The following is a 72,089-nucleotide window of genomic DNA, read 5'->3' on the forward strand; positions in this document are numbered from 1 at the left end:
TCCTCTGCACAGGTATACAGTGAATGAATGAAAAATAAACAGGGGCCCCTTGCTGCTGGCTCTGCCAACTTCACCTGCACTGTCAATGGGCCCAGATGGTTCAGCAGTATGGGGCCCCGAAATTTCTAATGGCAGTCATGCCCTTAGGACTCCTGTTATGTCACTGGGCCGGGCAACTGTCTGCAGTAGAACTTGTACCTGGGGAGGCTGAGAGCAGCACCATGAGATAAGCCATAGACCTGAGGTAGGATAGAGAGAAATATTGGAGCCACTACTGGATCAGTGGGGGCTGTAGGATGAATGTGTGTCAAAAACATTTTCGAAGATTGTTTTGTAGGTCCCTTAAAGGTGAGCGGCTTCATTAATAATAGATCTTGTGTAGATCTTGTGTAGATCTTGTGTAGATTTGGTTGTGTTATGTTTATTCTACTAGCATTTTTGGTCCAACCAACACCATGATCAAAAGCAATATTACAGTAGAATCTCCCAGTGCGGGTTAATTACCCCTTATCCCCCCTCCCCCCGTATCATTTAATCCCCCTTTATACCATGTGCCACCTTATTCCCCAGTGCCTTGTGCCACATCATTTCCCCATGATCCCCTGTGCCATTTCATTCCCCCATTATTACCCTCTGTGTAAATTCATCACCCTCCCCTTTATGAAATGGCACAGGGGGATAAAGGAGGAGTGAAATGGCACAGGGGGATAAAGGGGGAATGAAATGGCACAGGGGGGTAAAGGGGGAATGAAATGGCACAGGGGGATAAAGGGGGAATGAAATGGCACAGGGGGATAAAGGGGGAATGAAATGGCACAGGGGGATAAAGGGGGAATGAAATGACACAGGGGGATAAAGGGGGAATGAAATGGCACAGGGGGATAAAGGGGGAATGAAATGGCACAGGGGGATAAAGGGGGAATGAAATGGCACAGGGGGATGAAGGGGGAATGAAATGGCACTGGGGGGGAAGAAATAGCACAGGGGGTGGTAAAGAGAAGGTAATGAATTTGCACAGAGGGTAATAAAGGGGGAATTAAATAGCACAGGTGGGGGATCAAGAGGAAATTATTTGACACAGGGGGTAATAAGGGGGGGGGGGGGTGATTTGACACAGAGGGGCACGGGGGGATTCAGAGAAGTGGGGGGGAATGTGGTGGCCGGCGTATGAACAGAAGCATGAGACCACTGTTTAAACAGCAGTCTTCTGCTTCTTTGCTGGGGCTGCTGTAGGAGGGTGCAGCAGGTGGCAAGGCCCCCCTGGGAGCCTGGGCCCCTTGACGGCGACCCTGTGTACAAGGTAGGGCCAGCGCATAACCCTGGTTCTCCCCTATTGGAATTGTTTTGTCCCCTAATGAGAGTGTTTTGCCCCCTATTGGGAGTGTTTTGTCCTCTATTGTCCCCTATTAGGAGTGTTTTGTCCCCCATTGGGTGTGTCCACATCAACTATTCAGAGGGTACCCTATTTGGAAGCTGCAAATACACTGTCTTTTGGGACTCTGCCGGGGAATTAAAAACTGTCCGCTATTGGGAGGTGCCCACTAAGGGAGATTTTATTGTATTAAGTGCTTATGTTTGCTTTTTTATTATTATTTTACATATATTACTATTCTACAAAGTTACTTTTATGTTCATATGAGACGCCTCACCAGAAGAAGAAATGGACTAAGAAATTAACTACAGATGGTCTATTTGTTCCCACCATTAAACAATTCTTCCCTTGGTATACCCTGTATTTATAGACATATTATAGACAGGGTATCATTTTTCTACTACGACTTACCACAGACTAGTCAAGTTTTATCACTACTGTGTTGTTCTTTTGACCTGGAAGTTGCTAACAACATGGGGATTGTGTAGAATACCACAATAAATATCCCACATGCTTCTCATTCTCTGTAAATAACTTGAAATGGAAGTATATGGAAAGCATCAATCTCATTGAAGTGTAATTGATCTAATAGTTCCCTGGTGACCCGTTTCCCAAGTTAGGTTCCCGGAGCATAAATAAGCATTGGATGTTGTTTATTTGCCATTAAAATAAAGACATCAGTTGTCATCAGTTACATAAATCTTTATATAGTTTTCTGGACGTTCACTAGGGAAGAGCTATATTTTAGTACCTACTGAAAGTTTTAACTGGTGTTTAGGCTGCTTTATAGCTCTATGACAGTCACCCATCTCCACTATTACATTGAAATCCATGCACAATCGGCTCTTTATTTGGGCATGTGTATGGTCACCTAGGTTCTTATTTGCACAGATTTTATTTGTTGCTATTTATTATTATTAATAATAATAACAATAATTATTATTATCATTATTACCGTATTTTTTGCCCTATAGGATGCACCAGCATATAAGACGCACCCAATTTTAAAGGTGAAAAATCTAGAAAAAAAAGATTCTGAACCCAACAGTGATCTTCAACCAGCGGACCTCCAGATGTTGCAAAACTACAACTCCCAGCATGCCCGGACAGCCAACGGCTGTCCGGGCATGCTGGGAGTTGTAGTTTTGCAACATCTGGAGGTCCGCAGTGTCAGGGTCCGGACTAGCAGCTGGTGAAGACACTGGAGGTGGATCCTCGGTGCCAGAGAGGCGATGACGCGGGCCGTACAGGGGAATCGGTTCTAAGCAGTTACTGGTGTTCACCAGAGCCCGCCGCAAAGCAGGATGGACTTGCTGCGGCAGTAACTACCAGGACGTGTTCCCCAGTAGCGACTCGACCTCTCTGGCAGCTGAGACAGGCGCGGTACACAAGGACTAGACAGAGGCGAGGTCAGACGTAGCCGAAGGTCAGGGCTGGCAGCGAGGTTCGTAGTCAGGGGCAACAGCAGAAGGTCTGGGTACACAGGCTTGGAACACACTATAACGCTTTCTCAGGGCACAAGGCAACAAGATCCGGCAAGGAGAGGAAGGGGAAGTGGGCTTTTATATGTTAGGGAGTGATTGGGCCAGGCACCAATTAGTGGTGCACTGGCCCTTTAAATTTTAGCAAGTTGACATGGGGCCCGATCCGAGGGCGGGCACGACCGGAGCGCTGCAGACAGAAGCACGCCGTGAGCGCTCCGGGGAGGCAGCGGGACCCGGAGCGCTCGGCGTGACACGCAGGTTGAAGACCACTGGTATAGGAGGTCGCCGCGTCTGAAGGGTTAATACAGGGTATCACCGTGATCAGTGATGTCCTGTATTAGCCGCGGGTCCCGGCCGTTGATGGCCGCAGGGACCGCCGCGATAGGTGTGTATTCGCCGTATAAGACGCACCAACTTTTCCCTCCCAGTTTTGGGGAAGAAAAAATGCGTCTTATACGGCGAAAAATACGGTAATTGTTTATTTATTTTTCAGAACAAGTTGTACCATTAATGTACATATATAAAACATTCAGAAATTTGCAAAAAATATTTATGGGGTGGAATGGAAAAAAATTGCACTTCTGTCATTTTTTTAGGTTCCAATTTTTACACAGTTTACTGTGCAATAAAAAATGACTTGTTCTCTTTCTTCTGCAGGTCTGAATCACTACAGCAATATCACGTTTATGAAGGTTTTGTTATCTTTGACTGCTTAAAAAAATAAGAAAACTTTTTTTTTTTTTTTTTTTTAATCGCTCTGTATCACTATATTCTGGCATTTTTAAATACAGTGCAGTACTTCTGTGTTTCTGTGTATTGTAATATCACCACTTGTCTATCATATCCTGCCCCTTACAAGGTGTAATAGGAGTTTCACAGTCAGGCTAGGTTCACACATCAAATTTTTGCAGAATATCTGGCCAATGTCTCCATAGACGGCAATGCTTTTTTGATTCAGGAGAAAGAATTGACATGTCGAAAAATGAAAATAACAGAACAAAAAATTTACTTAACAAAACTAAACAAAATAAACAGACCTGAATTTTTCCGTTGGGCCCTAGTGCCTCTTTGTCTCCCATACAGTTACAGTGTCCTCCTTTGCATCTGTACCAGTGCTAGCGCTCCTTAATGCCTTTCGCATGTTAATAGTACCCAATTACTGCCTCTACAGAGGAACAGAGCCTAATGTCTAGCCTAATGTCACCTCACAGTTTTAGTACCCTGTATTGCACTTCTTACAGTAAAAGTAATAGTGCCCCCCATAATGAGCAGTTAATTTCATAGTCATTATCAGGCCTATGGCCTGTACTGTAAGTGACGCAGTCACCAGCAGACCTAAAGTGCCTACTGCCTTAATACTGTATGGCAGGGAGCTGGGAGCTGATGGCTGTTTTTTGCCAAGATGTTTAACTATATCTGAAACCAGAAGACAAAGATGTAGTGAAAAGGAGAGCAATTGGTGTTTTTTTTAAATTTTTTTTATGATGTACCCTCTCCCCCCCCCCCCCCCCCCCTTTAAACAGTTAGAAAGTAAAGTGGGCAATGGGACAGCTGCCCTCTTTTTCGCTTGGTATAGCAGTAATCATATGACCTATGAGTACTTTTTTTTTTTTTATTATTATTATTTTTTTAAAGATGCATATCTAGGTGTCTATCTATAACCTATACCTTGCTCATTGGTTAGCTTGATGACCTTTGAGTAATAATTTTAGAAAATTTGTGTTGTGAATTAATAAAACTTACTCTTTATTTAGCACACACAGGTTTCAAATTTTCCCCACAATCTAAACCTAGCAGTATGTTAGTACCCAGAAAAAACCCACACAAACACAGAGAGAACATACAAACTCTTAGCAGATCTCATCCTTGTTGGGATTTGAACCCAGGATCCCAGAACTGCAAGGCAACAGTGTTAACCACTGAGCCACCACGTTGCGGATTGTGATTGTGGATTGTGATTGTGGATTGTGATTGTGGATTGTGATTGCGGATTGTGATTGCGGATTGTGATTGCGGATTGTGATTGCGGATTGTGATTGCGGATTGTGATTGCGGATTGTGATTGCGGATTGTGATTGCAGATTGTGATTGCGGATTGTGTCCACAGCTCCATTTGATTACATAGAAGAAACTTCCCGGCCTTCAGCACATAGAAGCCATGTACTTTTTGTATGTGGGCTGCTCACTACACCATTGTTTATTGAACTTCCCCATTGTCCACAGTGTGAAGGAGACGTGACAAATGATGCCGCCTGATGTGTGTTCTACAAGATAATGACAGTCTTCCCAATAAAAGACAATGTATATGCCAGGTTCAAAGGGCCGATTGTCACTTTATAGGCAAGGAATGTAAAAACAGGGCTGCCAGGCGTGGACTCAGGACTGTAGAACAACATGAATCCGTCATGGTATCCAGCAGAGAAAGTTTGGTACAGCTCACAATGCCAAGAACAAACGGACACCGCCACAGGCAAGCAGCTTCCAAATGTTTAATTTCAGCACCGTTCTCCTAATTTTCTTTTCTTAATTCCATAAAAGGTAACACATTATTTTGCTTACTGCTTTAAAGGGGTGGTCCACAGGATAGGGGATAAGTGTGGATAGAGGATAAGTTGTTTTGCTGACCTCCCCTTTAATATGAATCTACCTCATAGAAAATAAACAAGAAACAAGAAAAACCATTCTAAAAGACGTGTAAAAACTTTTGACTGGTATTGTAGGCGTAATCATAAAGACCCACAGATTAAAGGGGTATTCCACTGATCCAGCGTCCAGAACATTTTGTTCCAAATGCTGGGTGCAGGCTACGGGAGTTGTAACATAGTAACAGTAACATAGTTCATAAGGTTGAAAAAAAGACCAGTAAGTTCAACCTATATACCTAATGAGTCCCTGCTGAGTTGATCCTAGAGGTAAAAATTCCTTCCCGACTCCAAATACGGCAGTCAGAATAAATCCCTGGATCAACCTTCTGCCCCTATACATTTAGTATCCATAACCTGTAAAGTTATTATTCTCCAAAAATGCATCTAGGCCCCTTTGAAACTCTCATACTGAGTTCACCATGACCACCTCCTCCAGAAGAGAGTTCCACAGTCTCACTGCTCTTACAGTAAAGAACCCCCCTCTGTGCTGGTGTAGAAACCTTCTTTCCTCTAAACGTGATGTTTGACGTCACGGCCATGCCATTAATGCCATTACATTACACCCCCTCAATGCAATTCTATGGGAGGTGGGGTGGCGGCTGCCATGCCCCCATTCCATAGACTTGCATTGAGGGGGCGTGGTGTGACGTCACGTGGGGCATGGCCGTGATGTCACGACCCCTGCAGGCTGCACCTAGCGTTCGAAAGAAAAATGATCTGGACGCTGGGGCAGTGGGGTACCCCTTTAAAGTTTTCAGATATATTCATTTCAATTAAAAAATAAATAAATAAAAAGATGCCCCCAATGATGTTCATAACCTTTATGCTGTTCACTAGTTAACTTGTTGACATTTGAGTAATAACTGAATCAAATATGTGTTGGTGATTTGTGTCCACAGTTTAGTATAATTATATAGTATACACTTCTCAGGGTGCAGCATGTAGGAGCCCGGTACCTTCTGCCTGCGGGGGCTGCTCACAATGTTTATTGAACTTCATGGTTGTCCGTAGAGTAACGGAGACATGACAAATGATGCCGCTTAAGTGTTTTGGACAAGATAATGTCAGTCTTCCCAATAACACAATGTACATGTCAGTATCACAAGGCCAATTGTCATTTCTTATGTAAGGAATGTCGACAGAGGACTGGCAAGCATGGACACAGGACTGTAGAATAACATACAGCTCACAATAGCAAAAACAGATCTGAGGTCCCACTGAGAGGCCGACTACAGATGAAGTCCATCGAGGATTCCCTAGACAACCAGCTGGGAAATTCCAAAGGTTGAATTTCAGCACCGTTGTTTGAACTAGATCTCATGTACCATGATATGTATCTTTATATTTCCATACACATTGATAGGCACGTGTCCATCAGAAATATTATTATTATTGTTTATTTTATTGGTTATGTACGTAGGTTTCCAGGGATCCTGTTACAATCTTTTGCAAGCATCTGTAGTAGGGTCCAGCCACTTCTATTGGCTTTTTAGACATGTCAATTATCTTGTAATGCTATGACTATGAGCCATCTGTCCTCGAATGGGTCAGAATCAGGAACCATTGGATTTTTTTGTTTTTAATGGATTGAAATAAAGGCTAGGGATACCCAAAGGGCGACAACTTGGAAATAGGTCTATAAAACAGGCCTTAGAATCAAGTTGACTTGAGGCAGAGTTCACAAAATAAGAATTTGGACTGGGCCAGAACAGGTGTATTGTTCTGATATTCAAGCACAGAGTGGGAGCAGGAAGCTGATATATTATTTATAGAAGAACCTGATAAGCAATAAGGAGCATATGTATGGAACTTGGAGAACACAGACAGGTCAGGGAAATCATTGCCTTGATTAAATAGAATAGTGTTTCCCAAGTGCAATCCTCAAGTACCCCCAACAGGTCATGGTTTTAGGAGCAGTCCCAAAAAACAGTCACAGAGTGGCAAAGAGATTTCATGGCAGCAAGTCTGAACTCTTTGTACTTCTATTAGATTCTACTAAACTAAGTTGTGTTTCAAAATGTATTATCTAAGAGATTGCTTAAAGGAGAACTCTGGCCAAAACTAACTTATCCCCTATACACAGGATGGGATCACTATGGGAGCACTAGAGATGCCTGAGTGCTGTACTCTGTTCTCTTTGGCGCCTTCATAGAAATGAATGGAGTGCATGGCGCCTTCAGCATACACTCCTCACTGAGAGCCAGGTCTCGCTCCGGAGATCCCAAGGGGGCCAGTAGTAGGATCCTTGCCCGATCAGTTACATATCCCCTATCCTGTGAATAGGGAATAACTTAGTTTTTGCTGGAGATGGGTATTTATATAAAAAAAAAAAATGTAAAAAATTTGCTCTAATGCTTTAGGGTTAGGATAACTAAACTCAATTTCAGGAGTACATTACAATATCTTTATGTGCCAAGGATGAAGATGAGGGTGGCTACATCCATTTACTGATACTGTACTACAACCTAAAATTTAAATGTTATTTACCCTGCTGAGTGACCCCCAAATGGTACCAATGAAAACGGCAACTCGGTTCACAAAAAATTAGCCATCGAAAACATTTTGTCAGATATGACTATTTCAATATGGCAACCTAAAACATTTTTTTCTCTAGAAATAAACTTGGTATAAGGACCATAAAGACCCATGGAATAAAGTTATTAAATATGTGCTATTAGTTAAAAATCAAATGCCCCCCATAGTTGTCCATAACCTTTAACTTGTTCTCTACTTAACTTGTCGGCCTATGACTAAATGACTAATAACTGTAGCACATTTGTGTCCCCAATTTAATTTAATTATATAGAAGAAACATCCCGGCCTGCAGCACGAAGGAGTCCTCTGTGCATTGTTTGTTGAACTTCACAGTTGTCCGCAGAGTGGAGGAGACATGACAGATGACACCCCCTGGATGAGTTTTGCACACGATAATAACAGTCTTCTCTATAGCAGACAATGCATGTGTCAGGTTTAAGCACCATTTGTGGAAACTATTTGGCATAACTACAGCCCTCACCCTTAGCAGCACAATTATACCACTTCTTATGTAACCTAAGCTGCAGGCTCATTTCTGTCTGCCTTGTCTATCCTCAAAATATTTGGCAGTACGTATGAATGTGTTGCTTTTGTTTAGTAACACTATTGTGAGGTTAAAGAGGTCTTCGGCATGGATCCCTAAAATATGTAATAGAATAACGTTTTGCTGAGGCAATCTGCTCTATTTTTTGGAGGAGCGTGGCACCACCACAAGGGATTGGTGTCCACTGATATCAATCGGCTGTCTCTGTAATGCACAGATGAGCCAAGACCTTAGCGACCTAAAAGAGACACTCAGCAACCACTCTGGTTAATAAATGTAAGTCCAATTTACCTTGTGGCAGTAGGTCCCTGCTTGCCATAAAGTAGCCGCAATTAGGGTTCCCCTAGCAAGGTCAGAAATAGGAGGTTCATGAGTGGGATAGCCCTTGTTAGGGTGGTAATCTAGGGTGATAATCTTGCGTGAATAGGCAGGGTGATAAAGGCCACTTAGGGTCAGTTATAGGATCTCCCAAGATAGGACCCAATGTAGCTATATGGCTGGGTTCACATTTGTCCGGTGTCCGGCATAGTTTCCCTCCGTCGTGCACCAGAGGGAAACTAATACAAGAATTGATTCAATTAAATAGGACAGTTCACTATCATCCAGCATCTCAATTTTAATGCTGGATGGTTAGACACACTGGATGGCACCCCTGCGTTCTTGTCACGATTCGGCTCACAGGTAGTGGATCCTCTATGTCAGCGAGGGATTGGCGTGGACCGTGCTAGTGGACCGGTTCTAAGAGGCTACTGGTTTTCACCAGAGCCCGCCGCAAAGCGGGATGGTCTTGCTGCGGCAGTAGCAACCAGGTCGTATCCACTAGCAACGGCTCTACCTCGCTGACTGCTGAGAAGGCGTGGGACAGAAGGACTAGGCAGAGGCAAGGTCAGACGTAGCAGAAGGTCGGGGGCAGGCGGCAAGGTTCGTAGTCAAGATGGGTAGCAGAAGTTCAGGTACACAGGCTTTGGACACACTAAACGCTTTCACTGGCACAAGGCAACAAGATCCGGCAAGGGAGTGCATGGGAGGAGGTCAGATATAGTCAGGGACCAGGTGGAAGCTAATTAAGCTAATTGGGCCAGGCACCAATCATTGGTGCACTGGCCCTTTAAGTCTCAGAGAGCTGGCGCGCGCGCGCCCTAGAGAGCGGAGCCGCGCGCGCCAGCACATGACAGCAGGGGACCGGGACGGGTAAGTGACCTGGGATGCGACTCGCGAGCGGGCGCGTCCCGCTGTGCGAATCGCATCCCCAACGGCCATGACAGTGCAGCGCTCCCGGTCAGCGGGACTGACCGGGGCGCTGCAGGGAGAAAGACGCCGTGAGCGCTCCGGGGAGGAGCGGGGACCCGGAGCGCTAGGCGTAACAGTACCCCCCCCCCCTTAGGTCTCCCCTTCTCTTTGTCCGGTAACTGCCTCCCCTGGGATGAGGACACCGGGAAAGAATGGAGGGTTTCCTCAACGGCAGGCAGTACAGCAGGAGTGGGAATGGGGAGGGAGGGCAGAGGGCGAGGCCTGGCACGGGGCAGTGTGACACCAGGACGGGGGCCATGGGGAGGCACAGAGGCTTGCCTGACGGGACTGGGAGGGGGGGAGAGGCACTTCCTGTGGCAGGCAGAGTCCCAGTTCCTGATCTCCCCGGTGGTCCAATCAATGGTGGGGGAATGAAGCCGGAGCCAAGGCAGACCGAGGAGGACCTCAGAGGTACAGTTGGGGAGAATGAAGAACTCAATCCTCTCAAGGTGGGGTCCAATAGACATGAGGAGGGGCTCTGTGCGGTAACGCACGGTGCAGTCCAATCTGGCTCCGTTGACCGCGGAAATGTAGAGCGGCTTGACGAGACGGGTCACCGGGATGCTGAATTTATTAACAAACGACTCCAAAATAAAATTTCCAGAGGCACCGGAGTCCAAGCAGGCCACGGCTGAGAGGGAGGAGTTGGCTGAAGAAGAAATCCGCACGGGTACCGTGAGACGTGGAGGAGCAGACTTGGAACCAAGAGACGCCACACCCACGTGAGCTGGGTGCGTGCGTGCGTTTCCCAGGCGTGGAGGACGGATAGGGCAATCCACCAAGAAATGCTCGGTACTGGCACAGTAAAGACAGAGATTTTCTTCCCTACGGCGATTCCTCTCTTCCTGGGTCAGGCGAGACTTATCCACTTGCATGGCCTCCTCGGCGGGAGGCCCAGGCGTAGATTGCAACGGATACTGTGGGAGAGGTGCCCAGAGATCTAAGTCTTTTTCCTGGCGGAGCTCTTGGTGTCGCTCAGAAAAACGCATGTCAATGCGGGTAGCTAGATGGATGAGTTCTTGCAGATTGGCAGGAATCTCTCGTGCGGCCAGCACATCCTTGATGCGACTGGATAGGCCTTTTTTAAAGGTCGCGCAGAGAGCCTCGTTATTCCATGATAACTCGGAGGCAAGAGTACGAAATTGGATGGCGTACTCGCCCACTGAAGAATTACCCTGGACCAGGTTCAACAGGGCAGTCTCGGCAGAAGAAGCTCGGGCTGGCTCCTCGAAGACACTCCGGAGTTCAGCGAAGAAGGCCTGGACTGTGGCTGTGGCAGGATCATTGCGGTCCCAGAGCGGTGTGGCCCAAGACAAGGCCTTTCCTGAAAGAAGGCTTACTACGAACGCCACCTTAGACCGTTCTGAAGGGAACAAGTCCGACAACATCTCCATATGCAGGGAACACTGAGACAAAAATCCACGGCAGAGTTTAGAGTCCCCATCAAATTTGTCCGGCAGGGACAAGCGGAGGTTAGGAGCGGCCACTCGCTGCGGAGGAGGTGCAGGAGCTGGCGGAGGAGATGGTTGCTGCTGTAGCAGAGGCAGAAGTTGCTGTAACATGGCGGTCAACTGCGACAGCTGCTGTCCTTGTTGGGCAATCTGCTGCGATTGCTGAGCGACCACCGTGGGAAGATCAGCGAGACTTGGCAGCGGCACCTCAGCGGGATCCATGGCCGGATCTACTGTCACGATTCGGCTCACAGGTAGTGGATCCTCTATGTCAGCGAGGGATTGGCGTGGACCGTGCTAGTGGACCGGTTCTAAGAGGCTACTGGTTTTCACCAGAGCCCGCCGCAAAGCGGGATGGTCTTGCTGCGGCAGTAGCAACCAGGTCGTATCCACTAGCAACGGCTCTACCTCGCTGACTGCTGAGAAGGCGTGGGACAGAAGGACTAGGCAGAGGCAAGGTCAGACGTAGCAGAAGGTCGGGGGCAGGCGGCAAGGTTCGTAGTCAAGATGGGTAGCAGAAGTTCAGGTACACAGGCTTTGGACACACTAAACGCTTTCACTGGCACAAGGCAACAAGATCCGACAAGGGAGTGCATGGGAGGAGGTCAGATATAGTCAGGGACCAGGTGGAAGCTAATTAAGCTAATTGGGCCAGGCACCAATCATTGGTGCACTGGCCCTTTAAGTCTCAGAGAGCTGGCGCGCGCGCGCCCTAGAGAGCGGAGCCGCGCGCGCCAGCACATGACAGCAGGGGACCGGGACGGGTAAGTGACCTGGGATGCGACTCGCGAGCGGGCGCGTCCCGCTGTGCGAATCGCATCCCCAACGGCCATGACAGTGCAGCGCTCCCGGTCAGCGGGACTGACCGGGGCGCTGCAGGGAGAAAGACGCCGTGAGCGCTCCGGGGAGGAGCGGGGACCCGGAGCGCTAGGCGTAACAGTTCTCTTGCCCGGCGTCCAAAAATATTGGATACCAGATGCCATACAACTGATGACAACTGATGCATGTTGTCATCAGTTGTGGCATCAGTTGCATCGAGATCTAGGATGAGTTCAGCTATGCCGGATGCCAGACATATATGACCAATGTGAACCCAGCCTAACACCAGCGATTTAGCTGATGTATCATTAGCATCAGTGTTTGACCGTAACTCCACTCACTTTATTGGTATGTGTACCTTGAATTGTCCTTGTCAGTAGGGTTTCCACCTATTTTCTATCGGGTGTAATATATTGATAACTATTATTTTAATCTCTTAATAAACACTTAGTTTTAGGACATGTCAGTTTGCTTGGTGCAATTATTAGTACATGTTCCTAGTGCATAGGTATCTGACTACTCGATTCATATACAACAGTGTCTGACAGATGTCTATGAATGTCTGGGACATATGGTGTCCGTCACCACCTAGGCCCTATCTTTAACACCAGTCTGGAAGGTGACATGTCTGTCATTTTCAATAGGGGCCTTCCTTTCATAACCATTAATGTTCTTACTAATCCTCCCTTTAAACTACATTTCAATTGTGCAGTTTCTTGTTGAACAAGCTGTATGTGTGTTTCAACCACATGGTTATTTATAGGAGGTTAAAAAACACTTTTACTGTACAAGACTAAGTCCCCGAGGGTCAGACAAGATTGGTCCAATTTCTCATTATTGCCAAAAACTTTACCATTAGAACATTTAGAAACAAGGCCCTAAACACAAAGACAAAGATTTACTATGTTTTGCCATGTCTGTGTGGTCTCATGGATCCCTATGGAGGTTAGATAATGTTTCAGCAAACATAACAGTATGGACAGCTTGTGTTGACCCACCCTACCGGCCCCTAAACATTTCTTAGACATAAAACACACTGTGAGTCTGCTGCATTACATTGTGATTCATCAGGTACCCCTTTGAGACAAGGTAAGAATAAACGGTACATAGATGTGTTAGACAATCTGGATTGAATAGGAAATACAAAGTACAGCTGTATTTTTAGGCTAGCATTAGGCAGAATAAAAGTGGCACTCACCCAGTCGCAAAAGAATATTGGGAGATTTATCAAAAAGGAAAGGAAAAGTTGTGCAAAGGAAAAGTTGCTCAGTTGCCCATAGCAACCAATCAGATCACTTCTTTCATTTTGCAGAGGCCTTGTTAAAAATAAAAGAAGAGATCTGATTGGTTGCTATGAGCGACTGGGAAACTTTTCCTCTGGACAGGTTTTGATAAATCTCCCCCTATGTCTTTAATTTTCATATAAGGTACAAACACACCAGGAATGGTATAGATGGCATTGGTGTTCGGCGAACGCCCCTGCCATCTCTACCATTCCCAGCTATGTTTGTTGTTTGCCCCTTATATGAAGATTATAGACATATCATTCTGCGACTGAGTGAGTGCCCCCTTTATTCTGCCTATTGCTATGCTACATGCCATCTTACTATGCTGAGCTGAGCACCACCAGAGCGGACCACAGGTGCTGGTCAAGTGTGGTTTTAAACTGCTCTGCTTAGTGTGAACTGTGACCTATCACACAGTACCGGAGCTTTGTCTTTTTGTGTGGTTTGTATATTTAGGGTGGCTCTTGTCTGTGTTGGAGCTGACCACACTTGTAGTCCTACTTATTCAAGAGCAGAAGTCTTGGATGTCACAGGCAATTATAGCCGTGGAGTAGACACCAATATCCCCTTTAGGGTCACTTCAAAAGAAAGGGGTTCCACTGTTTATGTAAAATCTATACCCCCTTGGGTTCTTTCCAAATAACAATGGGGGAGATTTATCAAAACCTGTCCAGAGGAAAAGTTGCTGAATTGCCCATAGCAACCAATCAGATCGCTACTTTCATCATGCAGAGGCCCTGATAAAAGTGAAAGAAGCGATGTGATTGGTTGCTATGGGCAACCCAACAACTTCTCCTCTGGACCGGTTTTGATAAATCTCCCCCAATAATATCTTTGTCAATAGTAAATTGGGGACTTTGGTGTTATGTGGGCAGTAATAACTGAGACACTGGGACTCAAAAGGTGTTGCAGCATAATGGGTAACTTTTACTAAACTTCTTCCACATAGTGGGGGCACACATCTTAAACAGTTCAAATAATAACCATACCTGAGTTAGTAGAAGGGAAATGGTAGATAGTACTGAAGAACTGAATCTGTGTGGAGTATAGATGTTAAAGGAGTACTCTAGTGCAGAGTATTCCTGCTCCGTTCTGCCCGGGCTGCAAAATAAATGAAAATGAACCATCACTCACCTCCCTGGGTTCCCGCGGAGCGCCACTACAGCTGTTCGGTCCTCCGGTCCATCCTCTTCATACTTCCGGGTGTAATGAAGCGTCACATGGCGCTCAACCTATCGCCGGCCGCCGCGATGTTCAGCCTCGGCCGGCGATAGGCTGAGCGCCATGTGGCGCTTCGTTACACCCGGAAGTATGAAGGAGATGCACCGGAGGACCGAACAGCTGTAGTGGCGCTCCGCGGGAACCCAGGGAGGTGAGTGATGGTTCATTTTCATTTATTTTGCAGCCCGGGCAGAACGGAGCAGGAATACTCTGGACTACAGTACTCCTTTAAAGGGGTACTACCGTGGAAAACTTTTTTTTTTTTTTTTAAATCAACTGGTGCCAGAAAGTTAAACAGATTTGTAAATTACTTCTATTTAAAAATCTTAATCCTTCCAGTACTTTTTAGGGGCTATATACTACAGAGGAAATGCTTTTCTTTTTAGATTTCTCTGATGTCATGACCACAGTGCTCTCTGCTGACATCTCTGTCCATTTTAAGAACTGTCCAGAACAGGAGAAAATCCTCATAGCAAACATATGTTGCTCCGGACAGTACCTAAAATAGACAGCAGAGGTCAGCAGAGAGCACTGTGGTCATGACGTCAGAGAAATCTAAAAAGATAAGCATTTCCTCTGTAGTATATAGCCCCTAAAAAGTACTGGAAGGATTAAGATTTTTAAATAGAAATAATTTACAAATCTGTTCAACTTTCTGGCAACAGTTGACTTAAAAAAAAAAAAGTTTTTCACGGTAGTACCCCTTTAAGTTGAGCAGTTGAGATGGTAGATCCCCTTTAGACTGTGAGAAAACACAGTAGGTTGGTTTTCAACAGGAAACACTAATCTGGTTTGCGCAGAGGTTTGCTAAGGGGCCTTAAAATAGTTATCCCCCCCCCCCTCACCCCCAGTCACTTGATAAGTTCAGAAGAAAGAAGTAAGTCCTTTAGGTCATGGTAAAGACTTTATGCACAATATCTGTAGCCCTCTGCATAATAGCCTGTACTAGTACATGCAATACTGGCTTTAGAAACTATGTTCAAACTCCTGACAGTACGATACTGAGGCCTAAGACAGTAACCATACCTTGTGACCATGTGATTCAAAAAAGCGCAAAGGAGTCATTTAATTAAAGTATAAAATATATGTAATTTTATTGATAAATATTAAAAACATGCAATTCATAAAAGATAGGGGGAAAACTACAACCACTGGGGGAGGTTGAACAAAAAGGGGCGACACTACCTGCTTGTGCATCAATTCATAACAATAAATAATGTGTATGACAGGTAAACAAATTTAAAGTGCATAATAGGGGCTTGCAGCAGCTTCCATAAGGTGCATTAACATGAATAAATACCAGCATACATACCAAAGTACAGATGTAAAAGTGTAATGGCAAAATCAAGCAGGAGTGACGCCACCCCAACGATCGTTTCGGTGATACCTTCGTCCTGGGGGTGGCGTCCTAACAGTGCATGATGGTATAAATATACAGGATAGCCAATCAGAGTATTCTTTTCAATTTTTTATATATAACACACACCTGAGTGATAAGTCTGTTCCTCCTCCAGGATTGGCGCATGACGACCGGGCCACCGAACGCCGCGGTCCTTCCGGGTATCGCGTCAGACGCCGAAGTCACATGACGAATCACGTGACCGGTGTTCATGTAGACGCGACACCCGGAAGCCGCAACGCTGGGGACCGGCGCATGCGCACATGGTAGAAAGAAGGACTTAGTCTCAACAGACTATACAGGGACGTTATATGGATACAAATAGCCGACAGTCTGACATACATAATAAAGGAGCAAATATTATATACTGTTACGCCGAGCGCTCCGGGTCCCCGCTCCTCCCCGGAGTGCTCACAGCGTTCTCCTATTCGCAGCGCCCCGGTCAGACCTGCCGACCGGGTTCGCTGCGATAATGTTCCCAGCCGGGATGCGATTCGCGATGCGGGACGCGCCCGCTCGCGATGCGCATCCCGACTCGCTTACCAGACCCGTTCCCCGTCTGTGCTGTCCCGGCGCACACGGCCCCGCTCCCTAGGGCGCGCACGCGCCGGGTCTTTGCGATTTAAAGGGCCGGTGCGCCACTGATTGGCGCATGAGGTTTTAATCAGTACCGTCACCTGTGCACTTCCCTACTTATACCTCACTTCCCCTGCACTCCCTTGCCGGATCTTGTTGCCATTGTGCCAGTGAAAGCGTTTCCTTGTGTGTTCCTAGCCTGTGTTCCAGACCTCCTGCCGTTGCCCCTGACTACAATCCTTGCTGCCTGCCCTGACCTTCTGCTACGTCCGACCTTGCTCTTGTCTATTCCCTTGTACCGCGTTTATCTCAGCAGTCAGAGAGGTTGAGCCGTTGCCGGTGGATACGACCTGGTTGCTACCGCCGCTGCAAGACCATCCTGCTTTGCGGCGGGCTCTGGTGAATACCAGTAGCAACTTAGAACCGGTCCACCGACACGGTCCACGCCAATCCCTCTCTGGCACAGAGGATCCACCTCCAGCCAGCCGAATCGTGACAGTAGATCCGGCCATGGATCCTGCTGAGGTCCCGCTGCGAGTTGTCGCTGACCTCACCACGTTGGTCGCCCAGCAGTCGCAACAGATAGCGCAACAAGGCCACCAGCTGTCTCAACTGACCGTGATGCTACAGCAGCTATTACCACAGCTTCAACAATCATCTCCTCCGCCAGCTCCTGCACCTCCTCCGCAGCGAGTGGCCGCATCCAGCCTCCGTTTATCTTTGCCGGACAAATTTGATGGGGACTCTAAATTTTGCTGTGGTTTTCTTTCACAATGTTCCCTGCATTTGGAGATGATGTCGGACCAGTTTCCAACTGAAAGGTCAAAGGTGGCTTTCGTAGTCAGCCTTCTGTCTGGGAAAGCCCTGTCATGGGCCACACCGCTCTGGGATCGCAATGATCCTGTCACTGCCTCTGTACACTCTTTCTTCACAGAGATTCGAAGTGTCTTCGAGGAACCTGCCCGAGCCTCTTCTGCCGAGACTGCCCTGCTGAACCTGGTCCAGGGTAATTCTTCTGTTGGCGAGTACGCCATCCAATTCTGTACTCTCGCCTCCGAATTGTCATGGAATAACGAGGCCCTCTGTGCGACCTTTAAAAAAGGCCTATCCAGTAACATCAAAGATGTGCTGGCCGCACGAGAAATCCCTGCTAACCTGCATGAACTTATTCATCTTGCCACCAGCATTGACATGCGTTTTTCCGAAAGGCGTCAGGAGCTCCGCCAGGATATGGACTTTGTTCGCACGAGGCGGTTTCTCTCCCCGGCTCCTCTCTCCTCTGGTCCACTTCAATCAGTTCCTGTGCCTTCCGCCGTGGAGGCTATGCAAGTTGACCGGTCTCGCTTGACACCTCAAGAGAGGACACGACGCCGCATGGAGAACCTTTGCCTGTACAGTGCCAGTACCGAACATTTCTTGAAGGATTGTCCTATCCGACCTCCACGTCAGGAAAGACGCACTCTGACTCCGCACAAAGGTGAGACAGCTCTTGATGTGAACTCTGCTTCTCCACGTTTTACTGTGCCTGTGCGGATTTCTTCTTCTACCTTCTCCTTCTCAGCTGTGACCTTCTTGGATTCCGGATCTGCAGGAAATTTTATTTTGGCCTCTTTCATCAACAGGTTCAACATCCCGGTGACCAGTCTCGCCAGACCCCTCTACATCGCCTCTGTTAATAATGAAAGATTGGACTGTACTGTGCGTTACCGCACGGAACCCCTCTTAATGTGCATCGGACCCCATCACGAAAAGATTGAATTTCTGGTCCTCTCTAACTGCACTTCGGAAATTCTTCTTGGACTACCGTGGCTTCAACGCCATTCCCCAGCCACCGGGGAGATCAAGAACTGGGGTACTACTTGCCACAAGAACTGTCTTAAGCCTGCTCCCTGTACTGTCAGTCAAGACCCTGTGGCCCCTCCGATATCTGGTCTCCTCAAGGCCTATCTGGATTATGCTGATGTTTTTTGCAAAAAACAAGCAGAGACTTTGCCTCCTCACAGGCCTTATGACTGTCCTATTGACCTCCTCCCTGGTACTACTCCACCCCGGGGCAGAATCTATCCTCTGTCTGCTCCGGAAACACAAGCCATGTCGGAGTACATCCAAGAGAATTTAAAAAAGGGGTTCATCCGCAAGTCTTCCTCCCCTGCCGAAGCTGGATTTTTCTTCGTTTCCAAAAAAGACGGCTCCTTACGCCCTTGCATTGATTACCGCGAACTTAATATAATCACTGTAAAAAAACGCTATCCCCTACCTCTTATCTCGGAACTCTTTGATCGCCTACGAGGCGCCCACATCTTTACCAAGCTGGACTTAAGAGCTGCATATAATCTCATCCGCATCAGGGAGGGGGACGAGTGGAAGACGGCATTTAACACCAGAGATGGACACTTTGAATATCTGGTTATGCCCTTTGGGCTTTGCAATGCCCCTGCCGTCTTCCAAGACTTTGTAAATGAAATTTTTCGTGATCTTCTATATACCTGTGTTGTGGTCTACCTAGACGATATTTTGATTTTTTCTGCGAACCTAGAAGAACACCGCCAGCATGTCCGCATGGTTCTTCAGAGACTTCGGGACAATCAATTATATGCCAAAATGGAAAAATGTCTCTTTGAATGTCAATCTCTTCCCTTCCTAGGATACTTAGTCTCTGGCCAGGGACTCCAAATGGACCCAGATAAATTATCAGCCGTATTGGATTGGCCACGCCCCTCCGGACCCCGTGCTATCCAACATTTTTTGGGGTTTGCCAATTATTACAGACAATTTATTTCGCACTTTTCCACTATTGTGGCCCCTATCGTGGCCCTAACCAAGAAAAACGCCAACCCTAAGTCCTGGCCTCCCCAAGCGGAAGATGCATTCAATCATCTCAAAACTGCCTTTTCTTCTGCTCCCGTACTCTCCAGACCTGATCCATCTAAGCCCTTCTCGCTGGAGGTAGACGCCTCCTCGGTGGGAGCTTGAGCAGTACTCCTACAAAAAAATTCTTCCGGACATGCTGTTACTTGTGGTTTCTTTTCTAGGACCTTCTCTCCGGCGGAGAAAAACTACTCCATTGGTGATCAAGAACTACTGGCCATAAAATTGGCGCTTGAGGAATGGAGGCACCTGCTGGAGGGATCCAAATATCCAGTTATTATATACACTGATCACAAGAATCTCTCTTATCTTCAGTCTGCCCAATGGCTGAACCCTCGCCAGGCTAGGTGGTCGTTGTTCTTTGCCCGTTTTAACTTTGAAATTCATTTTCGCCCTGCTGACAAGAACATTAGGGCTGACGCCCTCTCTCTTTCATCGGATGCCTCTGAAGTGGAAGCTTCCCCGCAACACATTATTCCTCCGGACTGTCTGATCTCCACTTCTCCAGCCTCCATCAGACAAACTCCTCCAGGGAAGACATTCGTCTCCATGCCAGCGCCTCAGGATTCTCAAGTGGGGACACTCCTCACACCTCGCAGGCCATGCCGGCATCAAAAAATCCATCCAGCTCATCTCTCGATTTTATTGGTGGCCTACCCTGGAAGCTGATGTTGTTGATTTCGTGCGGGCTTGTACAGTCTGTGCCTGGGACAAGACCCTTCGCTAGAAGCCTGCTGGTCTCCTCCATCCTCTGCCTGTTCCTAAACGACCATGGTCTCAAATTGGTATGGACTTTATTACTGACTTACCTTTATCCCATGGCAACACAGTTATTTGGGTGGTCGTTGATCGATTCTCCAAGATGGCACATTTTATCCCTCTTCCAGGTCTTCCTTCTGCGCCTCAGTTGGCGAAACAATTTTTTATACACATTTTTCGCCTTCACGGGCTTTCTACGCATATCGTCTCGGATAGAGGCGTTTAATTTGTGTCAAAATTCTGGAGGGCCCTCTGTAATCAACTCAAAATCAAATTAAACTTCTCGTCTTCTTATCATCCCCAATCCAATGGGCAAGTGGAAAGAATTAATCAGGTCCTGGGTGACTATTTGCGACATTTTGCTTCCTCCCGCCAGGATGACTGGGCAGATCTTCTACCATGGGCCGAATTCTCGTACAATTTCAGAGTCTCTGAGTCTTCCGCTAAATCCCCATTTTTTGTGGTGTACGTCCGTCACCCTCTTCCCCCCCTTCCCACTCCCATGCCTTCTGGTTTGCCCGCTGTTGATGAGGTGACTCGGGACTTCTCCACCATATGGAAAGAGACTCAAAATTCTCTCTTACAGGCCTCATCCCGGATGAAAAAACATGCCGATAGGAAAAGAAGAATTCCCCCCATTTTTTCTCCCGGAGACAAAGTATGGCTCTCCGCCAAGTATGTCCGCTTTCGTGTCCCCAGTTATAAACTGGGACCACGTTATCTTGGTCCTTTCGAAATCAAGTGCCAAATCAACCCTGTCTCTTACAAACTCCTTCTTCCTCCTTCTCTCCGTATTCCCAATGCTTTCCATGTCTCTCTCCTTAAACCACTCATCCTTAACCACTTCTCTCCCAAGGTTGTTGCTCCCACTCCAGTTTCCGGGTCCTCTGACATCTTTTCGGTGAAAGAAATTCTGGCATCCAAGACGGTCAGAGGTAAAAAAATTTTTTTGGTTGATTGGGAGAATTGCGGCCCAGAGGAGAGGTCATGGGAACCTGAGGACAACATCCTGGACAAGAACCTTATCCTCAAATTCTCACGTTCCAAAAAGAGGGGGAGACCCAAGGGGGGGGGGGTACTGTTACGCCGAGCGCTCCGGGTCCCCGCTCCTCCCCGGAGCGCTCACAGCATTCTCCTATTCGCAGCGCCCCGGTCAGACCTGCCGACCGGGTGCGCTGCGATAATGTTCCCAGCCGGGATGCGTTTCGCGATGCGGGATGCGCCCGCTCGCGATGCGCATCCCGACTCGCTTACCAGACCCGTTCCCCGTCTGTGCTGTCCCGGCGCTCGCGGCCCCGCTCCCTAGGGCGCGCACGCGCCGGGTCTTTGAGATTTAAAGGGCCGGTGCGCCACTGATTGGCGCATGAGGTTTTAATCAGTACCGTCACCTGTGCACTTCCCTACTTATACCTCACTTCCCCTGGACTCCCTTGCCGGATCTTGTTGCCCTTGTGCAAGTGAAAGTGTTTCCTTGTGTGTTCCAGCCTGTGTTCCAGACCTCCTGCCGTTGCCCATGACTACGATCCTTACTGCCTGCCCTGACCTTCTGCTACGCCCGACCTTGTTCTTGTCTACTCCCTTGTACCGCGCTTATCTCAGCAGTCAGAGAGGTTGAGCCGTTGCCGGTGGATACGACCTGGCTGCTACCACCGCTGCAAGACCATGCCACTTTGCGGCGGGCTCTGGTGAATACCAGTAGCAACTTAGAACCGGTCCACCGACACGGTCCACGCCAATCCCTCTCTGGCACAGAGGATCCACCTCCAGCCAGCCGAATCGTGACATATACATATTATGTATGTCAGACTGTCGGCTATTTGTATCCATATAACGTCCCTGTATAGTCTGTTGAGAGTAAGTCCTTCTTTCTACCATGTGCGCATGCGCCGGTCCCCAGCGCTGCGGCTTCCGGGTGTCGCGTCTACATGAACGCCGGTCACGTGATTCGTCATGTGACTTCGGCGTCTGACGCGATACCCAGAAGGACAGCGGCGTTCGGTGGCCCGGTCGTCATGCGCCAATCCTGGAGGAGGAACAGACTTATCACTCAGGTATGTGTTATAAAAAAATTGAAAAGAATACTCTGATTGGCTATCCTGTATATTTATACCATCATGCACTGTTAGGACGCCACCCCCAGGACGAAGGTATCACCGAAACAATCGTTGGGGTGGCGTCACTCCTGCTTGATTTTGCCATTACACTTTTACATCTGTACTTTGGTATGTATGCTGGTATTTATTCATGTTAATGCACCTTATGGAAGCTTTTATGAATTGCATGTTTTTAATATTTATCAATAAAATTACATATATTTTATACTTTAATTAAATGACTCCTTTGCGCTTTTTTGAATTATTTTGTCTTTGTGGAGATCATATATGAAGCCGTATTCACTTTAGTAATTTTAATAATTTTGTAAACATCCATGATGTCCGAACAGGGGCGGACACAGACAACAAAGGGCCCCTGTGCAAAGAATGTGCCTGGGCCCCCCCCCCCCCCCCAAAAAAAAAAGTAATATGCCATAAAATTGCACTGCAACTCACATTAATTTGCATTAGATAGGCAGCAGTTCCCCCACATTAGGTAGCATAGATTCCCCACATTAGGTAGCATAGTTTCCCCACATTATGTAGCATATATTCCCCACATTAGGTAGCATTGCATAGTTTCCCCACATTAGGTAACGTAGCATAATTTCCCCACATTAGGTAGCGTAGCATATATTCCCCACATTAGGTAGCGCAGCATATATTCCCCACATTAGGTAGCGTAGCATAGATTCCCTACATTAGGTAGCGTAGCCCCACATTAGGTAGCGTAGCATAGCATATATTCCCCACATTAGGTAGCATGGCATAGATTCCCCACATTAGGTAGCGTAGCATATATTCCCCACATTAGGTAGTGTAGCAAAGATTCCCCACATTAGGTAGCATAGCATATATTCCCCACATTAGGTAGCATAGATTCCCCACATTAGGTAGCATAGCATATATTCCCCACATTAGGTAGCATAGATTCCCCACATTAGGTAGCATAGCATATATTCCCCACATTAGGTAGCATAGATTCCCCACATAAGGTAGCGTAGCATAACCCCAACAAACAAACACACACACACTCTCACTCACCCACACACTCTTACCTGGCCTGCACTACTTACATTTGCCCATGGGGACTTCCTGGCAGAGGTGCGCGCTATAAGTGACATCATCGCACGCTCTGCGCTGGACGTCAGCGTCCAGGTGCTTGCGATGACGTCACTCACTGCACGCACCTCAGCCAGGAAGTCCCCATGGGCAGATGTAAGTAGCAATTAGTGACTGGGCAAGACTGGTTTCCCTGTCATATGTGCACTGGCAGGGCTGCCATCAGAAATTTCGGGGCCCCTTACACAACTCAAGGCCTGAGACCCCCACCAATCACCTCGGTTGAAGTGGTTCTCCAGCTGTTGGAAAGCTAAAACTCCCATCATGTCTGGAGAGCCTCAGGCAATGGGAGTTGTAGTTTTGTAACAGCTGAAGAGACACAGATTGGACACAGTTTTACCCATCATCACTGCAGAACTTACAAGTGACTACAGCTCTGATGGGACAGTCATAAGAACACACAATGATGTCAGTGACCTGAGTGACGTCTTCTTTTCTTCTTCATCTCGTCCAGAGACCAGGTCTTCCCCCAGCTCCATCTTCTCTGCAGAGTCTGACATGCAGACATCATTGGCTCCTCACTGTCAGCAGATCCTCATCCTCTGCATGAAGACAGTAATCATTATAACCTTGCCAGAAAGTGTAACCTAAATAAAATACTGCCCCACACTGTACCCTGAATATAATACTGCTATACACTGTACCCACTAAATATAATACTGCCACACACTGTACCCTGAATATAATCCTGCCACACACTGTACCCTGAATATAATACTGCCACACACTGTACCATGAATAGCATACTGCCATACACTGTACCCACTAAATATAATACTGCTATTCACTGTACCCACTAAATATAATACTGCCCCACACAGTACCCTAAATAAAATACTGTCACACACTGTACCCTAAATAAAATACTGCCCCACACTGTACCCTAAATATAATATTGCCAGACACTGTACCCTGAATACAATACTGCTGTACACTGTACCCACTAAATATAATAAGTATCCAAGCAAGATACAGCTCACTCCTGCGATGCGCACACCTGTGTCTCGGACCCGCCGGCACCGCCCCGGCTTCCACAGTAAATCCAACACAAACGAATGTCCAGCACTGGGTATGCGAATAAGAATTTTTTCGTTTATTAAAGTTGCACAGGACAAACAGGTACAAGTGGTCTTTCTGACGCGTTTCGCGCTTAGATGCGCTTAGTCATAGAATAAAGACTTCACACTAAAGACACATTAAAATAGTATTTGTGAACAATCACGTGACTGATAAGAATCAGATGTGTTGGAAAATGTGGTCCGGATTCTCTCTGATACTTTCTCCGGAATTTATCCACATTATAGTCCATCACTTTATTATATACATACTATTAAGTACTTTTAAGTAAAAGACACACCGGGAAAATATAGTAGAGATACATGCATAGAGATCTTTGTCTTAATATTATTATTAATGTGTTATTATTATTATTATTATACATGAAAACTATTTTATAATAAAAAACTCTTCTGATAAAAAGTTTTTTATTTATTCATCAAAAGGGTTAATAGATTATACTTATACTGTAAACCCAATAAGCAGTAATTTTAATAAACAGTGATTAAATCCAATCTCCGATTCAATCCATCTGGATGTATCGTCTTCAAACAAAACATCCAGAAAGTTTCCCTGTTTAACAAGTGTTTTCTGAGATCTCCCCCTCTTGGGTGTTTTTTAACCCTCTCTATGCCTTTGACGCTCAGGGTATCCGTATTACCTCCATGAAATTCACTAAAGTGTTTGGTTAAAGCAGATACCCCTACTTTCATACCCTTGGTATCTGAAATATGTCTGCGGACACGGACTTTTAATTGGTTGCTAGTAGATCCCACATATTGCAGTCTGCATTGTGTGCAGGCTGCAAGATAAACTACATATTCCATACTACAATTTATGTAGCTTAATATTGGATATGATATATTAGTAGTGTAAGATGTAAAATGGTCTGTTTTTTCCATATAATTGCATGTTATACATCTGCCGTGTCCACAGCCCACATTTCCTTTATATTTCAGCCAATTTATATTGCCCTGTTCAGACTTGGGTTTACTGCTAAATAAACTGGGTGAAAGTACTGACCCCAATGTTGGACCTCTTCTAGGGGTTACATTAATACCACCTGTGATGACTTCTCTCAATACTGTATCTACTTCAAGAACCGGTAGGTATTTAGTTACAATTTGTTTAATAGTAGAAAACTGTGCACTATATGCAGTTACGAACGTGGGTTTTTTCTTTTTAACAGAGTTTTTGTTCCCATTCCCATTTTTATTTTTATTTTTTCTGGTTACTAGGGTATTCCTATCTCTATCATGTGCTCGCTTGTTAGCTATATCCAGATTTTTTTTTGTATAGCCCCTTTCACCCATTCTTTGATTAAGCTGTTTCATTTCATCTAAAAAGATGGTATTGGACGTACAATTTCTTTTAGTACGGCACAGTTCTCCATATGGGATGTTCCGTACCACATGTTTCGGGTGACACGATGTTGCCATTAATACAGAATTAGTCGCAGTGTCTTTACGATACGGTCTGAACATGACCCTATCATTATCCACATATAAGGTTACATCCAGAAAATTTATTTTTTCTTTGTTCAACTGTACAGTGAACTGTAGATTTAGATCATTATTATTAATGTAATGAACAAATTGTTCAAACTGACTAACTGTACCCTTCCATACCATGAGTAGGTCGTCTATATAACGCCCCACCCATTGGATGCACTCATGAAAGGGATTATTTTCTGTAAAAATATAATTGATTTCCCAAAAAATCATATACAAATTTGCCAACGATGGCGAGTACTTAGCCCCCATCGATGCTCCCCTGGCCTGAAGGAAAAACCTCTCATCAAACATAAAAAAATCGTGATTTAATAAAAAATCTACTTGGCAGTAGATTTTTTATTAAATCACAATTTTTTTATGTTTGATGAGAAGTTTTTCCTTCAGGCCAGGGGAGCACCGATGGGGGCTAAGTACTCGCCATCGTTGGCAAATTTGTATATGATTTTTTGGGAAATCAATTATATTTTTACAGAAAATAATCCCTTTCATGAGTGCATCCAATGGGTGGGGCGTTATATAGACGACCTACTCATGGTATGGAAGGGTACAGTTAGTCAGTTTGAACAATTTGTTCATTACATTAATAATAATGATCTAAATCTACAGTTCACTGTACAGTTGAACAAAGAAAAAATAAATTTTCTGGATGTAACCTTATATGTGGATAATGATAGGGTCATGTTCAGACCGTATCGTAAAGACACTGCAACTAATTCTGTATTAATGGCAACATCGTGTCACCCGAAACATGTGGTACGGAACATCCCATATGGAGAACTGTGCCGTACTAAAAGAAATTGTACGTCCAATACCATCTTTTTAGATGAAATGAAACAGCTTAATCAAAGAATGGGTGAAAGGGGCTATACAAAAAAAAATCTGGATATAGCTAACAAGCGAGCACATGATAGAGATAGGAATACCCTAGTAACCAGAAAAAATAAAAATAAAAATGGGAATGGGAACAAAAACTCTGTTAAAAAGAAAAAACCCACGTTCGTAACTGCATATAGTGCACAGTTTTCTACTATTAAACAAATTGTAACTAAATACCTACCGGTTCTTGAAGTAGATACAGTATTGAGAGAAGTCATCACAGGTGGTATTAATGTAACCCCTAGAAGAGGTCCAACATTGGGGTCAGTACTTTCACCCAGTTTATTTAGCAGTAAACCCAAGTCTGAACAGGGCAATATAAATTGGCTGAAATATAAAGGAAATGTGGGCTGTGGACACGGCAGATGTATAACATGTAATTATATGGAAAAAACAGACCATTTTACATCTTACACTACTAATATATCATATCCAATATTAAGCTACATAAATTGTAGTATGGAATATGTAGTTTATCTTGCAGCCTGCACACAATGCAGACTGCAATATGTGGGATCTACTAGCAACCAATTAAAAGTCCGTGTCCGCAGACATATTTCAGATACCAAGGGTATGAAAGTAGGGGTATCTGCTTTAACCAAACACTTTAGTGAATTTCATGGAGGTAATACGGATACCCTGAGCGTCAAAGGCATAGAGAGGGTTAAAAAACACCCAAGAGGGGGAGATCTCAGAAAACACTTGTTAAACAGGGAAACTTTCTGGATGTTTTGTTTGAAGACGATACATCCAGATGGATTGAATCGGAGATTGGATTTAATCACTGTTTATTAAAATTACTGCTTATTGGGTTTACAGTATAAGTATAATCTATTAACCCTTTTGATGAATAAATAAAAAACTTTTTATCAGAAGAGTTTTTTATTATAAAATAGTTTTCATGTATAATAATAATAATAATAACACATTAATAATAATATTAAGACAAAGATCTCTATGCATGTATCTCTACTATATTTTCCCGGTGTGTCTTTTACTTAAAAGTACTTAATAGTATGTATATAATAAAGTGATGGACTATAATGTGGATAAATTCCGGAGAAAGTATCAGAGAGAATCCGGACCACATTTTCCAACACATCTGATTCTTATCAGTCACGTGATTGTTCACAAATACTATTTTAATGTGTCTTTAGTGTGAAGTCTTTATTCTATGACTAAGCGCATCTAAGCGCGAAACGCGTCAGAAAGACCACTTGTACCTGTTTGTCCTGTGCAACTTTAATAAACGAAAAAATTCTTATTCGCATACCCAGTGCTGGACATTCGTTTGTGTTGGATTCACTAAATATAATACTGCTATACACTGTATCCACTAAATATAATCCTGCTACACACTGTAACCTGAATATAATACTGCCACACACTGTACTCCGAATATAATACTGCCACACATTGTACCCACTAAATATAATACTGCCACACACTGTACCCTGAATATAATACTGCTATACACTGTACCCTGAATATAATAATACTATACACTGTACCCTGAATATAATACTGCTACACACTGTGCCCACTAAATATAATCCTGCCACACACCGTACCCTGAATATAATAATGCTATACACTGTAACCTGAGTATAATACTGCTATACACTGTACCCACTAAATATAATCCTGCCACACACTGTACCCTGAATATAATACTGCTATACACTGTACCCACTAAATATAATCCTGCCACACACTATACTCACTAAATATAATACCTCTTATCCTCTGTGTCCTCATCATTCCTCATCACCCCCATAACCCCTGCCAAACCTCTCCTCAACACTACTATAACCACCCCCGCACCTCTCCTCATCACTACTATAACCCCCCCGCACCTCTCCTCATCACTACTATAACCCCCCCCCGCACCTCTCCTCATCACTACTATAACCCCCCCACACACCTCTCCTCATCACTACTATAACCCCCCCACACACCTCTCCTCATCACTACTATAACCCCCGCACCTCTCCTCATCACTACTATAACCCCCGCACCTCTCCTCATCACTACTATAACCCCCGCACCTCTCCTCATCACTATTATAATGCCCCCTGCATCTCTCACCACCCCCATAACACCCCCCTGCACCTCTCTTCACCCCCATAACACCCTCCTGCACCTCTTATCACCCCCATAACCCCCCCTGCACCTCTCATCACCCCATAACACCCCCCCCCTCTCATCACCCCCATGACACCCCCTGCATTTCTCATCACTCCCATAACACCCCCTGCATCTCTCATCACCCCCATAACCCCCCTGCATCTCTCATCACCCCCATAACCCCCCTGCACCTCTCATCACCCCCATAACCTCCCCATGCACCTTTCATCCCCCCATAACACCCCCTGCACCTCTCATCCCCCCCATAACACCCCCCTGCGCCTCTCATTACCCCCATAACACCCCCCTGCACCTCTCATCACCCCCATAACCTCCCCATGCACCTTTCATCCCCCCCATAACACCCCCCTGCACCTTTCATCCCCCCATAACACCCCCCTGCACCTCTCATCCCCCCATAACACCCCCCGCACCTCTCATCACCCCTATAACACCCCAAGCACCAGTTCCCCTGCACCTCTCATCACCATTGTAGTCTGCAAACAACATAGCCCCCATCCAACCGAAACCCCACACACACACACCCCCCCGTTCACTCACCCTGCCAGGTTTCGGTGCAGCTGCTGCTCCTGTCAGAGTGTCACTGCATGGGGAGGATCCGTCGGGAAGATGATGGACTGGAGATCGCGCTGGGACAGGTCAGGTGACAGGAGTAGACTTGCGTGCCTGCGCGGGGCACGTCGACTCCCATCAGCCCCTGGCCTGTCCGGCCCTGCCGTACTTCTTAAGGGCCCCGCGCCCTAGAAAGAGCGGGCCTCATAGTCCTGCGGGCCCCCCAGACTATGAGGCCCGGTCATAGTTCTGACGGGTACCCAGCCAGGAGTCAGTGAGTGACAGTCGCAGTCACTCACTGACTAGCCGGAAAAAAAAAAGTACAGGGACGTCCGGGCCTCCCTGAAGTTCCGGGCCCCATACAAGTGTATGGGTTTACCCCCTGATGGCGGCCCTGTCCACTGGGTCCGATGGTAGGACCGGCCCAGCGTGTGAGGGCGGGCCCCTCCGGGCGGGCCCCCTCCCACGCTGGGCCCCTGTGCAGCTGAACCGGCTGCACAGACGATATGTCCGCCCCTGTGTCCGAATGATATAACACAGTTACTATTGTGCATCTGCTGCTGGTCACGTTTATCTTGAGACCAATTGGCCTAGAGTCAATGTCCCTCTGGATGTTAAATGGAATTAAATGAAAAGTTAATGTAAGAGGAATATCGGAGGAATATGGACAGGGCCTACAGTACAAATTGAGCATGTAGGTAGCATTGCTTGGTTGATGTTACGTGACCACGGCACCTGGACAATGACTTATGCTCACATTGGAAGCTAGATGCATGTACAGTGCACCTCCAGGCGCTCGGTCCTGGGGGTCATTGAGCTTACGTTTAAATAATAAAATTATAACAAGGCACAAAAGAGGAAACAAGGGGTGGCACCACCACTGTATACACACCAAAGGAACAACCTACAGTCTCCGCTTGGGTAAGAGAAGAATGCCAGAAAAATATATATATCTACAGGTGCACAATGTTGTGAAAAAAAAGTATCCAACAATAAAACAAAAAATAGAATACGTCGTTGCCATTCACCTATTAAAAACAAAATCTTTATTTCTTCATGTTAAAAACCGTATTTAAAATGAAGAAATCAAGATTTTGTTTTTAATAGGTGAGTGCCAAGGACTTATTCTACTGTATATGCCGGCGTATAAGATGACTGGGCGTATAAGACGACCCCCAACTTTTACAGTTAAAATATAGAGTTTGGGATATACTTGCCGTATAAGACTACTCCTCCTACCGCTATGTACAGTACCTTATAGTTCCCCCACATTAGGTCGGCAGCATGTTCCCCCACATTAGGTCGGCAGCATGTTCCCCCACATTAGGTCGGCAGCTCCCCCACATTAGTAGGCAGCTCCCTCCCCCACAATAGTAGGCAGCTCCCCCCACATTAGTAGGCAGTTCCCCCACAATAGTAGGCAGCTCCCTCCCCCACAATAGTAGGCAGCTCCCTCCCCCACAATAGTAGGCAGCTCCCCCCACAGACATACAAATTCCAGCCATATAGAGTGTATTGCTGGAGGCTGTATGTCTGTGTACTGCCCCCCACAGTGTTCCGGTCAGCGCTTCTCTGGCCCGGGGTCGCAATCTACTGCTATGGCCTATGGACCATAGCAGCAGTCCCGGGACCGGAGGAGCGGTGATCGGAACACTGTAGATGACGCGCCGCTGGTCACTCACCAGGCCCCGGCCGCGCTCGTCCTCCTCCGGTCCGCCTGCGCCTCTATGGTTATACGCACGGGACGTCACTGACGTCACGTGCGTACAACCATAGAGAGGTGGAGAAGCGCAGAAGAACCGGAGGAAGACCGGAGGAGGACGCGTGGCGGGCGGGGAATGGTAAGTGACCTGCGGACATCCTTATGTCCAGAAAAGATTTTTCGGGACACAGGGATGTCCGGCATAGGAATGCTTATGATTATCGTGCTGGCTCCTGTGTGCCGCTGCAGGCGGGGGCTGGCCAGAGCATGTAAAAACTAATTCATGTATACTAAAAACCAGGGTGCCTCCAGCTGTTGTGAAACTACAACTACCAGCATGCCCGGACAGCCTTTGCCGATTCTGGCATGCTGGGAGTTATAGTTTCACAACAGCTGGAGGCACCCTGGTTTTTAAGTATACAGTTATTAGTTTGTATATGCTCTGGCCGGCCCCCGCCTGCAGCCGCACACAGGAGCCGGCACGATAATCATAAGCATTCCTATGTCAGACCCCTATACCCGGCCTATAAAACGACCCCCGACTTTTTAGATGAAAATTCGGGTTTAAAAAGTCGTCTTATACGCCGGGATATACAGTATTTTTCGTTCCAAAGTTATATTTCTGTTTGGTAATTTGATTTATACGCATGTATTTAATGATGGGGATGTGAGTTTTATTGTACATGATGCATGTCACCTGGAAAGGGATGCTGGGGGGTGGGGCTAAATTGATTGGTGGGTTGAGTACTAACCCTTTTTACCTATCTTAATGTGCTTGGTCATAACCCCTACATGGGTCGAAATGTCATAGCGGTTTTTCATATAGAGCAGTGGTCTCAAACTGTGGCTCTCCAGTTGTTGAAAAACAACGGCTGTCCGGGCATGCTGGGAGTTTAAGTTTTGCAACATCTGAAAGGCCACAGTTTGAGTCCATTGATATAGAGGGATAAAATATTTTTTTTTAAATCTTCTTTTCTTTTACAAAAACACCCTGCTGAATGCTGGTACTTGCTACTTTTGTAATACTTGTAGGAACTGTCACATGACCATCATACTTGTTGTTTTTCTTACCTGGAAAAATATTACTAAGAAATCGGAAAAATAAATCTCAAACACTTAATTGATTACACCCCCCCCCCCCCCCCAATTCAAGTGGAAATGTCTGGGAATCCCTTTATACCACAAGATAAACACTCACTTTCCCAGTAACTTAAGTAATTGAAAGTGTTATTTTTCTTTATATTTGCACGCATGTAAGGAGATTTATTTTTGTAAGGAAGACTGTTTTAGAAAGACATTGACCCTTGGTGTGAATATGGAATAGACATTTCCCTGAACAAGTAAGGACTTTGGAAAAAGTCATTGAGACTTTGGTATCGGCTGTTATTTCACGGATGGCCTTCACTCTTCACCGCAAGCCCAGGTATCACTGAACCAGCACTGAGAGGGATCATATGTGCCGAGGAATAAAAAAAATAAAGGATTCAGCCCTCAATGGGCTATTTATACCCATAGAGAGTAGTTCCCAGAGCAATTCTGAAGTGTGGGATTGTTGTGTATTTTTAATCTCAGAGGCCTCGCGCTAGAAACTGTAACACATACAGTAAGACTTTATGGGACTTTCTTCCCAGGAGAACATCTGCCCAATGTAAGGATTCCCACCTGGCAGAGCTTTTTGCACTTTTTTATGCGCTTTTTGCTTCGAGTGGAAACCTGGAATTGATTTTAATTTTTTATGACAAGCTGCGGAATGTGAAAGGTTGAACTCTGACATTTCTAGAATAACTTTATCTTATGGTTAGTTGATTCCTTTTTTTTCTTAATAACTCCTCAAGAACCTGGCCCCTGTTTCAGTTGTTTGCCTCTCTGTATTTCATCAGCCATAGCTTTTTTATTACCATAGCTATGTCACTGTTTAAAGGGCTACTCCACTGGAAAACATTTTGTTTAAATCAACTGGTGCTAGAAAGTTGAACAGATTTGTAAATTACTTCTATTAAAAAATCTTAATCCTTCCAGTACTTCTCAGCTGTTGTATGCTCCACAGGAAGTTCTTTTTTTTTTGCATTTCCTTTCTGCCTGACCACAGTGCTTTCTGCTGACACCTCTGTCCATTTTAAATGAACAAGATGGCTCACCTCCACTGCAATCCCCACACTCCACACGGACTGGCCGGCAGTGCCTCCGGCCTAATACTAGGAGCAAAAGACTTGATGTCCAGCGAGGTAGGATGCAAAACAGAATTTCTTTATTGAGGACACATGGTAAGCACATAAAACCAACGTGTTTCGGTTCAGACAGGATCCTTAATCATGGCATAACAAAGTTACAAAAACATCAAGTTTAAATAAGAATATCTGTGGTCACATGTAGAGTGACGTCATTACAATAAAATAGTAACATAATAAATCTGGACCGGAGTGGAGTGGGTAAGTCTCCTCTCCCGGGTCATCTCCTGGTGATATCAGTTGACATAGAACAGTTATGACAAAAAATTTGCACCCCAGTAGCCATATACACATATGTATGGAGTTTTTTTCCAGTCTTTCTGTGTGTTCTCAGGACTTACCCACGTTGGTGCAGTCCACTCCGGTCCAGATTTTTTATGTTACTATTTTATTGTAATGACGTCACGCTACATGTGACCACAGATATTCGTATTTAAACTTGATGTTTTTGTAACTTTGTTATGCCATGATTAAGGGTCCTGTCTGACCCGAAACGCTTTGGTTTTATGTGCTGACCATGTGTCCTCAAAAAGAAATCCTGTTTTGCATCCTACCTCGCTGGACATCAAGTCTTTTGCTCCTAGTACTAGGCCGGAGGCACTGGAGTGTGGGGATTGCAGTGGAGGTGAGCCGTCTTGTTCATTTGAACTTTGTTTGCTCCACGTGTGAAGACGAGCACCCCCGACAGTACAGGTTGCAGTTTTATGGACATCAACATGGAAGCTACAGCATAGATTTCAGGTACGAATGGGGAACAAGAGAGAAATGTAACACAATCATTGCACAATATGAATCGTAAAGACAAAGCTAGATTGGTGTTTCAGAAAATTTCTATCACTGATACCCCCGTACCTGCACCGGAGTTGACTGCACTTATGAGACGTCTGGAGAGCACGCAGATTAAAAAACTCCGTACATGGTGGGACTTTACAATGCTGTCTACCTCACCAGTGAGATGATTCCCAGAGGACTGCGCTTGAAAAAACGACCGGTAAAAGTCTTCTCCCCTCGGTTTGAGGAAAAATGGGACAGAGCTTTGTCAGAATGCTCCAACAAACTTATCTCCTATATCATTGAGGAGGAGGAAATGGAGTTATCCTCTTTGAATAAGGAGATTAAGGACATTGAAAAGGAGTTAAAAATGTTTGAACAGCAATCAGACTATGCGGTTCTTAAAATAAAAATTACAGAACATATTAATGCCCTAGAAAACACCATAATGGAAAACAAAAAAGGTAAATTTCAAAGAGATTCCTTGGACTACAAAAGTGACATGGTGTATACATGGGCAATGCAACATCGCACACCATCTGGAACTACTCCTCCTTCCATTTTGAAGACGGATAAGAAAGCATACAATAAAAATTTCAACAAAAAACGTAAACCAGTGAACAGAAGAGTGTCTTTTTCAGATGGTGAGAACATGACCCAAGAGCAACGACGAGGCTCAGTGCAATCAGAAAGTTCAGCTGCACCTAGAGCTAATTTAGACAACCCTTGTTACCCAAACGACGGAGGAGAAGAGCAGGGAGAAAGCACAGAAGAAGAACGCTACAATCTGAGATCACAGCCTCCAACCAAGTAAGTTCATCGGTAGTTAACCTTTCCAGCTACATCATCTCTCCTGCTCAATCCTCCCTGCTTAGCCGTGGCCTCGGGTTTGTGCCCACCTGTGACTTTAATCTTTTTCTACTATTCTGGACCTCAACAAGTGGGCCCGTGATTTAACAGTGAAAAGACATTTTTCCTTGTGTGAGGACTCTGACCGGGACATTGTTAATGGGGATTTTCCATGTAATACAGGGGATTTAAAGTGTACGAATTTCTTAGATCAATACAATTTATTATTGTTGCATGCATTAAGTGTGGATTCCGGTACTTGCACTAATCCTACTCCTTCCTTTCGAACATCTAACAGCAGGTTTTATCCACTCACATCCCGTACACCAGCTTTAGATAAATTTCAGGAACTTGTAGAGAGGGATTTGGTCCAGTTACACTCCTCACTTAAACAACAACATCCCCATAGCAATCTGAGCTCGGCAGAACAAACCGCTTTAAAAGAAATTATGAACAATAAGGATTTAGTAGTAAAAAATGCAGATAAAGGCGGTGTGGTGGTTCTGCTGAACTCAGGACTATATCATAAACTAAACATGGATCTCCTCAGTGACACATCCACGTATAGAAAATTATCACGTAATCCCACCAAGTCAGGTCAGACTGCTCTAAAAAAAAACTATTGGAGGAGGGTCTTACTATGGGGGTAATTAATACACAAGTAAAAGATTATCTATACGTGGAAACCCCAGTCATGCCAGTCTTCCACTCCCTTCCCAAGCTCCATAAGGGGTCCTTTCCACCGCCCCTCCGCCCAATTGTGGCTGTCATTGGATCGCTTGGGGAGAGACTGGCTTGATTCATATTTACAACCCTTAACACAAGTTACTCCCACATTTCTTAGGGACACCAAGCACATTTTGGAAGTAGTTGATCAAATTGCGTGGTCTGAAAAATATTCAGGGGCCACCTGTGACGTTACTGCGTTATATCCCTCCATCCCAAGACAACAGGGTCTATTGGCGTTATCCTACCATCTTAACACCCACAGCAGTTACTCCCCTGATCTGAAGGAGTTTATTATTTCTGCCACTGATTTTCTATTATCTAATAATTTTTTCATTTTTATTGGCGAATATTTCCTTCAGATCAGGGGAGCATCGATGGGGGAAAAATTGTCGCCCTCATTCGCCAATATATATATGATATATTGGGAGGAACATTTTATTTTCAATTCTAATAATCCGTTTTTTTAATCTATTAAGTATTTGGGACGCTATATAGACAACCTTGTCTTGGTATGGAGGGATAGTGAAACTAAATTCTACGAGTTTGTACAGTACATAAATGATAATAATCTGAATCTCCGGTTTACATCTCAATACTCTTCGGTCAGTGTTCCATTTCTGGACATCATGCTTTGTGCTCCCCAAGATTATTTAGACAACAAAATTGTTGTTAAACCATATAGAAAGGAGACTGCGGGCAACACCATCCTACAGGCAACTTCTTGCCATGCCCGGCACATAACCCGTAACATACTCCATGGGGAATGGGTACGATTAAGGAGAAATTGCCTGCAGGAAGATGTCTTTGAACAAGAATCTAAGCTGTTACACAGTAGGCTTAAAGCGAAGGGTTATGATGATATCACGCTTAAAAGAGCTTATGAAAAAGCTAAAATAATGGATCGTAGAGATCTCATATCCTCTAACTATAAAAATACTAACAAAAACAATGCACAAAACACAAATAAAAATAAAAACAAATTACCTATTTGTGTTACCAGCTACAGTAAACAATTTGGGGTTATCAGTAACATTTTGCAAAAATACCTACCGATCCTGGAAAGTGACAATGCCCTACACGGTTTTGACAAATCCAGGATCAGGGTGGTATCTAGACGAGGTCCCTCCCTGGGTTCCAAGTTATCTCCCAGCCTTTTCCTTACCTCAGACAAGAGTCCAAGCGTTCCTGCCTGGCTCACACATCCAGGTACGTGGAAATGCGGGCACACCCAGTGTATCACATGTTCACACATAGCGATCTCTAACACCTTTAGCTCCTTCTCTACTGGTCAACAATTTTTTAATAAAACATATGCTAACTGCAATGCTACCTCTGTAGTTTACTTAGCATCTTGCTGGAGTTGCCAATGTCAGTATGTGGGCTGTACGTCAAATGCCCTAAAAGTCAGAATACGGCGGCATATAGCTGATGCTAAAAACAACCAGTTTAACATATCATCCCTGTCAAAGCACTTCAGAGACAAACATGATGGAGATGTGCCCTCACTAAAAATTAATGTGTTAGAAATAACATCAGAGGTGGAGATTTGCAGAGAAGACTGCTTAATAGAGAATGTTGCTGGATTTTTTTGCTTGATACTAGAGAACCATCTGGGATGAATCTCATACATGATCTTATTCTCACTTATTAGTGGCTTATAAATAAAAAGATTTTCCCTCCTGGGCAGTCTTCTTTCTATATACCCTCCACCCCCCTCCGACCCCTTCCACTTCCTCCCCCTTTCCTTTTCTTTTTCCCCCTTCCCCACCCTCTTTCCCCTTTTCCCCTTCCTATTTTTTATAAAAAAAAATAAAAAATTCCCTTCCTTCAACCCACCTCTCCCGGGTCATCTCCTGGTGATATCAGTTGACATAGGACAGTTATGACAAAAAATTTGCACCCCAGTAGCCATATACACATATGTATGGAGTTTTTTTCCAGTCTTTCTGTGTGTTCTCTGGACTTACCCACGTTGGTGCAGTCCACTCCGGTCCAGATTTTTTATGTTACTATTTTATTGTAATGACATCACTCTACATGTGACCACAGATATTCTTATTTAAACTTGATGTTTTTGTAACTTTGTTATGCCATGATTAAGGGTCCTGTCTGACCCGAAACGCATTGGTTTTATGTGCTGACCATGTGTCCTCAATAAAGAAATCCTATTTTGCATCCTAGCTCGCTGGACATCAAGTCTTCTGTCCATTTTAAGAATTGTCCAGAGTTGAAGCAAATTCCCATAGCAAACCTCTCCTGCTCTGGACAGTTCCTAAAATGAACTGAGGTGTCAGCAGAGAACACTGTGGTTAGAGAAAGTAAATTCAAAAAGAAAATAACTTCCTGTGGATCAAACAACAACTGATAAGTACTGGAAAAATTAAGATTTTTTAACCCCTTAAGGACCGGGGTTTTTTCCGTTTTTGCATTTTCGTTTTATGCTCCTTGCCTTTAAAAAATCATAACTCTTTCAATTTTGCACCTAAAAATCCATATGATGGCTTATTTTTTGTGCCACCAATTCTACTTTGTAATGATGTCAGTCATTTTGCCCAAAAATCTACGGTGAAACGGAAAAAAAATCATTGTGCGACAAAATTGAAAAAAAAACGCCGTTTTGTAACTTTTGGGGGCTTCCGTTTCTACGTAGTACATTTTTCGGTAAAAATTATACCTTATATTTATTCTGTAGGTCCATACGAATAAAATGATACCCTACTTATATAGATTTGATTTTGTCGGACTTCTGGAAAAAATCATAACTACATGCAGGAAAATTAATATGTTTAAAATTTTCATTTTCTGACCCCTATAACTTTTTTATTTTTCCGTGTATGGGGCGGTATGAGGTCTCATTTTTTGCGCCGTGATCTGAAGTTTTTAACGGTACCATTTTTGCATTGATAGGACTTATTGATCATTATTTTTAAATGATATAAAAAGTGACCAAAAATGCACTATTTTGGACTTTGGAATTTTTTTGCGTGCACGCCATTGACCGAGCGGTTTAATTAATGATATATTTTTATAATTCGGACATTTCCGCAAGCGGTGATACCATATATGTTTTTTTTTTTTTTGTTTACACTGTGTTTTTTTTATTGGAAAAGGGGGATGATTCAAACTTTTAATAGGGGAGGAGTTAAATGATCTTTATTCACTTTTTTTTTCACTTTTTTTTTGCAGTGTTATAGGTCCCATAGGGACCTATAACACTGCAGACACTGATCTCTTATATTGATCATTGTTATCCCATAGGGACCTATAACACTGCACACACTGATCTTCATCATTGATCACTGGTTTCTCATAAGAAACCAGTGATCAACGATTCTGCCGCATGACTGCTCATGCCTGGATCTCAGGCACTGAGCAGTCATTCGGCAATCAGACAGCGAGGAGGCAGGTAGGGGCCCTCCCGCTGTCCTGTCAGCTGTTCGGGATGCCGCGATTAGCCGCGGCTATCCCGAACAGCCGACTGAGCTAGTCGGGAACTTTCGGTTTTGCTTTTAGCTCTGAGCGCGCGGCTAAAGGGTTAATAGCGCGCCGCGCTATTAGAGGCGGGTCCCGGCTTCACTATGACGCCGGGCCCGCCATGATATGACGCAGGGTTACTGTGTAACCTCGCGTTATATCAGGAGAGCAGGACCAAGGACGTACCGGTACGTCCTTGGTCCTTAAGGGGTTAATAGAAGTAATTTACAAATCTGTTTAACTTTCTGGCACCAGTTGATTTAAAAAAAATTTTTTCCAGTGGAGTACCCCTTTAAAGCTTTTATTTATTTATCTATTTTTTTTACTGTGGGATGAATTGTTACTATATCTATGTCACCATTTAAAGCTTTTGTTTATTATTTTAATTAATTAATGTATTTATTTATTTTACTGTGGAATGGGTTGTTGCTTTATCTAAGTCACAATTTAATGTTTTTATTAATTAACTAATTAATTAATCAATCAAGTATTTTATTTTTTTACTGTGGAATGAGTTGTTACCATTTCTATGTCACTAGTTAAGGTATTTATTTATTTATTTTATTCATGCATTTATTTTATTTTACTGAGTTTCAGATTTCTGGACATGATTATAAGACAGGTATAAGTTTAAGTTCATTATATATGATTTTTATAAAAATGTTTATTAAATGGTGAAATACATGAAAAAGTTATTGTGAGAGGATACCAACTATGCATACGTATACATTTTTCTTTTTAACTTTTTTTGCATAACATTATTTGAATAAATTATGTTTATTGCCTTTGTTTGTGATATACATAAAAAAAACTTTATTGAAAAAAGATCTAAGTGGTTGTTGGTTTTAACAAACAAACAGAAGCTTGATGGTTATTTTCATACCACGCTGTCCAATCTCTTAAGTATTACAAACAAAATAATGTAAATGGCATTGTTTCCTATCCAACTTTTCCTTTCTGTTCGCATTAGTCTTTGAATGTTTGTTGTACATTAGCAGAAAATTAACCTTTCTGATACACTTCTTTATAAAATTTTATTTCCATTTTATAAAATCGTGGTTTATAAAAAAAACACCACTTGGGGTCCCCATACCATCCTATCCGGCTGCAGCATCATCTTTGCCCCAGGTGAAGCACAGGCATAGACAAAGTCCAGTAAGTGAGGGCGGGACTAGCTCTTCTCTGTGCTCACTTCTATCCTATCAGACTGAAGCATGAAAACAGAGAGGAGAGGGTTACAGAGCAGCCTGCAGTAATTTGATGAAGAGACCCAGCACCACACAGCAGACTCAAGGAGGAAGATGAGTCAAGCAGAGGGAGGACAGGCCCCCTCCAAAGCACAGAATGACAAACCAAGTGAGAAAGAGAAAGAAGGTATTTGTGTGAGAAATGTAGGTGCTAGACACAAAACATATTATATTTACATGATCAGGATTAGGTACTGAGTAAAATATAATATTTTTTGTGGGATATGACAGGTACTCTTTAAGGAATATTAATGTCTCCAACTATAGCTATTTATTTTTCCCCCACAGTACTGCCTCGTATCACAGCCATTTGTTCTTTACGTATTGTCATACATATTCCTTTTTGAATACAGTTTCTCTTCTGACAGATTCCCTTCACATGGTTAATCTTTTTTTACCAAGACCTTTTACCAAGACCTTTAATACATGGCTATTTTATGAATTATTGATGTACAAATCTTAAAAATTGTGTCCATAGCCAGCTATGTCTGCCTCCAAGGTTTATTTTTCACAGATTCCCACTGAAGAATTTGGTGGCATGTCTTGTTTTCTAAAGAGAATTGTAATGTCTGGTTCTGGCCAAACACGAAGAGTTAAATTACTCTAGTTGGGCTGGAGCTGCTTGAAGCTCACCAGTGTCGTTTGGGTGTGGTTCATGGCTCTGCTACCTATCAGGAAGGTGTATCCCTGATCACTTTCATATATTAGCTAGGAACAGTGATCAGTTCATTGTCTGTGTCTGTGAAAGGTTGTACCTTAGCTGGCAAATCCTGCTTACTGGATACCTGCTTGTATATCTCTTGCTCTGTGATCCTGCACTCCGCTATTTCCTGGTACCGACCTCTGCAAGACTGACATTGATTTGACTGTGTGTGTGTCTTAGTGTATCTCTGTTAGTTTGTGTGCCTCCAGCTGTTTCCGGACTCCTACAATTCTTGTATTTTATTATTTTGACAAAGCTGCCCCAGCATTTAGCAGGGAGGGTTTGTCATCATGGTGATCGATCCGTCATTTAGGGTGGATAGGCCATAGGTAGAGACAGTGTCTGTGGGTTAGGTAGGGTTTCACTGTTCCCTGCCCATATGTGACAAGAATATGCACAGAGGTATAATTTGAAGCTCCCATCAATAATACAGTTGTCTTCTTATGGGACACAGGAGCTTCTCCCCCAATCACAAGTGCCTGAGGGCAACTGATAATCTCTATATAGCACCATAAGATAAACTGTAACTAGTTTATCCACCTTTATGTAACCTTACCCTATTTTTAAAACATGATTAAAAAGACGTGGAGCTCACACTCGAATGTGGATGCAGAAAACAGTATGTGGGACGGACAAAACGACAGTTGAAAGTGAGGATAGCAGAACATATAAATAATATAAAAAAAGGTTTTTTAAAACACCCCCTGTCTCTACACTTTACACAGGTACATAAGAAGGATCCCGCCAGTCTGACATTTGTAGGTATTCAGATCGTAAGGGAGGATTGGCGAGGTGGCAGTTATCTGTCAAGAATGTCCAAGACAGAAACACAGAAAATCTATGAATTTGAAAGTTTAGAACCGAAGGGGTTGAATGCGAGCCTTGAAATATTTCGGTTTTTATAATTAGGATGGGTCCCGCACTGAGGATTCGCCCTGTTATAATGTATCGGGCGTCCCCTCAGGACGATTTCCATCCTAATCTTAGGCCTTCCCTCTTCTCCTGTCTCATCTGTAATTTAATGTACATTCATTTTTTTTCATTTTTTATTTTATATTATTTTATTTTTATTTTTATTTTCATTTTTATATTTTTATTTCTATTTTAATTTTTATATTTATTCATATTTTTTTTTCTTTTTATCCATTTTTCTTTTTTCATTTTCATACTTTATTATTTTCTTTCATGTTCATTTCCATTTTATATTTTACATTCATCTATAAGTTTTAATATATTTATTATTTTTATTTGTTTTTATTTCACATTATATCATTATTATCACACCTTACCTTCCTTTACACACTTGTATTTGTTTTATATAGATATCTCCTGTCTTTATTAAGTATGTTTTGGTCAGATGTATTACCAATCATTAGTCATCATTCAAAGCCAGTGTTCACATTGTGAATATTGGACTTAATTTAGCAGACTCCTTGTTTTCCCATTATGAACATCAGATCCTATTGATCCAGATCATATTTTCCAATGACTATCATAAGCCCACAGGTGTATTAATTACAAACATATAAAAAGCCAGTATTGTAACTTCACAACCATTAAGTTTCTTGTATGCACCACTGAGGAAGGGGTCAGGATATCACCTACGTGTACCCCGAAACGCGTTTGGGATTGCTACAAGTTCACATTTAATCTGCGGTTCTCCTGCGGTTTTATCCTGCGTTCATTTCATTTAATTTCATTTTATTATTTAATTTTTTATATCCTGCTTCTAACATCATTAAAGAAGACCATATATTGGCCACATTCAGATCCAAAGGACTGCCCATATATATTGGATTAAGGACTACAACTGCCAGCAGACCTCTACAAGTCATTGAATCCAGCACGTGAATCATAAGATCACGACCGGACCCTGCACTATTCTGAATCTCCCGCTAAGTGGACTCACAATCTCCGAGACATATTGGGACTCTATACAGCCGAGGTCAGCTGACCTGCAATCAGCTGACCGATTGCATCACACGCCGCCGATACTACCTGCCGTCTCTATCGGACGCCATTCACCAGTTTACCACTATATCGGAGTGAACATCCACGACGTCTACGGCAATCACCGGCGAGCAGTACTTTTAGGCTGCAAGAAGAGGCTAGACCCTGACATCAGGTGTCGCCACCTTCAGTCAGACGGCTACCATCCTTGAGAATCATCAATTCCACTAAAGGGCGGTGAGTGGCACAGTGTGCCGAAACTTCTCCTTAAACAGGATTCTTACTAACACAGGTTCTGCTTGGCTTGAATTATATTGCAAAAATTGTATCACTTGATCAAGCGTATTGCAACCATTTGATTGACAGATACAACGGCAGTGTCTTGAAGAGATTTACACCCTTACAGGATATATTTTGGATTAGCATATATTCTCATTGGATTTGTTAATATTTTATTTTTTATTTATTATTTTTTATTTTTTTTTAAATCTGGACTTTGCTTTACAGGACATTCTTACTATATTATTCTTCATTTTTTTTGTGCTACATTATCCTTTGTTACAGGACAATTTGTACCACAAAGTATTTCATCATTTTTGATATTCTTTATGTTTTAATATTTTTTCTTTGCTGCAGGATTATTACAAGATTACTTTACATATACTGTAATTAATATGATTATAGAGGTGAACCGCATTATTATATTATCTTAATCTATACTGTTTTATATATCCTCTGAAGCGAGCCTATATATCGCAAGGGCCCTGCGGCAGGCAGACTTCTAGAGATTTTTTAGAATTGTGTAATAAATATTACTATATAATTTTGAACACTAACTGGCTTTATAAGAATTTATTATTACCAGATATCCATTACACACTCATTCGTGAGTGGAACACTGAGGACTGATCTTTTTAAATTTTTTCTATTTTTAAAACATGGCTGGACCATTGGCTGAATTCTATGCCGGGTGCTGCTCCAGTCTTGGAAATGCTGGGATTGGAGACGTGACATCATGCCACACTCCCTCCATTCATGTCTATAGGAGGGGGCATGGCAGCTGTGATGCCCCCCATACACATTAATGGTGGGGGGCTTGGCGTGACATCACACAAGGGCGTGGTGTGATGTCACGTCTCCAGTTTTGGAAACCAAGCGTGCAACCAACAGAATGCTGGGTGCTGCATGGAGATCATGGGAGGTTCCAGCAGCAGGACCCCCTCAGTCAGACATCTTATCCCCTATTCTTTGGATAGGGGATAAGATGTCTAGGGGCAAAGTACCCCTTTAATGACTTTTGTCTGAACCTCATTCCTAATAAACTGTAACCTCTCTCACTCCTTCTGTTTGAATATTTAGTGTTTAATATTGTAATGTCTGATATTTGTTTTTATTTGTAACCCCCAAATTGTATAGTGCTGGAGAATCTGTTGGAGCTATATAAATAAAATTATTATTATAAGTATGACAGTCTAAAATATATACCTGTACGGGCCTACAAGGACTCTGCACACAACTATTCCTTTTCATGGAAGAATCATAATTTTAGAAAGCTTGTTTGTTCTTCTTAAATTATCCAAAATTTGCAGAAAATAATTAGGAGTTGGTATTTTTAAACCCTTTGGTCAGAATATGATATCATACAACAGGGTCATCAAGAAATACTGCACATTTCTTTCTGACTAAAGTACTTGTTAGCTAAATGGCTTCATTATGTCGGAGCTGGATAGGTCTATTTAACCAGGCTTTATTTACATAATTCGCCGTCACTTAGGAACAGACACCACTGTTTATAACGTCTTAAAACACGACTGCTTATTTTCAAATTTCGAAATGTTGCATAACAAATTAAAAATGCAGGGATAAAGGGATTACGTTTTCCAATTAAGAAAAAATGGGGGAAAAAAGAAGACTGTGAAACTTTATGATAAAAAGTAATTTTCAAGACAACTTAATGTCTCTGTTGCTATGTTATTACACAAAAAACTTTACAGAAAAAGTTCAAAAATGTCAGAATATCTAGTCCTCGTGCCAATGCTCTCAGATAAAGTGATATGATCTGTGTAATGTGCAGTAATAATCATATGTTACATGTATGAAATTATAATCCTGTCAAAGATATGCTTGCTTTTTGGATTTCGTAATTTTTTTGTTGTGTCTCGACAGCAACAGTAACAATTATTGTAATCAAAAGATCTGAGATATCTACAGTATACATGAAGAATTATATTTGAGATATTTACAGTATACATAAGTATAAGGTTGCGGAACTAGGGGCCCTGGAAAGGCAAAGGTACAGTATAAGTTCATGAGTGATGAAGATGTTTCGTAGAAGACTATGTAGTTAAAATGATCAGCTACAAGATGGATGGATACAGAACTTTGTGGAGACAGAGAATAGAAGGTCAAAAAGTTAGAGAGAGAAATGTAGTCACCAGAAGGCCAAACACAATGGGGGAGATTAATCAAAATCTGTGCAGAGGAAAAGCTGACTATTTGCCCATAGCAACCAATCAGATCGCTTCTTTCATTTTGAAAAGACCTCTGAAAAATGAAAGAAGCAATCTGACTTGTTGCTATGGGCAACTGGACAACATTTTGTCTGCCCAGGTTTTGATAAATCTCCCCCAATGTCCCCTTACTTAGACAGTCTAGTTTGAAAAAGAAGACAACACTTTCCCGTATACATTGACCTCTGGGAGTACGCGTACATTAAGCTCTGTGAACCTCATTGCTGGAACAATTATCAGAAGTCTAAATGTTGTTCTTTTTCTTTTTTTATACTAAACAAACCAGACTTACTAACCAATCCTTAACATTTTTTTGGTCACCTATGTGTAGACAACTGTGTCACAGTTCTTGCCCCCACATCATTAAATGGGCACTGTCAGATACAAAAACTTTTGATATGTTGTAAAGCATGTATAACCAATGGGGTGTGCAATTTCTTTCATTAGAACATTTTCAGTCTTTCATAATGAAAAAGCCAATCAAACAACTGCTCCCCCTGCCTGCTTGGACACATATTAGTCCTGCTGTGTCCATGCGTCATCACCTATGTCATGGGCACACTTCCTTGATTGACAGCTGTGAGCGCAGGGCTCACAGCTGGAGGAAAAATCCCCCCACTGTCCGCTTGTGTCCCACTACTGTCAGTGAGGACATGCTGGGAGTTGTAGTTGGGCTAATGCTAGGGGAGATGTGAGCAGACAGCATACTGATGGAGGGGGCGGAGACCTGCACAGTGAGACCACGCCCCCTCCCTTTGAGAGGAATTCAGACTAGTGAGCTAAATAAAAAGTGTAATAAAAAATAAATAAAGGTGCTAGACACATAAAAATTAGATGTACATGGTCAGGATTAGGTACTGAGTGAGATATTTTAATTTTTTTTTTATTTTGTTGGATCTGATAGGTACGCTTTAAAGTGCCCGTCATTTTGATCAGTCAGGGACTGAGTGTTCAGACCCCGATGATCATTAGAATGAGTCGGGAGAAGTGTGTGCTTAAAGGGGTTCAAAGGATAGGGGACAAAATGTCTGATCGCAGGGGTGCGATCTCCCAGCTGCACCAGGCATTCGTTTAGAGCGTTGAGTGGAGCGCCAGAGGATCGTGATGTCACGGCCATGCCCCCTCAATGCAAGTCTATGGGAGGGGGCGTGATGGCCGTCACGCCCCCTCCCATAGACCTGCATCGAGGGGGCGTGGCCATGACTTCATGAGCGGGGCGTGACCATGACTTCACAAGCCTCCACCCGGCATCGCCAGTCATCCAGCATGGAACGAAGTTCACTCCATGCACCGGATGTCTGGGGGGGGGGGGCTTTTTCGGGTTGGGGCACACCTCAGGAAAAAACTTTTTCCGCAGGGCACCGCTGCCGTGGTTGACGAGCAAAAGAAAAGGGGGGGGGGGGTAAACGGTAAAAAATGCAATGCACTATATGTATTTATCAGTGGGTATGTAGTTTAAAGTGCTGCTTTATACAGCAACTCGCCAATGACATCTTCTCTAATTTGCTTTCATTGCTTTCTCTTCTCCATCTGGTCCGAGTCATTATCACGATTTCTTCCATACACAATTCTTCACCGTTAAACCTACAAAAGAAACCTATTAGGCTCCACATGGGATACAGAGGGGTGTAGAGAAGTGTACATGAATGAAAGAGGGGAGTAGAGGAGTGTACATGGGTGACAAAGTGGTATAGAGGAGTGTACATGGGTGACAGAGCGGTATAGAGGAGTGTACATGGGTGACAGAGGGGTGTACATGGGTGACAGAGGGGTGTAGAGGAGTGTACATGGGTGACAAAGGGGTATAGAGGAGTGTACAGAGGGGTGTAGAGGAGTGTACATGGGTGACAGAGGGGTGTAGAGGAGTGTACATGGGTAACAGAGGTGTATAGAGGAGTGTACATGGGGGACAGAGGGGTGTAGAGGAGTGTACATGGGTGACAGAGGGGTATAAAGGAGTGTACATGGGTGACAGAGGGGTGTAGAGGAGTGTACATGAATGAAAGAGGGGAGTAGAGGAGTGTACATGGGTGACAAAGTGGTATAGAGGAGTGTACATGGGTGACAGAGAGGTATAGAGGAGTGTACATGGGTGACAGAGGGGTGTACATGGGTGACAGAGGGGTGTAGAGAAGTGTACATGGGTGACAAAGGGGTATAGAGGAGTGTACAGAGGGGTGTAGAGAAGTGTACATGGGTGACAGAGGGGTGTAGAGGAGTGTACATGGGTGACAGAGGGGTATAGAGGAGTGTACATGGGTGACAGAGGGGTGTAGAGGAGTGTACATGGGGGACAGAGGGGTGTAGAGGAGTGTACATGGGTGACAGAGGGGTATAAAGGAGTGTACATGGGTGACAGAGGGGTGTAGAGGAGTGTACGTGGGTGACAGAGGGGTGTAGAGGAGTGTACATGGGTGACAGAGGGGTATAGAGGAGTGTACATGGGTGACAGAGGGGTGTAGAGGAGTGTACATGAGTGACAGAGGGGTATAGAGGAGTGTACATGGGTGACAGAGGGGTGTACATGGGTGACAGAGGGGTGTAGAGGAGTGTACAGAGGGGTGTAGGGAGGTGTACAAGGGTGACAGATGGGTTTAGAAGAGTGAACATGGGTGACGGGGGCATAGGGGGTTGACATGGGTGACAAGCTTGTGGTCAGAGGGGTGGACAATGGAGGGTGTACATGGGTGACAGAGGGTTGGATGGGGGGTGAACACGGATGACAGGAGGGTGGACATGGGAGACAGGGGGTCAGAGGGGTGGACAAGGGTGACAAAGGGGTAAAAGAGGGACAGGAGTGACAGAGGGGTGAACTGGGGTGACAAAGGGACAGATGGGTGAACAGGAGGGCTGACATGGGTGACAGGGGAGTGGACAAGGCGGACATGGATGACGGGGGGTTGAACATGGGTGACAGAGGGGTGACAGGTGACAGGGGGGTGGACAGAGGTGACAGGGGGGTGGACAGGGGGGGGTGGACAGGGGTGACGGGGGGTGGACAGGAGGGGTGGACAGGGGTGACGGGGGGGGTGGACAGGGGTGACAGAGGGGGTGTGGACAGGGGTGACAGCGTGGGTGGACCGGGGTGACGGGGGGGGAGTTGACATGGGTGACGGGAGGGGGGGTGGACATGGGTGACTGGAGGGGGGGTGGACATGGGTGACTGGAGGGGGGGTGGACATGGGTGACGGGAGGGTGGACATGGGTGACGGGGGGGGTGGACATGGGTGACAGGGGGGGTGGACATGGGTGACAGGGGGGAGTGGACATGGGTGACAGGGGGTGGTGGACATGGGTGACAGGGGGGGGGTTTGGACAGTGTTGGGAAGGGGTAACAGGGGGTGGAAATGGTAGGGTACCTTAAGCAAGCCGGCCCGCGCAGCTTGCTGTTCCACGGCAGGCACGGGAGTCCGGCGCAGATGCAGCGGACGCAGGGGGCGGGGGACGCAGGGGGAGGGGGACGCAGGCGGGAAGGGGACTCTGCGTGAGCTTTCCTTCCCCCCATGCGCCGTCAGTCTAAGCGCGCAGGCCAGAGCGGGACATTTAAAAAAAAAAATCATGGCAAAATCCCACGGTGCCACGAGCAATGCAAAACGGCACACATGTCTGCCGCGGTACCGTGGTTGGGAATCTACAGGAAAAATCACCTCATTGAAGAAGCCTTCAGGAACAATATCATCAATAAAGAAGAGAAAAACTTCCTTATTATCTCCAACCCTACCAAATCCTTTTATTATCATCTCCTCAAGATACATAAAAATCCAACAAACCCCCCAGGGCGCCCAATTAAATTGGGCATTAACAGCTATACTTTCAGCCTATCTCACTATCTGGACCTGATCCTTCAGAAACATGTCCTACAGCTCCTGAGCTATATAAAAAACTAAGACAGTCTCATCTCCCTTTTAAAAAATGTAGAGAGGAATGAGAGATGCATTTTACTTATAATGGACGTCACCGCCCTCTATAGTAATATCAGGCCCAATATTGGGCTAAAATGCATCAAGGAAGTTCTGTCAGAAGATACGGACATACCCACCATCCAAAAACAATTCTTACTGGACTGTTTGGAAACAATTCTGAATAACAATTATTTTAGCTATGTCAGGACCATCTACCATCAAATCCGTGGTACCGCTATGGGTACCATGGTAGCCCCATCTTATGCCAACCTAGTGATGTGCAACTTTGAGAGAAAATTCATCTTCTCCAACTACCTGCTTAACAACTATGTAACAATTTACAGAAGGTACATAGATGATCTGTTTTTCCTCCGGACAGGACCAGAAGAAACTATTCAACAATTTGTTGAAGCCATCAACAATAACGACTGAGGGATTACTCTCACGTCACAGGCTTAAAAAACAAAATAGAATACCTTGACCTAGAGATCTCTTATGACTCTAAACAAATTATCACTGTGACACATTTCAAAAAAGTCGACTCGAATAGTTACCTCTCATTCTGCAGCAAAGATTTAAAGAAATGGAGAACAAATATCCCTTTTAGTCAGTTCATAAGGATAAGAAAAAAATTGCACACATACAGAGACCTATCTACAACAAGCAGAACTCTTGACCAATCGGTTTTTAGCAAAAGGATGCCCTAAGCAGTTAATATTGGAGGCATTAGAGAGAGCCAGTAACCTCTCGCCAGAAGAATGCCTCAGGGGGAAACAGAACTCCAAAAGAAACAGCAGGACTGACACCGAACAAACCCGCCTGAATTTTGTAACTACTTACAATTCGGCCCATGGCCAGATCCAGTCCATCTCGAGTAAGCATTGGCATATTTTATTAAACGACCACATTTTAAAAGATACACTGCCTATAGGCCCCAGGATTACCTACAGGAGAGGCCCCACATTAAAGACGATACTGGAACCAAGCAGACAAAAACAGTACAAGGTTAAATCCGAAATCCTACTGCTAAGCTAGGAGTATATAAGAGTGGGAAAAAACAATGTTTATGCTGCAAGGACATAAAAAATGGCATAAAAATGCATACAAACAATCATACTGGGGAGCACTTCCCAATCAAACAACCATTAAATTGTAATTCCAATTTTGTCATCTATGTGTTGGAATGCATATGCGGTAAGCGATATATTGGCTGTACTACACAAGAGTTACACCTGTGACTAAATGGACACAGAAGAAACAAGGGCTACCTTTTTCACAGTGTATCTTGACACTGTCTGGAGAAACATCGAGGGGTCACTGACCCAGTCCGGATACATCCCATCGACCATGTCGGAGAACATGTCCCAAATAGATTTGAGGAGCACATCAAAAGGGAAATGTACTGGATTTACCAACACTTGTGAACCTATATCTATCAATCCCTCCAACGGTACACCTTCTACAATAACTTTTACATGAGGCGACATAAAGTGAGAGTCCTGACTTTGGTCGTTTGGGGGTTGGACCTGATGACTGTTTTTCTGAGGGCCGGTCCTCGACCTCAGGGGAAATCCATTTAAATCCCAGCACTGCATCTTCCAATGTCCTGACTTATTACAGTAAGTGGAAAGGGGTCTTTGAGTCCCCGAGGGTCTACTAGGTGGAGGATTTCGGTAGTTGGGATTCTGGGGGGGGGGATAGGAGCAGGGGCAGGTTTTCTAGGCAGGGGTGGTTCATGGTCAGGTGGAGCAGCCCGGGTAGCAAGCTCCTTTACAGCCTTGGTCAGTTGTTCAATGTCCTGCCTAACAGTATGTAAGTATGAGGCTGTAGCAACCGGCAGAGTAGATGACACTGGGGCGGGAGCAGATGACAGTGGTGGTATAGGTCTTGCTTCCGCCCCTTGTGGCTCTTGGAAGGGTGTAAGGGGTACAAAAACTTCCTCTAACTCAGTCCCGGACTCAATCACTTGGAAAGCCAGGCTTTTGAAAGCAGGGAATTATATATTGGGATATATTGAGGTTTTGAACCACTAACATTCTCAACTAGGCTTTGTCCCTTATTTTAAGGGCCCCATCAATAAATCTGTCCATTAACACCTTGTTGCCCTACTCAGGAGTAATACCATATAGCTTCTGGACAGTCTCTAGGGCATTCTGTAGGGCTACAGCATACACTCTTAAGGTCTCACTTGGCTTTTGTTGCCTTTCATACAGCCGCAGACGTACCTCTGATGGAGAACGTGACTCAAATATCTGGTACAGTCCTTCAAAGATCTGCTCTACAGTCGCCTTCTCGGAGGCTTGCCAGGTGCGGACTTTCTCTAACGCTGGTCCGTGTAGTTGTCCTGTGAGCAGTTGCACCTGTTGATTAGGAGGGAAAGAGTAACAGATAAACAAACTCTAGATCCTCTCTTTGAAATCCCTCAAGGTGAAGGGGTCTCCATTGTAGGTCGGGAGGTCAGGGTTCCCCATGAATACCGGTGCAGATGCTGGAACACCAGGACTATTGATGTTGATTGCAGGCAGGGTCCTGACTGCTGGGGCTGGTGATGACCTTGCTGCAGGAGATGAAGGGGCGCTGCTGCCTGGTTGATCTGGAGAGCAGGGTTCTGACATCCTGTTGATTTTTGAGTGCGATGTTTCTTTAAGATAAATAAGGTACGTTCCCTTTTAAGATGCTTACTGAAGCGCTGCAGCAGCTTTGACTTGACTAATGGGGGTACTGTAATGGATGCTCCCCCTTTATTATGCAGGCACCCAGTTATGGATAGTCTTGTGACCAGACTTGCGGGCACCAACAGGTTAATGCTGACAGCTACTGGCACCGGAGACTTCATACGGACAATTGTTGGTGTTTGTAGAGTCTGCTCTGCAGCCCATGCTTGACAGATAACAGCAGAAGCTGGAGCTTCCAATATGGCAGCGCCCCGGGAACTTCCGATTTTGGTCCGGTAGGCAAAATCTTCCCCATCCGGCTCTTTGGTTCCTCCTCGCTGTACTGAAGAGGCATCCCCGCTGGGGACTGGCGGGGCCGAGCTGCGACCGCTCGTGCATGTACTAAGTTAACCCTTTCAGATACCGACGGCTCACAATGGCAAACAACAGTCCTTTCTTCACCTCCCCCTCTATTTCATAAGCGCCTCTTGACATAAACTTTTCACAGACAAAGTCCCGTACACTTTCTGGCACAAATTTTATTTGCATCGGCATGCGATTCTCTGACAATACTGGACACAGTTCAGACTGGGGGAGGACTTTAAGCATTAGGCATGACGTCAAAAGTTGTGGCAGAAGGTGTGATCCAGGGCAGATGGAATTACCCTAGGGGCAGATGGCATTAACCCCTTTTATTCGTGATGCCAGGGCATGGTTTATCCTCAATACCACCCGGCTAGGCATGGGGCAATAATGACTCAGACGCCAAGTTACGGACAACGGTAGGTTTACTGAGTGACAGATGGAACAGTGTATACAGTTCAGCTAGGCCCACAGAGGCGACCAGTGACTTCAGAGACCTTAAGGGTTTGCTGGGACTTGCAGTAGATTTGGACAATTTTAGTGCAGGCAACTCTGACTTGACAATAGATGACTGTGACTGACTTGACTTTAGACTGACAATGCTGTGATTGTAGCGTACTTACGTAGAATTGTGGCTGCTGGACTAACTTGAAGCCTACTACGTACTCCAGGCACACTCTAGGACTTGACTACACTGCAACTCAGCAGAAAGAGAGAGAAGAGACTCCTCCCAGGGCTTTTATATGGGAGACTCTGGTGGGGTCCCATAGGTCACCCTTAGGTCCCTTGATCACTAATACCTCCTGGGTTACACTTACATGACAACTGGTGATCACATGTTATCCTCTCTTAAAGTAAGACCACTTTCTATATGCATTATACAGTATAACACATGGCAAACAATATCTACATATTTGGATAATATATGTTAGGGGGGCACAGGGGACACAGTAAGGAGGCTGCCTGACAGGCCAGCAAGGGTACAGGGGCACAACTCCCGTACTGGGCCATCACACCTCCTTCATGGGTCATGAACCACTTGAATTAATACAACTTTTTTTCTTCAGAAATAACTACATTTACTTTACTATGTTTTATACATCATGGTGCCATGTCTAATAGTGGGCCGCCCAGTCTACTTCTGAATTTGTTAGATTTACTAATGGACCACCAGTATTAGATGTAGCAGGAATTTAATTCAATTGTGATGTCCCAGTACGGGATATACATCCCACAGTCCTATCAGCTTGAGTCCCTGCATGTCCCCAGGGCTCACCTGCACTGTACCCCCATAATGTAATTAGTTGTACATTCAATGTAAAGGACCTTTGATATGGTCACATGGTTATTAGTCACATGATAATGGTTGTCACATGCTAAAGTCACATGTTTTGTTACCCAGAGAGCACCAGGTGACCCACAGCTAGCCTATGGGTAGAAGTCAGAAAGTCAAGTCTTCTCTGTCTGCTGTCACTACCTTCAGTCAAGTCTATTATAGTCAGTGTGGCTGTCCTAAAGTCTGTCCAAGTCACTGCAAGTCCCAGCAAGCTGCAAGGTCCCTTGTGTTACTGGGATCTCTGGGATCCTGGCCTAGCTGTCTACCTCAGTAAAGCTACCGTTAACCCTGACCTGGCCTTGGGCTCTTATTTGCCCTGCCTAAACTAGGACTAGCGTTGCTACCGTTCGGGTGTTTCTCGGTTAAAACCACGCCCTGGCATCACGAACAGGAAGGGGTTAACAACACTTGCCCCTGGGCTACAACACCTGCCCCATACACCTCACATCACACCCCCGTTGTGCCCCACACAGTGGATTATGGAATAAAATTAAAGAAGTCAGAACTATGAGAAAGTAGAATTGTTTGAATAGGTTTTTCACACAGAATAAGTTATATTCACATTCAGGAGAATCAGTGAATAATACAATCTTTGAAACAGAGAGACTGCAAAAAAAAAAAAAAGGGTGCTATTTTTTTTGCTATATATCATGATCTCTCATAAACATGTGAGAAGAAGATCATATGGTTGACGACGTGACCTCCGACCAACAATAGTCAATAGAACAGCCATACATCTAAATGGACTTCTGTTTAGAATGTTGTGTTGGATTTCCAGTTCCAGTCACCTCTGGGAAATGTCAGTGGGATTAAAATACATTATAGGATCCCCTCAGTCTAAAAATCAGTGGTGGTCATAAATTACTAATGTGATCTTCTCACATGTATCTATGATGGATCAGAAGATGGGAATGTGTCATCCGAAAATTACATATTGTTTAAAGTGGTACTCCAAAGGATAGGGGATTAGATGTCTGATCATGGGGGTCCCACTGCTGGGCCCTCCACAATCTTCTGCAGCACCCATATAGAGTTCCTGCGGCAGTGGACGCGATGTCACGGACACACCCCTTGTGACGTTATGGCCATGCCCTCCATTCATGTTGGCCCCATGCCCCCTCCCATAGACATGAATGTAAGGGACGTGGCCGTGACATCACGATCATATCCTCCGGTTCCGAGCATTCTGAACAAAATGTTTAGAATGCTTAAGCACTGGAGTACCCCTTAACCCCTTAAGGACTCGGGATTTTTCCGTTTTTTCATTTTCAATTTTTCCTCCTTAACTTTAAAAATCCTAACTCTTTAAAATTTTCACATAAAATTCTATATGATGGCTTATTTTTTGCGTCACTAATTCTACTTTGTAATGACATTAGTAATTTTACCCCAAAATCTATGGTGAAACAGGAAAAAAAATCAATGTGCGACAAAATTTATGAAAAAACACTATTTTGTAAGTTTTGGGGGCTTCCTATTTTACGCAGTACATTTTTTGGCAAAAATGACACCTTAACTTTATTCTGTAGGTCCATACGGCTAAAATGATACCCTAGTTGTATAGGTATGATTTTGTATCACTTTAGAAAAAAATCATTAATACATGCAGGAAAATGTATACGTTTAAAATGGTCATCTTCTGACTATGGGGCTCATTTTTTGCGCCATGATCTGGAGTTTGATCACTTTTTATTCACTTTTTTGTGGTATAAAAAGTGATCAAAAATGCGCTATTTTGTACTTTGGAATTTTTTTGCGCGTACACCATTGAACGTGCGGTTTAAAAAGTGGTATATTTTTTATAATTCGGACATTTCCGCACGCGGCGATACCACATATGTTTATTTTATATTTAGTTGTTTTTTTATTCTTGGAAATGCCGGGTGATTCAAACTTTTATTAGGGGAAGGGATAATTCAAAGGGTTAATGATTTTTTTTACACTTTTCTTATGCAATATTATAGCTCCTATAGGGGGGGCTATAACATTGCATTAACTGATCTTTTACACTGATTGATGCATCTCCATAAGAATGGATCAATCAGTTTTTTCGGCGATTGATTGCTCAAGCCTGGATCTCAGGCTTGAAGCAATCATTCGGCGATCGGACAGCGCAGGAGAAGGTAAGAAGACCTCCTCCTGTGCTACAGCTGTTCGGGATGCCGCGATTATGCCACGGCGCTCCCGAACAGCTCCCTGAGCTAGCCAGGCACTTTCACTTTCGTTTTTAGCCGCACGGTTTTTAGCCGCAGGATTAATAGCGCGCGGCACCGCAATCGGTGCCGCGCACTATTAGCGGCGGGTCCCGGCTTCACTATGACGCTGGGCCCGCTGCGATATGATGCGGGGTCGCCGTGTGACCCCGCGTTATATCGCAGGACCGGGACTCATGACGTACGCATACGTCATGGGTCCTTAAGGGGTTAAGGACCAAACCCACTTTGACCTTATGGACCAGGCTATTTTTGCGTTTTTTCCTCCTCACCTTCTAAAATCCATAACTCTTTTTTATATTTCCTCCACAGACCCATATAAGGGCTTTTTTTTTTGCGTAACCAATTGTACTTTGTAATGAAACCTCTCATTTTACCAAAAAATGTATGGCGAACCCAAAAAATTATTTTTTTAGAGAGGAAATTTACATGAAAACCACAATTTTGCCCATTTTGTAGGGTTTCGTTTCCACACTGTACACTTTACGATAAAAATGACATGTGTTCTTTATTCTGTGGCTAAATATGATTAAAATGATACCCATGGCTGGATACTTTTCAATTTTTTGTACTGCTTGAAAAAAATCTAAATTTTTTGTATACAATCAGTAATCTAAAATCGCAATCAGTAATCTAAAATCGCAGCGCTGCGGGCGATCCGATCATCTCTTTTAACATGCACATTGCCGCAGATGCCATGATCTGTATTGATCACGGCATCTGAAGGGGTTAATGGTGCCATCTGAGGTGTTAATTTACGTCCTGTGTATGCCCGCGAGCATCGGAGCGGTGTTTGCGTCATACACTGCAGGTCCCGGCTGCTGATAGCAGCCGAAGACCTGCTGGTAATGGTCGATATCCGTGATCAGCAGCCGGAACCTGCCGTGTTTGACGCGAACACCGCTCCAATGCTCGCGGGCATACACAGGACGTATATGTACATCTTGGTGTGCTAATTACTGCCGCACCAGGACGTACATTTACATCCGTGGTCATTAAGTGTTAAATAAGATTTTTATGTTAAACTTATTTTTTAAGAATTTTGGTGCTATTTTTTTCTATTTTTTATTTATGTCTATATCTATCTATATACATACGGTCATGGCCGTAAATGTTGGCACCCCTTAAATTTTTCTAGAAAATGAAGTATTTCTCACAGAAAAGGATTGTGGTAACACATGTTTTGGTATACACATGTTTATTCCCTTTGTATGTATTGGAAATAAACCAAAAAAGGGAGGAAAAAAAGCAAATTGGACATAATCACAGGAATATGTAAAAATAAAAAACAGATAACCAAGGCGGTACCCTGTGCCTTTACCAAAAGTAAGGTAGGTACATACAGGTGGGCAAATTGCTCACATACCTAAAGATGTTGGGCTCAGAGCTGAACATCTATAGAAGAACAAAGTAGCGATTCCTTAGCGTGGCTGCCTCCGGACCTGGATCCACCTGCAGTGGGTGGCTGGAAAGGCTTGTGGTACCTCTGAACAAGTCCAGATGGAAGGGAAATCCCAGGTTGAATGCGGGGCGCACAACACTGATAGTAGAAAACCACGGGCACCGTGGATTATATATAAAGATTATTGATGGACAACGCGTTTCGAGAGCTGCCCACTGCTCTTTTTCAAGTCTATTACAGAAGTGACATGAAAGCAGGGTTTTTTACATAAAATGTTTGAAAAAACATGGAGTTGTCTGACTGAGTGACGTAACGCAGGTGGGACATCACATCCTGTTCACACAGGTAAGAGTGTACCACCAATCGGGACATAGTACATGTGGATGAGGTAGTCCCAGCTTAAATAAAAACTGTTCAAAAAGCATTTAAACATACATATAAAGTAAAATACATTCTTATGGGGAAAAAGCACACATGGTAGCTAAAATATTAGTCATAGATTACGTAGAAAGAAAGAGATTCTTTGTATGTTTAAAAGCTTTTTAAACTGTTTTAATTTAAGCTGGGACTACCTTATTCACATGTACTATGTCCCGATTGGTGGTACACTCTTACCTGTGTGAACAGGATGTGATGTCCCACCTGCGTTACGTCACTCAGTCAGACAACTCCATGTTTTTTCAAACATTTTATGTATAAAACCCTGCTTTCATGTCACTTCTGTAATAGACTTGAAAAAGAGAGTGGGCAGCTCTTGAAACGCGTCGTCCATGTAAAATAAAATAATCTTTATCTATAATCCACGGTGTCCATGGTTTTCTACTATCAGCATTGTGCGCCCCGCATTCAACCTGGGATTTCCCTTCCATCTAGACCCGTTCAGCGAAATTGAAAATAATGTCACACCAAACTCCAAAAATGGTCTGGACAAAATTATTGGCACCCTTTCAAAATTGTGGAAAAATAGGATTGTTTCAAGCATGTGATGCTCCTTGAAACTCACCTGGGGCAAGTAACAGGTGTGGGCAATATAAAAATCCCACCTGAAAGCAGATAAAAAGGAGAGAAGTTCACTTAGTCTTTGCATTGTGTGTCTGTGTGTGCCACACTAAGCATGGACAACAGAAAGAGGAGAAGAACACTGTCTGAAGACTTGAGAACCAATATTGTGGAAAATATCAACAATCTCAAGGTTACAAGTTCATCTCCAGAGATCTAGATTTGCCTTTGTCCACAGTGCGCAACATTTTTAAGAAGTTTGCAACCAATGGCACTGTAGCTAATCTCCCTGGGCGTGGATGGAAGAGAAAAATTGATGAAAGGTGTCAATGCAGGATAGTCCGGATGGTAGATAAGCAGCCCCAAACAAGTTCCAAAGATATTAAAGCTGTCCTGCAGGCTCAGGGTGCATCAGTGTCAGCGCAAACTATCTGTCGACCTTTAAATGAAATAAAAATGCTATGGCAGGAGACCCAGGAGGACCCCACTGCTGACACAGACATAAAAAAGCAAGATTACATTTTGCCAAAATGAACTTAAAGGGGTATTCCAGGAAAAAACTTTTTTTTTATATCAACTGGCTCCAGAAAGTTAATCAGATTTGTAAATTACTTCTATTAAAAAATCTTAATCCTTTCAATAATTATCAGCTGCTGAAGTTAAATTGTTCTTTTCTGTCTCGCAACAGTGCTCTCTGCTGACATCTCTGCTTGTCTTGGGAACTGCACAGAGTAGAAGAGGTTTGCTATGGGGATTTGCTTCTAAACTGGACGGTTCCCGAGACACGTGTCATCAGAGAGCACTTAGACAGAAAAGAACAACTCAACTTCAGCAGCTCATAAGTACTGAAAGGATTAAGATTTTTTAATAGAAGTAATTTACAAATCTGTTTAACTTTCTGGAGCCAGTTGATAGGAAAAAAAGTTTTTTTTCCTGGATAACCCCTTTAAGTAACCCAAAATCCTTCTGGGAAAATGTCCTGTGGACAGATGAGACCAAGATAGAGCTTTTGGGTAAAGCACATCATTCTGCTGTTTACAGAAAACGGAATGAGGCCTACAAAGAAAAGAACACAGTACCTACAGTGAAATATGGTGGAGGTTCAATGATGTTTTGGGGTTGTTTTGCTGCCTCTGGCACTGGGTGCCTTGTATGTGTGCAAGGCATCATGAAATCTGAGGATTACCAAAGGATTTTGGGTCGCACTGTACAGCCCAGTGTCAAAAAGCTGGATTTGTGTATGAGATCTTGATTCTTCCAGCAGGACAATGACCCCAAACATCCATCAGAAAGCCCCCAGAAATGGATGGAAACAAAGCACTGGAGAGTTCTGAAGTGGCAGGAAGGAGTCCAGATCTAAATTCCATTGAACACCTGTGGAGAGATCTTAAAATTGCTGTAGGGAAAAGGCGCCTTCCAATAAGAGAGACCTGGAGCAGTCTGCAAAGGAAGAGTGGTCCAACATTCCGGCTGAGAGGTGTAAGAAGCTTATTGATATTGATATTGTTATAGGAAGCCACTGATTTTAGTCATTTTTACCAAAGGGTGTGCAACCAAATATTAAGTTAAGGGTACCAAAAATTTTGTCCAGCCCATTATGTCCAATTTGCATTTTTTCCTCCTTTTTTGGTTTAGTTCCAAAACACAGAAAGGGAATAAACATGAATACAGCAAAACATATATGTTACTGCAACACTTTTCTGTGATAAATACTTAATTTTCTTGAAAAACTTCAGGGATGTCAACATTTACGGCCATGACTGTATATGTATCTATGTTAGAAAATAATTCTGAAATATTCTGGCCACTAGGCCGAAAACTAAGCTGACATTTCCTGGTCTGTCTGTGATGATAAGAAGGAGGTCGCTCTAAAGTGAACTATACAGGATACAGAGAAAGGTGATACTAGTAGATAGAGAAAACAATAGCAGCTCAGCCTCCCCATCCCTTGTACAATGACCTCTGCACAGGTCACAAAGCATACTTACAAACCTGTCCCATACACAGAATAGCATCTGGAATTGTCTGTAAATAGAAAATGAATAATAAAATGTAACAAGCACAGTATCTGGCTCTAATTAGGAAAAAAATGTTTGTCATACATTTATCTTAACCCCTTCATGACCTCTTTAATTTAGGTTTGTTGTTTATGTTTACATCCTCTGCACCTTCCTTGACCCTTAATCTTTTTTTTCCCACTGACAATGTTATTTTAGGGCTTATTTTTTGTGAAACACGGTGTATTTTGTATTGACACACTTTATTTTATCAAATAATGTTTCACGAAGCCAGGAAAAATTATATGTTGGGCACAATTGAAAAAAAAATATGAAATTGCGCAATTTTGTTCACAATACGGTAAAACTGACATGCTAACTTTATTCTATGGGTCAGTACCATTTCAATTATACCAAACGGGGACTGGGGTTTCGATTTATGGTTAAAAAAACAATCAAAAACAGAAAAAATGTAATAAAAAATCTGTTCATTGCCATGTTCTGACCCCTTCTGACCTTCTGAAAATCTGCAGCTTCATATCCTGAACATAAAATATGCACAGGATACTGTACACTCTAAAGTTATTATTTTTTTCTTAGCTCTCTTAAATGTGAACAACCTATTGAGTCTATTTGGAATTTCACCAAAATGTTATTTATATAACTTTGTGGTTCATGGTTCATATTGTGAGAACACTGTAATTCCTTACTTTCAGGAATTTACTATGAGATATGGAAGTTGATCCATGGATATGTCTGGTTGCCAGTGTAGGATCATAAGGAATTATTCTGGCCTTAGAAGTAAATGGATAATGTTGTATAATTACATTGCTTAATCTCTATTTGGATCAAGTTGGAAATTGGGTATCAGCTAAAGATTTTGGAATAAAAGAATAAACTCAGATACTTCTCACTGCTCCTTCCCCTCTGGTTAGTTATCTTGGCTCAACACCTAATAAACAAATGACTTATTCTACTGGGAATAACTTTAACCCGTTAAGGACTGAGCCCTTTTTCACCTTAAAGGGGTACTCCGGTGCTTACACATCTTATCCCCTATCCAAAGGATAGGAGATAAGATGCCCTATCGCGGGAGTCCCGTAGCTGGGGACACCCGGGATCATGCACACGGCACCCCGTTTGTAATCAGTCCCCGGAGCGTGTTAGCTCCGGGTCTGATTACAGTCGACCGCAGGGCCGGCGGCGTGTGACGTCACACGGGGGCGGGGGTGTGACATCACACCCCCAGTCAACACCCCCAGTCAACAGTCGGTGGGTTCCTCAGACACAACCCTTGGTTGGCATGGCCGGGGAGCAGTCCCTGTCCTCCCATTGCCTCTGTCCAATGCTGTCCCCTCCCCCACAGAAGTATCTTATGCTGTGGGTTCAGCTCCACTATTTAGTGAGGACGATCTAATAGAGGACAGTCAGCAGCTACTGCCCAGCCAAGAAGTGGAGGAGACATCCGCCGCTTCCTCCGCTAGGCGGGCAAGTAGTGATGAGGAGAGTGGCGTGGGAGGTGATGTTGCGAGCGTTCAGGCTCTTAAAGCAGACAATGTTAAAGAACCTAAGGTGGACATCAGTGACGTGCAGACACAACTCGATGGTGATGAAACCGATCGCACTTGGGAGCCGGGTGCAGAAGGGGCTTCATCATCATCAGTAGAAGAGGGTTGCAGGTTGCCCATGAGGCAGCAGCTGAGCCAACAAGGTGGTAGCATGGTTGGCAGTCTGCATGGTGGCAGAAATGGAAAGTCTGGAGCCAAACATGCTCGAAAGCAGCATGGCAGAACTGTGGCTCCGATGAGGTGTTCCAGCATGCTGCTTCAATGGCACGCCGCTCCTTGTTTCAGCCAGCCAAGGCTCCACCACCTTAGATGAAGGGAGCTGTGTGTCATATTCATCTTCTGTCACTCCAGATGCTCCTGCTCCTCCTACTTCAAGTCAGTCATTCCACCAGCAATCCATCGGCGAAGCCATGTCCAAGAGACAACAGTATGCGTCCACTCATCCAACGGCGCAGAAGCTGAATGTGCTCCTGTCCAAGTTGCTGGTGCTGTAGTCCCTACCTTTGCAAGTGGTGGACTCTGCACCTTTCAGAGAACTGATGGCTTGTGCCGAGCCTAGGTGGAGAGTCCCAAGCCAACATTTCTTTGCAAAGAAGGCAGTACCAGCCCTGCACAATTTTGTGGAACAGAAGGTGGGCCAGTCCTTGAGCCTGTCGGTGTGTACCAAAGTGCATGGCGTTGCCAAAGTTTGGAGCTGTAACTACGGGCAGGGACAATACATGTCCTTTACGGCCCACTGTGTAAATGTGGTTCCTGCACAGCCACAACAGCAACTTGGACAGGTCACGCCGCTTCCGCCTCACACTCTCAGGCCGTTGGTCCTGTGACAGTGTGCGCCTCTGCCTCCTCATCCTCCACCGTGTCCCCAGCCTCCACTGCACTGGCAAGTCTCAGTGCCCCTTCAGCATACCATGTGTGCAGGGCAAGGCAGTGTCACGCTGTTCTTCACATGGTTTGCCTTGGCAAACGAGTCACACAGGGGAGAAACTGCTAAAATTCATTCATCAAGAAATCAAATAATGGCTTACTCCACAAAAACTGGAAATGGGAACCATGCTGACCGACAACGAGAAGAACATCTTGTCTGCGCTGCGACAAGGAAGCCTGAGACATGTGCCCTGCATGGCACACATGTTCAATCTTGTTGTCAAGCGGTTCCTGAAGTGTTCCCTCCATCTGCAAGACATCCTAACAATGAGAAGGAAAGTTTGAATTCACTTCAGCCACTTGTAAACCGCAAAGAACACCCTCCTTGAGCTGCAGCATCAGAATGGTATCCCCCAACATAGTCTGATTTGCGACGTTTCCACACATTGGAATTCCACCCTCCATATGTTGGACTGACAATATGAACATAGAAAAGCCATCACCGTTTTCTTGATGATCCAAGGGGATAGGGGAACTCCCCTGTGTAACTTCAATGTCAACCAGTGGCAGCTCATTCGTGACACCTTTCGTTTGCTCAGGCCCTTTAAGGAAGCCACCTTTTTAGTCAGTTGCCATAATTACGGGATGAACATCATTCCACTGCTTCATTTACTACAACACGTGTTGGAAACGATGGCTGGTCAGGGCACTGGAGTCGTTGGTGCCTACATCTCAAGGCCACGTGAGCCCTGTGGGGGCTGAACTGGAGGAGGAGGGGGAGGGGCACAGTGGAGCACAGCTTAGGTTTCGCGAGATGGGCAGTTTTTCTAGTCATCTGACAGGAGAGGAGGAGCTGGAGCAGCCAGAGGAGCTAGAGGACTATGAGACAGGCGAGACAGAGGACCCAGACACACCGTGGCATTATATAGTGGAGATGGAGTCCCTCCTAGTCACTTGCACAAATGGCACGATGCATGCTCACTTGCTTGCTTAGTGACCGCCGAATTGTCACCATTTGGCAGTGGCATGACTTCTGGCTCTCCACCTTATTGGACCCTCGCTACCGGCACAAAATGGGGGCCTTTTTTACACCCACTGAGAGGGAAGACAAACTGTCCTACTACAGACACATCCTACATAGTCAGTTGGCCAATCCCTATCTGCGCCATCGTCCATCCTCTCGCAGGTCTGAATCGGGGGGCCCTCTGCACTCCCCTTCCACTGCCATGGCTGCTGGGGAGGGGTGGGGTGGCAGGAGCAGTACCAGCTCCATCAGCAGCAGCTTGAGTAGCTTTGAGTAGCTTTCTTCACCCGCATAGTTAAGCAACTCATCAGCAGTAGGTAGACCTGGAGCAGGACCTGAATCGGCAGATGGTGGCATACCTTGACATGACCTTGCCAACACACCTTGAAGATCTGCTGGCCTTCTGGGCTGCCAAACTGGATTTGTGGCCACAAATAGCAGAGTTTGACCTGGAAAAATTGTCCTGCCCGGCCAGTAGTGTCCCATCAGAGTGGGTGTTTAGTGCGGCGGGGACCATAGTAACCCCAAGGAGAACTCGTCTGGTCACAAAAAATGTGGAGAGACTGACCTTTGTGAAGATGAATCAGGCATGGATCAGCCAGAATTTCCACCCACCAATGCCTGATGCATCAGAGTAGATTGACCATGGTGCCACACCAACACTTCACAAATATGGATAGTGCAAAACATAGTTAAGGTGCTGCTCCCCAGTTACAGACATTCCTCCACATCAGACCACAAGTGAATGTTGAGGATATATATTACGTAAAACTTAACTTTTAATAATATTCTTAGGATAAAAATAAAATATATGTACACAATTTTTTTTTTTTATTAAACAAAAGGAAATCTACACCACCGAGTATTGATGTGATGCAAAGACCTCTAAAAGGTGAAATGGAACAACGTATGGTCCATTGTAACCGGTGGGGGGTAATAACCTCCCCTCTAACGCCCTGCTCTTGCATTATTAATTCCCTTCTTGGCAGCACCACACAGGAACCTCTCCCTATTTCCCCCTACAAACACTGCCATTTCCCAGGAAATAGGGAGAGGTTCCTGGGTAGGGCTGCCCTTTTTAGAGTGAGTAACACTTGCCAAGAAGGGAATTAAGAGGGCGAGAGTAGAGACTAACAGGGGAAGTTTTTACCCCCACTACGTTGGACAATACGTTGTTCCTTTCTACCTTTTCGAGAAAAGTGTTACTCGTCTTAAAAATAGGGCAGCCCCACACAGGAACCAATCCCTATTTCCACCTAAAAACCCTGGGAATGAAAGTGTTTGTAGGTGGAAATAGGGAGAGGTTCCTGTGTTGGGCCGCCCTTTTTAGGGCGAGTAACACTTGCCAAGAAAGGAATTAATAATGCAAGAGTAGGGCCTTACAGGGGAAGTGTTTACCCCCACCGGTTACAATAGACCATATGTGGTTCCCTTCCACCTTTTAGAGGTCTTTGCATCAAATCAATACTTGGTGCTGTAGGTGGCACATGGTGTTTTTTGCACACCTTTCCTTTTGTTTTATTAAAAAAAAAATTTGGTCCATATATTTTATCCTAAGCATATTATTAAAGTTAAGTTTTACATAATGCATATCCTCAATACTTACTTGTGCACACTAACACTTTTAAAAAAGAGACCGTTTTCTTCTGCCTACCTACCTCAGCTACTATTCTGATCCTGCTACCCACCTGATGCCACACATCTGATGCTAAGTTCTCCTTTTTTCACCCACCTTCGTCACCGGGTACTGGTATTGCCACCCACCGCACCACTCTGTCACCAGGTTACTTTCAGGACTCCAGATGCTGCTGCTGCAACCTCCAGGCTGTCTCATTCTGCCACCATATGTTCTCCTCATGCTGATGCCAGCTCCAAGTTGTCTCATACTGCCACCATATGGTCGCCTCATGCTTCCGCTACCTCCAGGCTGTGTCATTCAGCCACTATATGTTCTCCTCATGCTGCTGCCACCTCCACGCTGGGTCATTCAGCCACTATATGGTCTCCTCATGCTTCTACCACCTCTACGCTGTGTCATTCAGTCACTATATGGTCTCCTCATGTTGCTGCCACCTCCAGGCTGTGTTATTCAGCCACTATATGTTCTCCTCATGCTTCCACCACCTCTACGCTATGTCATTCAGTCACTATATGGTCTCCTCATGCTGCCGCCACCTCCAAGCTGGGTCATTCAGCCACTATATGGTCTCCTCACGCTGCTGCCAACTCCAGGCTGTGTCATTCAGCCACTATATTATCTCCTCATGCTGCCGCAAACTCCAGGCTGTGACATTCAGCCACTATATGGTCTCCTCATGCTGCCACCACCTCCACGCTGTGTCATTCATCCACTCTATGGTCTCCTCATGCTGCTGCCACCTTGACGCTGTGTCATTCAGCCACTATACGGTCTCCTCATACTGATCCTACCTCCAGGCTCTGTCATTGTGCTGCTCTGCAACAGTTATTCTAATAGCGACGCCTCGGATCTGCATGTCATACTGAAAAACATTATTATTTCACTAACTCAGCACACACCCTGTGCCCTACGCGTGTTATACCAAGGCAAAGTGTTCTACACCCCTACTGAGGCTCTCTGTAGGCCAGAAATTGCCGTTTTTAATAGCAATTTGCTGCAAATAAATTCGTACCGAATACATTTTTTGGGAAAATTCGGCGAATCGGCTGAATTGAATTTTTTTTTAAATTCTCTCATCTCCATTCTTAGTCATGAACCTCTTTTTTTCTAAAAAAGTAAAATTCTGAGAACATTCTGTTTTCTCAAACTACTATAGTCTTTCCCAGGAGTGGACTAATAATACTTCCTATGGAGCCGTCATTTCCTGTTTTTGGGAACATATATCACAGTGAACAGCGGGGTCGCCTTAGAAAGGTAGGATACTTCTTCATATTAAAAGTAAAAGGTGCAAACTGACTTCCAAGGTTTTCCTTTTCATGCTTTTCCCATAAGGTGCAATCCTTATTTGCCTAGTTGGCATTTCCCCATGTGGTGACTAATTTGTTAGTAAACCATTTGTTAGTCAACCCCTGTACGGCTCATGTCATCAAAGGAAAAGGTGATGACGAATAAACAACTGAAAATAAGGAAAGGCAAACTCTCCCTGATCAATGGCAAATTTTGGATGAACCCCTATCGAGGGAGATAGCATGCTTCTGATATGAGATCAGTGTCTGTAGTTATCATCCTCTTCACGTTACACCGGTGGAAAACATTTTCTTTTTTCAAATTAACTGGTGCCAGAAAGTTATACAGATTTGTAAATTACTTCCATTTAAACATCTTAATCCTTCAAGTACTTATCAGCTGCTGTATACTACAGAGGAAGTTGTGTAGTTCTCTCCAGTCTGACCACAGTGCTCTCTGAACACACCTCTGTCTGTGTCAGGAACTGTCCAGAGTAGGAGCAAATCCCCATTGCAAACCTCTCCTGTTCTGGATAGTTCCTTACACGGACAGAGGGGGCAGCAGAGAGCACTGTGATCAGACTGGAAAGAACTACACAACTTCTGTGCATACAGCTGCTCATAAGTACTGGAAGGATAAAGATATTTTAATAGAAGTAATTTACAAATCTGTTTAACTTTCTGCCACCAGTGGATTTGAAAACATTCTTTTTCACTGGAGTACCCCTTTAAGAAGATTCATAAAGCCTTCAGGCTTTAAAATGATTTGAAAGATTGCAATAAAAAAAAAAAAAAAGTGTTTGTAAATGTGAATAAGCCACTCCCCTAATTTAGTTTAGCTCACCCCACCTTTTCCCATTTTATTAATAAAAAATAATATAAATTTAACATTTGTTTATAGTTAGCTGCTTTAGTTAAAATATTTTTAAAGGGATAACAATTTACATATAGTATTGGTCCAAGATTTTATACAACACAAATCACTGAACATTTGGCCCTACTATTATATTAGTTTCTAGAAATAAGCGGGTGCTGTTACACTGTGACGGGCCATGTCAAGTACAAGCAGACTGCATAAACACACTGCATGCGCCAATAGAAATGCAGTTATTTTTAAATACATTTATATTTTAGTGCTAGAACTATTACTGTAACTAAAAATATGAAGTCTTTAGTGCCAATTTTCAGTCACATTTCCCCCTCCCCCTCCCCCTCCCCATTTGCCAGGTCAATCAACTTGAAGTTGTTATGCAATAGAAAAATGGGCAGCTTTTTATTGAGTAACAGCGCTACCCACAACCATGGACGGCATCTGGTATGGCAGCTTAGCCCTATTATCTGAAATGGGGAAGAGCTGCAAAACCAAATGTAACCCAAAAGAGGCACAGTTCTGGTAACCCCCCCCCCCAAAAAAAAAAAAAAAAAAAACTCCTTTAATCTGAAGGGTCTCTATAGCAGTTTCTTTGGCTTCATTGCATAGTTAAAGGGGTAGTGCTCTGCTCAGTGTTTGGAACTGGTGTTTGGAGCCGGTGCTGGGAGCTCGTGACATCATAGCCCCGCCACCTCGTGATGTCACGCCCCGCCCCCTCAATGTAAGTCTATGGGAGGGGGCATGAAAGCCATCACGCCCCCTCCCATGGACTTGCATTGAGGGTGCAGGGCGTGACATCATGAGGGGGCGGGGCTATGATGTCACGAGCTCCCGGCGCCGGCCCCAGCGTTCGGAACAGTTTGTTCTAAACGCTGAGCAGCAGAGTACCCCTTTAATAGCGGTTGTTATGGATACCTGGTGCTTTTCTATAAACTAGGTAAAATTGGCAGCATTTTTTGATGGGAATCCACAGAAGTCTTACAAAAGACCTGACGTGTCTGTGTTAGTAAATACTTGTATTTGCTATTAAATAATGTTGGGACATCTTTTCTAAGAACTGCATGGTTTCTCTATTGTTCCTCCTGGACTTGTGGGAATCAACTGGGTGTTACCATTCATTATGTCAATGGGGAAAATCTCCAAGCAGTTCAATATTGCGCTCTTGTTAATTTATTTACACATTTCCAGGAAGAGTAACTAAAGAATTATAGAACATCCAATAATTATATAAAAAAGATGCTTCAGAAATGTTCTTTTTTGCCACTGTCAGAATCAAAAACTTTTTACATGTTGTACATCTTGGCAAAACATTAACCTTTCTAATATACTTCATAAAAAAATTATCTCCTTTTTATAGAAATCATGAGTTATAAAAAAAATTAAAAAAAAACACTAAAGGTCCCCATACCATCCAGAACATAATTCTAAGGAGGAGGAGTAGAAAAAGAACCCTTGGAAAACCGGCACTGCAGTCTTTGGAGATGAAGACAACAAAGTCCAGGTATAGTAAAGATCCTAGGCAGGACCATTTATTAAAGTATAATAAAACAATATAACAATGGATGACGCGTTTCGGGAGGAACCCTCCCTTCCTCAGATCAGGGTCTGATCTGAGGAAGGGAGGGTTTCTCCTGAAACATGTCATCCATTGTTTTATTGTTTTATTATACTATTCTACTTTAATAAACGGTCCTGCCTAGGATCTTTACTATACCTGGACTTCGTTGTCTTCAACTCCAAGGACTGCAGCGCCGGTTTTCCAAGGGTTCTTTTTCTACTCCTCCTCCTTACCTTCACAGGACGACCTGGGTCGGTTCCTGCAACCCACTGGCTTGGCAGCAGTTCACTATTGTTGGTTACAATAGAATATTGGGGTTACATGCCTGTTTTATCCACCTTGAGGTGAGCGGCCATCTATAAGCCCAGTGGGGTCATCCCCCACTTCCCTCACTTCCTACATATATCCTGGGGTATTACACGAGGCACCGTTTTTCGGTCTTTTCTCCTTTTTATCTCTATACAGAACATAATCCTGTCTCGCTGCAGCATCATCTTTGTCCCAGCTTAAGCAAAGGTGTAGACAAAGTCCAGTAAATGAGGGCAGGGCTAACACTCCTCTGTGCTCACTCCTGTCCTATCAGACTGCAGCATGAAAACAGAGAAGAGGGGGGTTGCAGAGCAACTTGCAGTGATCGGATGAAAAGGCACTGCACCGCATACTCAGGTTTGAAGTGAATGCATTGTGAGTGAGCGCGGGCTCAATGCTTGCAGAACAGAGGGATTTGTGAGACAAATACAGAAGCTAGACACATAAAGACTCTGCATGACCTAGTGACTAACATATAGAAGCATTATTTTTTTCTGTGATATCACAGGGGTGCGCTTTAATTATGCCAATAATGCTAAACGATCCTCTTATCAAACTTTGGCTAAAATAGTTTGTTTGTTTTTCTTCTACCATGCTTTATACTACAACACTGATTGGTTGGGCATTGATTACTCTCTATAAATAAAAGGTAACATAGAAATCTGAGCATGGAAAAATTCACATCACATCAAAGATAGAATGAGTTACTAAATGGAACTTATAGGGAATATGTCATCAGAATAATTCTGGTGATGTTTTATCAAATTTTTCATTTTACTGTCTATGATATGAAATAATCCTACAATATTATTATTGTTGTTATTATTTTCTTATAGCGCTCTTGACTTCAGGGTGCTGTACATGTGATATGAGTTAAAGGGGTTACCCACTGTAAGGTGATTTTAGCACTAACCTGCCAGACAGTAATGGACATGCTTAGGAAGGATCTGCACTTGTCTTGGGCCTAAATGGCTATGGTGTGAGATTACCATAACGCTGAGGCTATCTTTTTTTGAACTGGCTATTTCCTGTTGGAGTTCTTGTTTGTAAGTGTAAGGTCATTTTTCTTCCTCCCACAAATCAGCCACCAAACCAATTGAAACACATCTGTGCTCTCTTCCATGCAATTTACCAGCGTTTTCTAACCAGGGTGCCTCCAGCTTTTTCAAAATTACAATTCCTTGCAGAATGATTTCCCTCCCACCTAGCGGTCGCTCCACCCATTGAAGCAAAGACAGGCTCCCTTTGAACACCTGACTAGTGATGTAATGTCAAGGGACGCACTGCAACCTGGGAAACCTGAGACGACACTCATTATGCTGTTAAGAATAAACATTGGGGCAAAAATCACAGAAGAATTGCAAGACCACCATGAAACACAAGTACAGACAATGTATTATGAACTACACTAACTTTACAGCCCATGTAGCATTGTCAAAAAATAAATAAATCCTGGAATACCACTTTAAAATACATTACACAAATGCAAGTATAATGAATGGGATACAGAGTAAATGGCATAGATATACAGGGCAAGAGGGGTCCTGCTCGCGAGGGCTTACAATCTACAAATATTGCAGTTTAAATTCTCACCACTAGCTGGTATTTGCTATTCTGTTTGCGATAATAAGGAGGAGACTGCTGATCTGTACTGCACTACTATGAAAGAAGACACCAGTATATAGATAAGACAATAGCAGATCAGCCTCCCCCTCTCCTGTAGAATTACCTCCTCACAGGTCCCAGAACATGTTTACATGCCTGCCCCAAACACAAAATACGGTATGGAGATGTTCATTGTGTCTATTTCCATGGGGCCTGCAGTAAATAATATCTCTAAGGGCTGTTTAAAACATCTCAGGCAAGATGGCTGCCTCCATTATATAGTAAAAAATGTACATTAAATATAAAATTAAATAATTCAAAATAAAAATAGACTAGATAAAAAGACATATTTCAATATCAGATTGCATGTAATAGTCCCCTATGGGGGATAAAAAAGTGGAAAAAATTTGTAAAAAATAATAATTAATTTATATTAACCCCTTCCCAATAAAAAATTGTAATCACTCCTGATCAAAAAATTTAAATAAAATAAAAATATATATATTTTTAACGAAAAAAAAGCTCTTTCTCTTATAAAAACTAAAAAAATAAATAAAACTTTTCCCCATTAAGGGTCTATTCACATGTATAGTATTCTGCGCAAATTTGATGTACAAGATTTAAAGCTGTGTTCAGTTTACATTGAAATCTGCAGCAGAAAATCCTGCTCATCAAATCTGCACAGAATACTGTACGTGTGAATAGACTACAAAGAGAAAAAAC

The sequence above is a fragment of the Hyla sarda genome, chromosome 4, assembly GCF_029499605.1.
Source record: "Hyla sarda isolate aHylSar1 chromosome 4, aHylSar1.hap1, whole genome shotgun sequence".
NCBI classification, from domain to species: Eukaryota; Metazoa; Chordata; class Amphibia; order Anura; family Hylidae; genus Hyla; species Hyla sarda.